General features: G+C 34.7%; 4 protein-coding genes and 1 long non-coding RNA gene across 8 annotated transcripts in view; 3 read left to right on the top strand and 2 right to left on the bottom strand.

Annotated features, from left to right (window-relative positions):
* sf3a3 (splicing factor 3a, subunit 3) overlaps positions 1 to 745 on the top strand; it is a 12,392-nt gene extending 11,647 nt beyond the window's left edge. Inside the window, exon 17 of one of the 2 annotated variants that reach the window (XM_088651365.1) lies at positions 70 to 745. In XM_088651365.1, coding sequence (XP_088507491.1) covers positions 70 to 143 — 74 coding nt within the window. In that variant the 3' untranslated portion in view covers positions 144 to 745. 2 annotated transcript variants of the gene reach the window in all.
* A 16,190-nt stretch (positions 746 to 16,935) lies between these two features.
* Positions 16,936 to 34,215, bottom strand: maneal (mannosidase endo-alpha like). Of its 2 annotated transcripts, NM_001045114.2 has the most exon segments (4): positions 16,936 to 19,513; positions 22,523 to 22,599; positions 32,876 to 32,985; positions 33,102 to 34,215. In NM_001045114.2, coding segments are annotated over 4 exon segments (1,329 nt in total). In that variant the 5' UTR covers positions 33,607 to 34,215; the 3' UTR covers positions 16,936 to 18,876.
* Positions 34,216 to 35,567: 1,352 nt separating this feature from the next.
* On the top strand, positions 35,568 to 55,888 carry LOC110438143 (cAMP-dependent protein kinase inhibitor alpha-like). Of its 2 annotated transcripts, XM_087295581.2 has the most exons (4): positions 35,568 to 35,669; positions 36,206 to 36,230; positions 55,055 to 55,211; positions 55,291 to 55,888. In XM_087295581.2, the coding sequence occupies exons 3-4, from the start codon at positions 55,070 to 55,072 to the stop codon at positions 55,365 to 55,367; spliced, it is 219 nt and encodes a 72-aa protein (XP_087151707.1). In that variant the 5' UTR covers positions 35,568 to 35,669; positions 36,206 to 36,230; positions 55,055 to 55,069; the 3' UTR covers positions 55,368 to 55,888. The 2 variants fall into 2 exon arrangements, with proteins under 2 accessions (XP_087151707.1, XP_087151706.1); XM_087295580.2 differs by lacking the exon at positions 36,206 to 36,230.
* On the bottom strand, positions 50,109 to 50,931 carry LOC148679782 (uncharacterized). The gene is made up of 2 exons (XR_015945337.1): positions 50,795 to 50,931; positions 50,109 to 50,297 (listed from the first exon to the last, which is right to left on the bottom strand). It is a non-coding gene; the product is annotated as an uncharacterized LOC148679782 (long non-coding RNA).
* A 16,127-nt stretch (positions 55,889 to 72,015) lies between the features above and the next one.
* Positions 72,016 to 72,089, top strand: part of stmn1a (stathmin 1a) — a 2,596-nt gene continuing 2,522 nt past the window's right edge. The window contains 1 exon segment of the mRNA NM_001040375.1: positions 72,016 to 72,048. The gene's annotated coding sequence lies outside the window, so the exon portion shown is untranslated.

Here is a 72,089-nt window from a genome sequence, read left to right as displayed (position 1 = left end):
ACTTGATCTTGATCTTAAATATCCAATATCTTGATATTTCTGTTTATTATTTCTTGCCCTTGCAGGAAGAGTATGAAGACTCCAGTGGAAATGTTGTCAACAAGAAGACTTATGAGGATTTGAAACGACAGGGACTGCTGTAGAGTCCTTAACAACATACACATGAAATTTGCGCAATGTAAATACTAAAGCACATGTTTCTTTCAGTCATAGTGAATAGAGCGGTGCAGAAATAGCAATAAAACCTGGAAGAGTAATTCGCTGTGTGTTCCTACAGGTTTCTAGAATTGAGTTTATCAAGTAATATCTGTGGTAAGCATAATGTGATGATACTTTAGCGTTTTGCTTTGCGTTGTGAATTAGACACACTCATATCAAAAGGTGAATCTTAACGCCGTTTTGTATCTTTTACAAAGGAATTTGTTTCTAAAAAGTAACTTGAAAGTTTGGTCATGGGTTTGAGTAGTTTGCATTGTAGAACAGAATGTTAAATTATTGTTGAATTGTGTACCACAGGCCTTTTTATTGACTGGTGATCTTGTAAGAACCTATTGAATTAATAATTTGGGTTGTGATGTCATTTCTGCATCACTCTTACATTCAAAGATTTGTTTCTCTAGTTTGTGTGAAATGTGATTTATCTTTTTAATCTGATTGTACGTTATTATTGTTATGTCACATTTTCTTTTGGGATCTCATACATTAGACAGATACTTTCGTTATTCAATAAATTTTAGTAAATGGAGAGTGTGTTCATGGAAAATATTTTAAATTTTTTTATTTAAAACAGTCAAGATGTTTTCTTAAACCTGCTGTACAATTGTGTCAATTATTGAAGTCGTTGGACTTCACTTAATTCAGTAAACAAGTCACTGTACTTGTACATGTATTCATGCCTCTTAAATTTTCCCCTAAGTTTTGTTGCAGCCATATTTTATTTTTCCTACTCGCATGAACCTACGCTTCATAATGATGACATGATGCTGCACAAATTGGGTTGGTGATAACTTCAGAATGTTATCATAAAAAAATCAGTTAAAGGGCATCTATTTTACCGCTTTTACGAGATGCAAGATAAGCCTTTGTTGCCACCAGAACTTGCCTGTAAAGTTTCAGCATTATTTGTTATAGAATGCAGTAGAGGCCAATTTTGGTGTCTGAGGATAGTAGCTGTTTTTTGCAGCCTGTGACTTCAAATACAATTGAATTGGTTCTCTCCGCCCACTATTTCATATTTCAATATGCGTGTACGCTTTTACTGCGTTAAAGAGGAACAGCAGTCTATAACAGACTGAGTTAAAATACAGCTTTTTAGTCAAAAATACCAAATAAGTTTTTTTTGATGTGTTTGTGGTGAAGTTTATTCAAGTTTTTCTTAAACATTGAGTCACACAGAAATGCACATTTACTGACATCTTGCAGCTGTGATGATTATATCAATTAAGAATTGCATAGTGCACTCCTACGTCATGTTGCGTAGGCCTCAAAATCGCTGGCAGAGACTTGTGTTTACGTCACTTCAATGTGACAGTGGACACACTTCACACAGTTCTGTCTAAACGGCTTCCAAGAGATGATTTTGCATTATAGGTGCCCTTTTGATATTTAAACGTTGATGTAAGACATTTTAGTTGAGGAATATCTCATAGATACTTGTGTAGTGAATTTAGTAAGTAATTTTGATTTGTAATATCACTCTCTCAGTAGCCTACTTTAAGCATTTTAGTAAACTTAATACTGCAGTAAAAGCTTTGCTTTTCAAAATTACCAATTATTTAGTTTGCCAATCACTATGTAATGGTGGTGGAGGAAAGCATTTCCCACCTCACTCCTCTGAAAACACCCCAAAGTGGCTCAATAATATTTAGATCTGGTGGCTTTGCAGGCCATAGATGTTCAGCTTTACTTTCATGTTCATCAAAATACTCTGTCACCTGTCTTGCTGTGTGTATTGCTGCATTATCATCCAGAGACATGGCATCGCCTTCAGGATACAATACTTGAACCATAGGGTGCACATGGACCTTCTGAATCATTCGGTTGTTTTTGGCAATGATGTGCCCATCTAGCACAAGGGTCTAGGGAATGCCATGCTATTGCAGCCTAAACCACAGTGAAGGTGGACTCATCAGAGAACATCACACATTTTCCACAGCCCAAGTTTTCGCTGCTAGCTCCACTGAAACCAATGTTTGGTATTTTCACTGGTGACCAAAGGTTTGGCCATAGCAGCCTGGCTGTGTATAACCCTGATAACCTGAGTTTTGGTGGAAACAGGAGTTGATGTGCATAATTAATTCTGCAGTGAGTTGGGAAGCTCTATTTTTATTTTGATTGGCACCCTGACATCCCTTTCAGACAGCTTTCTTTTGCATCCACAGTTACTCCTGTTGGATATTTTTGTCTCGCTTGATTGAATTTTGACTTGCTGTAACATTTTCCTGATCTCAGAGTCAGACCTTCTGTTTTACCTCAGACTGCCTCCTTTCAGTGTTGCATTCATGTTTCACCATAGCTTCTGCTGCAGTTGATACAGTTTCATGGTTTGTATGCTTATCCACTGCTCAGAGTAGGCAAACACTGTTATTCAGTATGGGAGTAAACCTCTCAATTCCTCTCTTGTTGTTATCATTTGGTGTGGCATCAGTCACTGTGTGTCGCTTTCCTGAGCAAAACTTCTGATCCTGCTCGAAATGAGTTTGACAATAAGATCCCACACAAGACTTGACAGCTTTGTGTTTTCTTCCAGTACAGATGTCACAATAATGTCACATTACCAGGTTCAGCAAGAACATCAGCCTTTAGTTAGGTGTTTTTTTGTTTTGTTTTTGTTTTAACCTACAGTAGGATTGGAGTAAAGGTTTGTCTACATTGAGGAAAATGGTAGGCTCTCATATTTTTCTGTTGATACCATGTCTGTAATTAATACTCACTGTAAAAATAGCCATGATTTTAATGGCAAATTTTTACTCTTATTTGGTTAACAGTACGTTTTTTTAATATATGTGGTTTATAACTGTAATCTACGTTCCCACAATTCCCTACACAACACACCTATTTTTGTTTTATTTTTTTAGACATTACTATTGCTCTTTTTTTTTTTTCTCATCAGTTATGTACATTACAGTTTTTGTTACATCTATTGTTGATAAACAATGTTTATTGCATTACATTAGTGTCGTGCCATGGTGTTTTGTAGTTGTGAATGATAGAGAATTTTTTATTTATCATCGGCTTGTTGCCAGCAGATTGTGGTGACCATTGGTTCACGTTATCTGACTTTCTCACTATCAGTTACACTTAATGCAGACTGTTTGCAGCTGCATGCTATGCTTTTAATGCAGACCCTAAATCCTACTCCTCTCAGTGACGTCACTACCTCCATTGAGTGCATTGACTTACATTGCAGTCTGAGATGTGCAGTCTCAGCTTGTAAATCTAAGTCTTCATCCAGATATTACTGGAGAATCTTTATCTGTGTAAGAAAGGTACATTGTGTAGATATTGGTACTTGAAAACATTGGTGTATAAACACTGTGCATTAATAAAAAAAGGTAGTTTACTGTAATTTTTAAAATGTTTTTTTTTTTTATAGTTTCCACTATAGTTTTTAACAGTAACATTCTGAAGATCTATTCTCAGAACTTTTAATATGATGAGACCCTTTCTGATTACTTGTCAAAGCTTCTAACAACAAAATCATATTTTAAACAACAATAAAGAAACCTTCCGAAGATCTTGACAAACTGTTTCAGCTTTAATGGCTTCATCCATTTCTCTTCATTTAACGCTGTAATTTCAGCTTCTTCTTCATCTTTTTAAAATGCCCACTAGATGTCAGTCTTATACAGAAACTAGTGAGAAAAAAAAAAATACAAAGTTGCTTAAGTACAGGAACGGAACGGATGGGAAAGTATATCATTTATTTTATTGTTAAAATATTGATCTAATCTGTATGTTTTATTTTTATTTTTTGAGCATTACTAAGTCAATTCAATTTCAATTCAGCTTTATTTGTATAGCGCTTTTACAATGTAGATTGTGTCAAAGCAGCTTAACATAAATGGTCATAGTAACTGGAACAGTGTGGTTCAGGTTTTAGTGTTTAAGTTCAGTTCAGTTAAATCAATAACACTAATAGTATTAATACTACTACTAATAATATTAATTTTATGTTTGGCATTTATTTCCCCTTTTATAAACATAAAAATATTTAACAAAATGGTTTTGCTATTAATTCACCTGAATTTCTAATTTTAAAGCGGAAATATCCAGTCAGGGGCTTTTAGATTTAACATTTCTGTATATAGCAATGGCTATCAACAAAAAGCTCAAGAATCACTAAGGAGCATCAGTGCAAGTTACATTCTCTAAAATATTTGTATGCATTTAACAGTAATCAGCTTGGTTTACTTTATTAACTAACAGATTTGTCACTGTTGGTGGCCCTGCAGACCTAGCATCATCAATAATTACTAAGAGCTTTGATCTGAAATCACTTTAATTGTTATGTGATTCTATTATTTTTTTTTAAGTGTACACACTGCACACTAAAATGTTTTTACCTTTTTTCACTTTGAATTCACAGGCACATTTTCAGGTCATACATGATGAACAGCACAGTTTGTTTATTGTTCATATCAGATCAGATAAACAAACAGTGTTTGAAATGTTAGAATATTAAATAATTTTTCAGTCACAATATTATGCTAGCAGATCACACGTCTATTTTTGCAGCTTTAGTGAGCAGAATATAAAAAGGAAAAATCTTTTCAGAAGTCAGTTGTGTCATTATTTTTATATTAAGTTAGTTCAATGTTGAGTTTAATGACTGGAAATATCAATAGTACCTTGATGCAGACTTTGATTTGCAATCTGGGACTGCATATCTCAGATTTTGTTATATTTATTTCTTTGATTTCCATGCGCAAACTTCAGTTCCCTCTCCTATTTGTCTTGGTTCTTTTTAACTTTATCTTATTGTTTGTAAATATTGTAAATAATGTGGGAGCAATAAATCTTTTACGGTGCTAATTTGTTGTTTGGTGTTTTCTTTTGCCATTCTTCAACATCAGTTTATACTTTGGTCATCTTTATGTTACTCCTTATAATACCCTAGACAAATTGCCATCAAGGATTGTAACACAGTGTCAGACACAATGCACTCAACTGAGCTAGTGAGGCCACAAGTGAGGAGTGGGGTTGTGTGCATTAAAAATCATTGCATAGTTCAGCTTGCAACTGCACCAAGTCTGAAACCAGACCCCTTTCGGAAATATTGCAAAGTTCCTCAGTTAAGGAAAAGGTTTTCAACAATAAGCAACTCTAAAAAAAAAAAAAGACAACTATTTCATTATTCTCTTAAAATCACTTCAGTTTTGGTTATGTTCAGCTGAATAAGGATACAATTGATTAATATGATTCCATTTAGCTTTTAGCAGCTCTACAGACAACAGTGTCATTATTCAGCTCCATAGTTCAACGCTGACTCATAAGAGCCTAAATTCTTTTAAAAAATGGCTTCTACTAAAGTTCTACAAATAAAATGATCATGAATCCAAAAGAAGAACCCAGGAACAGTGAAATGGGAGATATTCATTCATTAAAAATCACTGTCAGTAATGATTATGAGCTGCAGCTAAAGACTGGAGAGAAAAAGCAGTCTGAAACCCGGGTGTCAGAAAGGAGTCAACAGGTAACATCTGAAACAGCAAACGAGACAAGAGTCGGGCAGACTGGGGTCAAGAGAGAAGGAGACGAGATCCTGGCCAACGGCAGACTCAAAGTCAAGAGTCGAGTACTGGGTCAAACCCAATGAAGTCCAAAGAAAGCAAATGACTCCAGCGGTGAAATCCAGCTCCACAAATGCAGCTGAAGGGCAATGTCAAGTAGACAGTCCTGAAATAGAGAAACTGACTGCCAGATCATCAAGCTCATTTGAAGGGCATCTTAAATTGAAGGTTCAGAAGAATGTCACAGATCAACTTTTAAATGCCCCAAATACTTTGCATGGAAAATTATTTGATTATTAATCAGCAAGTTTGTCCAATTTTACTACCTGGTGAAAGACAATATAACAATTTGGAGGCATTTTTTGTCATAATAAATCAGTTAATGCTAAAATGTGCATCATGTAAACAACTGGGAGACCACAGATGCTTGGTGTTAATGTAATAAATTAACATTTATTCATTTTCCTTAGGCTTAGTCCTTTATCAGGGATCACCACAGTGGAATAAACCGCCAGCTATTCTAGCAATTTTTTTATGCTGCAGATGCCTGTCCAGCCGAAACCCAATATTGGGAAACCCAGTCACACTGGCGCAGTGGGTAGCACAGTCACCTCTTAGGAAATAAGTCGCTGGTCCAAGCCCTGGCTGGGTCAGTTGGCGTTTTTGTGTGGAGTTTGCATGTTCTCCCGTATTCATGTGGGTTTCTTTTGGGTGCTTAGGTTTCCCCCACAAGTCCAAAAACATGTGGTACAGGTGAACTGGGTAAGCTAAATTGTCCTTAGTGCAGGCCATGTGTGTGAATGAGTGTGTGGATGTTTCCCAGTGATGGGTTGCAGCTGGAAGGGCATCCGCTGCATAAAACATATGCTGGATAAGTTGGCCTTTTATTATAATGCATTGGCCTAATACAGACATATAGTGACCATGATTATTATGTCATACATGAACATTTAGTAGGCCTTTGATTCCTTCCATAATCATAGCTTATGTGCAGTTACAATTACTTAAGCTGATATGCACATGGTCATCCTAACATGCAAGTCTCTCTGGATCTATTTTAAATTTCAGACCTTAATTGCAATTTCATGTAATGATTGTTACGATTGACCAGGCGGATGAAGGCAAAAAGTGTCACAGAAGCCGCTGGTAAAAGTGAAGAGTGATTTATTTTACACAAAGTTAAGAAAAAATCCAGCAAAAGGTGAAAGTGACAAAATAACAATAAATAAATATAAACTATACAATATTTACAAAATATTTTACAGGATATATTGTTTAGCTAAATCAAAGCTATGACCTGAACAAAATCTGTTAACCAATCTCTCACACAATACAACCTTCTCATACAACTACCCACCCAGAGTGAAGGTCTGGGGCCATTTTATATTATTGGCCCTGCCCATGGGTTAAACCATTTTTTTGGTTGTAGGTTAACATGTAGACAAAAGTATAAACTAATGCAAGTAAATGAATATGCATACAAAACTCAAAATACAACACAACAAATAACTAATACAAATTTAAACAACAAAACAGTGATTTTAATCACTGACCAGGGGGTCGTAACCCTGATGATGTCATCCAAGATGGCAGCACTGCAGTGAAGGCAGGAAAAGACTGTATAAATGTCTTTGTTTGAAATGTGAACAGGTTTGGGGTTTTTTGGCCACAGCTGATCTGTGATTGGAGAGTGCATGGTAGGAGGTAGCTTAGATTACATGGAAATGGAAAAAGAAATGTCAAACTCGGATGAATGGGGAAATTCGAAAAATGAATGGATTATAGTGAAAAATCAGAAAAGAAACAGAAGCTGGAGTAATACATCTGAGACTGATAGTGAGAATGAAATGCATCTGACAAGAAGAAGGAAAGATGGAATTTAAGGTAGTAATGAAACTCGATTCTGCTTCCTTTAGCTTCATTAATACGCTGAAGATGTCTAAAACAATCAAGGAAGAGATAGGATTGGTAGAAAGTGTTAATAAGTTGAGAGACAGCAGGCTGCTAAAATAATGTAAGGATTGCAGACAACAAAAAGGCTGTAAAAATTAAATCAATCATGGGGCAAAAAGTGACTTGTACTGTACAAGAAGCAAAGAAATGGGTTAAAGGATTATTCACTGGCATCCCTACCGATGTTACAGTCAAAAAGATCAAAAGAGGCCTTACTGGTGCCACGGCTATTGATGTGAAAAGACTTAAATGCACCAGAAATGGTGAAAGGGGAGATAGTCTTTCCGTCATGATTCACTTTAATGAAGACAAACTGCAAAGTAAAGTATATTTGGGATTTATGAGTTATTCTGTGAGGCTTTATGTACCTCCTCCTTTAAGATGTTATACATGCCAAAAGTTTGGACATGTGGCAGCAGTATGCAGAGGGAAGCAGAAATGTGCTAAATGCGGAGGAGAGCATGAGTATGGTAAATGTGGTCAAGGAGTTAGTCCCAAATGTTGTAACTGTGGAGGAGAGCACAGTGCGGGATATGGAGGATGCAAAGTCAGGAAGCATGTGGCTCAAGTACAAAATGTTAGAATTCAAGAAGGAATGTCATACTCAGAGGCCTTAAAAAAGTTGGAAAGAGTGGGGAAATGACAAAAGCAAAAATTCAACAGAAGTCAGAAATGGATAAAGAAATTAAAAAAGAGAAATTTGAGATCAAGAGCAATGTTGCATTTATTACTTTTATGGATGAAGTAGTTAACTGTTCAGCACAGACTGAAAGTCGGATTGAGAGAATCAGAATAATAATTAAAGCAGCAGAAAAGTATCTAGAGATTGAGGGTATCTCAGTGGATTTGATAAATGAGAAATTAAAGATGCAGATTTTGTCCTCTCTGTAAGTATGTGGTGGCCCTTAATAGTGTTGTTAATATTACAGTGGAATGAGACAAGCTTAATAGCTAATGGGCAAGAATTTAAAAAAGTAATTTCCAATTTAGAAAATGAACCAGATATTACATGTGTTTAAAAAACATGGCTTAAACAACAATTAGATTTTGCTCTACATGGATATATGGTTATTCGGAAGGATAGAAAACAAGGTAATGGAGGAGGAGTTGCTACTTTTTTAAATCAAGGTGTAAGGTATAGGAATGTTGAGGTGATGGTGGATCAGGAGGTGGTTTCAATAGATGTTTGGGAAGGGTGTTGTAGTATTAAGGTCATTAATTTTTACAATCCATGTGAAAAATTATGTAAAGAGAAATTAGAAGTCATAAGAGGTAAAATTAGTCAGAAAGTAGTATGGTGTGGTGATTTCAATGCCCATAATACTTTATGGGGGAGTGATAAATCAGACAGTAATGGACTGATTGTGGAAGAAATGTTAGATAGGGGACAATCATGTATGAATAACGGGTGTTACACAAGAGTTGATTTGTCTCATGGACGTGAATCTGTTTAGATATTACCCTTGTGACAGGAGAATTATCTAGGAAATGTGAGTGGAAAATACATAATCACAGTACCTTGGGAAGCGATCACTATTCAATATGGTGTAAAATTGGAGTGGAAATCCTCAATACATCGATAGAGAGAATTTTAGATGGAAATTTAATGATGCTAACTGGGAACTTTTTAAAGATGTGTGTCATGATAAAATGTTGGAAATGGTCAGTGACAATGATAGTATAAAAGAGTTAAGTGAGAAAATAAGTGAAGTATTAAGAAATACAGTAGTGAAAGTGATTGGCAAAATGAAAAATGTAAACAATAAAAAAGCAGTTCCTTAGTAGAATAAAGAATGTAGTAATGCAGTTAGGGAGAGAAATAAAGCAATTAAGAAAGCCAGGAGATCTGTATTGTTCAATGATTTTATTAATTGTAAGAAAGCTCAGGCAATAGTTAGGAGAGAAATAAGAAGAGCAAAAAGACTTTACTGGAGAGAATTCTGTAATAGAATAGGGGAAGAAATTGAAATTAATGAAGTTTGGAATATGATCAGAACGATGGGAGGAATTAAAAAAAATAATAACATTCCAGTTTTAGTTAATAATGGAAAAATAGAAGTTAATAACAATAATAAAGCAGAAATGTTGGTGGAATCATTTGCAAAAATTCATAGTAATAAATATTTCATATTTATATGATATGAGAAAAATCTACGAACAGAAAATAAGGGAAAAATCTCACATTTATGAAAAGAAGAATACATCAGGAAGTGTGTTAGATTCATGATATGAGTTAAAAAGAGCTCTATCAGGGGTTAAACATACCTCTCCAGGAAAAGATGACATATGTTATGAGATGATTAAACACCTGTCAGATGTATCTTTTAATACCATTTTGATTTTGTTTAACAAAATTTGGGTGAAAGGAAGTTTGCCAGCAGATTGACATCAAATTTATGCAAAATTATGGAACGGATGGTTATGGGTAGATTAGTTTTTGTGATAGAAAGTAGAAAGATTTTTTCAGCATGTCAAAGTGGATTCAGAAAAAGGAGAAAAACAATGGACTCAATCTTGTGTTTGTAAATGAAATTCGAAAGGCTCGAATTGGGAAAGAGGTACTTGTGGGAATGTTTTTCGATGTGGAAAAAGCCTATGATTTGTTGTGGAGTTTTTTATTTGGTGGAACGATTCAAGTAAGAGTACGGATTGCACTCTCTAAGATTCTTTCAATTGAGAATGGTACACCCCAGAGACGTGTGAGTAGCCCAATTCTGTTCAACCTAATAATAAACGACATCTTTCAAAATATTGAATCAGAAATAGGAAAATCATTATATACGGATGATGGTGTGTTATGGAAAAGGGGAAGAAATGTTACATTTGTAGAAAACAAAATGCAAATATTAGTGAATTAAGTTGAGAGTTGGGCTTATAAATGGGGTTTTCGGTTTTCTGTTGCAAAAACGCAAGTAATATGCTTTTCGAAAAAGAAAAGCAATCCAGTATTAAACATCAAAATTTATGGAACTCGGCTAAAACAAATAATTTAAAAATGTAAAAAATAAAAAAATGAAAAAATGTTTTAAGGTGTTTGGCTGGAGTTGAGTGGAGAGCCAGTAGCATAGCATTAAAAACAATTTATAATGCTGTGATAAGGTCAAATATTGATTACGGGTGTATGGTTTAAAGTTTACTAATAAAACATTGCTTAAAAAGATGGATGTCATACAAAATCAAGCTCTGAGAATATGTTGTGGTGCTTTCAGATCTTTTCCAGTGGCATCATTAAGTTAAAATGGGGGAGATGCCATAAGAACATTCAATGTCACAGCTGAGAATGAGATATTGGATAGGATTTAAATGACATCTTGAAATACATCCAGTTAAACGTCTTTTAAAGGATTGCTGGGAGTATGAGTAAAAAGATGTGAATAGTTTTGGTTGGGTAGTAAGAAAAGAAAAAACAGTTTAGAATGGAAAGATCTGGAAATTGCTCCCTCTGTTGTTATACCAACAATTCCCCCATAGTTGTTTCCTATGCCATTAGTAGATCTGCAAATTCACGAAAGAATTCAAAACAAGGAGATAATTATTAATAGAACTAATTTAATAGCTCAAGAATATTTGCAACAACATTATTATTCTGTATTACAGATTTTTACAGATGGGTCGAAGGAGCCAAAGGGTGGAAGAACTAAAACCATTATTATAGCACTACAATGGATTGAAGAAGTTCAACCAGAACAAGCAGTAATTTGTACAGACTCAATGGCTGCAATAAATACCTTTCAAAGTACCAAATCTGAAGCTAGACAAGATTTAGTATTTGAAATTTTACAAAGTTTATTCATACTTAGACAGTTAAGAATAATGGTTTCATTTCTCTGGCTGCCGGTACATGTGAGTGTAGATGGGAATGAGGAAGCTGGTTTGCTAGCAAAAAAAGCTTTAAATAATTTGCAAATAGAAATTAAATTAGCCTTAAGTAAAACAGAATTTAAAAGAATGATTGCAGATGAAATATATAAGAAATGGCAACAGTTGGAAACTAAAGGAAGAAATCTATACCAGATTCAGGAATTTGTTGGAAATGAGAGAAAAATATACGGATATAGAAAGAAAGATGTCATCATTACAAGACTAAAGATTGGTCATACATCATTAAATTACAGCCTGTATGAAAAAGAGAAAGCATGAATCAGGGAAGTGTGATAAATGCGGAGAGTTAAAAACAGTTAATCATATAATTTTAGAATGCCCTACTTATGAAAGAGAGAGGTTTCAGTTAATACAAAAACTAGGGTAGCTGGAAGGTGAGTGAGGTAATTTCTTTGAAAGTCTTGCAAGGAAATTAAGACAAATTAAGGGCTTAGACAATCAAGAATTCAAGAAATGTTAATGAAATGTTTGGGAAATATAGGAACAATGCATAGAATTTAGTTTTTTTAATTTATTATTATTATTATTATTATATAGTTGTTTAGTTTATAAATAAGTGTTTTTTTTCTACTTCAATTATGCAAAATCCACACTCCAGATCAGTAGGTGGCAGTAATGCACCTATTCGTTGGTTTGCCAACAATATTTATGTTAATATTAAACAAGGTTTGGTGCTGAGAAATAGAAACTGGTAAGTGTATGTAATCTTTCTATGGTTGGTTAATAAATGATGTTTAAAAGAAAATGTGTCTGTGGTTATTTCAGTGTGAATGGGAAGATGATATGGGCTATTGTTTGACATGAAAGTGAGATTTTTACATCAACACAATGCTAATCTTGACAATAAAACAACCTATACACATTACACAAACACACACACATGCACAAAACAGTTAACACAACAAAGATCCATGTTTATAAGTATGTATTTTATGTATGATGGCAATGTGACGTGTGTTTGTCAGTCACAGTGTCTTTAAATCTACACTGTGACAATGATCATCCTATATTTTATCCTTGCAGCTACTGGTGTTGGTCCAGTTGGAACTTGTAGCACTTTGTGTTACTTGGCCTATTTTGGCCTATTGGTATCTTAAATTCATTTTATTTTTGGGGTAGACACTGCCTCAGGTAGCAACAGCTAAATTTTCATCCCCTGAATTAGGATAAATTAGTCTACTCCAAAGAAATTTTCCAACCAGCTAGACATGAACTGTAGTAAATCCCAACAATCTGTAAATTTCATGGGATTTATATGATGTAAACTCACTGGGGTTTTTTTCCCACCTAACAGTCCACTGGGGCTCTATCTTGCCTCGTAATCTTGCAATGTCTCACTGGGGTTTCATCTGTCGGGCCTTCGTTGACAGACTGCCGGGGCTTTGTTTCTTCTCACCACGAAGGCTGCCTTAGCTCTCTCGCTTACCTCAGCCTTCGGAGGCACAATCTCTCTCTTGTTCACTCAGCCCATCAGGGTGCTCTCTACTGCTCACCTCAGTCTGTTAGGCTGCTCTCTCACCTCACCTCATCGGGATGCTGTTTCTCCTGCTCAGCTCAGCGAGTTATGACTTTTTCTCCTGCTCACCTCAATCCTTCAGGGTGCTCTCTCTTCTCAGCTTATCAAGGTTCTTTCTCCTGCTCACCTCAGCCCATCGGGCTCTCTCTCCTGCTCACCTCAACCCGTTGGAACTTTATCTCCTGCTCACCTCTACCCTTCAGGGCACTCTCTTTCCACAGCCTACCATGGCTCTCTCTCCTGCTCACGTCACCTCAGCCCATCAGCTCAACCTGTTGGGGCACACTCTCACCTCAGGCCATTGACGTGCTCTCTCTCTTGCTCACCTCAGCCTTCTGAGGCACAATCTCACTTTTGTTCACCCCAGTCCATCTGGGTGCTCTCTCCTGCTCACCTCAGTCTGTTGGGGTTCTCCCTCACCTCATCTCAGCCCATCGAGATGCTCTTTCTAAGCCTGTTGGGGATCTCATTAATGCTCTCCTCAGCCGGTCAGGGATCCCTTTCCTGTTCTCCTCAACCTGTCAAGACACTCTTCTAAGCTTGTCGAGGTGCTCTCTCTCCTCAGCCAATTGGGGCTCTCTCTCCTGCTTACTTTTGCTTGTCAGGGCGCACTCACATGAGCCCACTAGGGCGCTCTTTCACCTCAGTCCATTGGGTGTCTTTCTCCTGTTTACCTCAGCCCGTCTGGGTGATCTCTCATTCTTCTATGCTCATTGAGGTGCTCTCTCACTTTACCCAGCCTGTCGAGGTGCTCTCTCACTGTCCACAGCCCGTTGGGCACTTTCTCACTCTAAGCAGCATATCAACCACAAAGGGTACAGAAAATTTCAGGCACATTAATTGTGCTGGGGAGGCATGGCCTAGAGCCGTGGAAATGGAATGAGGCCGCCACGTACGTGGATGCACCTGTGCTGCACACCGGCCTCGGATCCCACGGAAGGAGCTTTGGACTATAAGAGGAGGAATGATGGCAGAGGAAGCCGAGAGAGGACCGGGCCTGGGCATATTGTTTTACTTTTGCTTTCAGTTTAACGGCAGTCTCTGTGAGGAGCTGCCGTCCGTTTGTTTTGGTTAAGTTATTAATAAATAATTTAAACCTGAAAAAAAAAAGAAACTGCAATAAAGTTCACGGCCCTTTGGCCGCCGGGAAGAAGGAGGCAGAGAACCGACGCAGGTTTAAATTATTTATTAATTTATTAATAACAGCTCCTCATGGAGACTGCCGTCTAAACCAAAACAAACGGAAGTCAGCTCCTCACGGAGACTGCCCTTAAACTGAAAGCAAACGTAAAACAATATTTCCTGGCCCGGTCCTCTCTCGGCTTCCTCTGCCATCGTTCCTCCTCTTACAGTCCAGAGCTCCTTCTGTGGGATCCGAGGCCGGTGCACAGCACAGGTGCATCCATTTACGCGGCAGCCTCATTCCGTTCCCACGGCTCTCGGCCACGCCCCCTCACCACTATAACGTACACATGGACTTTACTCTGCCAAGCTGTTGAATTTACCATATATTGAAATTGGATATTCTCCGGTGTTTGTGCTTATTTTTGTTTTCAAAACGCTTAAGTTGGGGTTAAAAATGAAATAAACAAAATTGACAAATTTTCTAATCATTGTAATCCTGATAAAAGTGTTTATCTATTATGGTTTTAATCATGTTCATCATTTCAGCTTAAACACTTAAGTGCATATTAGTTTATCCTGGAGATGTACTTTCTTGCACATGAAACTTAACCATCACTAATAAGGGACAGCATTGTGATATAAGATTTCAAGGGCAAATTATATATATATATATATACATATATATATATATATATATATATATATATATATATATATATATATATATATATATATATATATATATATATATATATATATATATATATAAATAAATATACATTTTATGTATATATATATATATATACATACACCCACACACACACACACATACACACACAGTCAAGTCCGAAGCTATAAATCACCGAGCAAGTATAAATAATATTATGTTTGACTGCAAATAATTTACATCAAAGTCTTTTTGTTCCCCTTCTTTTATTAAGTTCTTACTATATTACAAAACACCTCAAGCCACTTGCATAATAAGTGTTCTCTCTTTGTGTCAAATGCCATTTTATATTTCCTGACCTGATTTTGTAGCTGTAGTTGTCTGACTTCCAATTGTTGATGGAAGTCTGTGAGAACAGGCTTGTCACCCGAGGAAAAAAATACTCCTCACAATCAGATTAGGTTTGACATTTTTATGTGCGTGGTGTACGTTGGTTATATGAGCAGGAAAGAAATGATGTGGGATGCAGTCAACTAACCATGTCATTCCACTGTCCTGAATGATCAGTGCAAATGGGCCAGAAACTATAGAACTACAAACAAGTGCCTCTGGTTATTAACATCAAAATAAATAAATACATAATGCTTTCAAAGTATTTTTGTTTTACATAATTCTCATTAATGGTTCCATTTACTGATTATTCATTCTGTTAATATTAGAGTTACGTTTAGGATTCAAGGGTTTAAAAGGTTTAAGCAACATGAAAATTAATTAACTTAATTTAACACTGAATATACTTGAAGTCAGAATTATTAGCTCTCCTGAATTATTAGGCCCCTTTATCCCCAATTTCTATCATGATGACTACGTCATATTTTATTTACGTCATATTTTATTTATTTTGCAAAATACTAGTATTCAGCTCAAAGTGCAATTTAAAGGCTTAACTAGGTTAACTAGGGTAATTAGGCAATATAATTGTTGTATAATGACGGTTTGTTCTGTAGACAATCGGAAAAAAAATTGCTTAATGGGGCTAATAATATTGACCTTAAAAAATTAAAACTACTTTTATTATAGCCAAAATAAAACAAATAAGATTTTCTCAGGAAGAAAAAAATATTTTAGAAAATATTGTGAAAAAATTCTTGCTTTGTTAAACATAATTTGAGAAATATTTGACAAAAAAAAAAAAAAAAATCACAGGAAAGCTAATAGTTTAGGGAAAAAATAACAATTCTCAGCTTTTATTTACATTTGAACAAACACTTTATGTCAGTATATAAAACATTTCTGGCTTAACTTTATTTTTTTCCATAAGCCTTTTTAAAAAAGTGAGTATTTTCCTCTGGGGCAATTTTAGCACAGTGCTGATTGAGTTATGTGCAGTGCAGTTTGTATATTGGTTATGCAACACTTCTGTTGAAGTGCATTTATGCTTTGAATGTTGCTTTGTGAGGGGCTGGCATTCATGTTGTGATCGCTACACTAAAAATCATTCATTATACTTGACAACACTGTCCTATAATTGTTGTGCATGCTACAATATTAAAGCTAGCTTAACAAAACTCAAACAAGCAACAAAACTTAACAAAACGTTAGTTCATCTGTAACATTCTACAATGCTGATATGGTATTGCCCCTCAAAAAAGATGGTCAAAATCACGTTTTATTAATTCATTCATTAATTTTCTTCTCAGCTTAGTCCCTTTATTAATCAGTGGTTACCACAGCGAATGAAACGCCATCTTATTCAGCACATGCTTTTTCACAGAGCGGATGCCCTTCCAGCTGCAACCCATTACGGGGAAACACTTTTATTCAAACACATACACTACAGACAATTTAGCTTACCCAATTCACTTATAGCACATGTCTTTGGACTTGGGGGGGGAAACCAGAGCACACAGAGGAAACCCCACAAACTCCACACAGAAATGTCAACTGATTTGAGTTGAAGCTCGAACCAACGACCTTCTTTTATTGAGGCGACAACTCTACTCACTGCGCCACCGCGCTGCCCGAATCACATCTTATGTTCTTAGTAAAACACACATTGCACAAGAATGTTTATTTTACTATTTATTTTTTACAGAAATCCATTTTGTTCAGTCTGTTAATGTCCGTATTACAGCCTTATGACAAAAAAGTTGTTTAGTCATTTAATATTTACCGTAAATTACAATATGCATATTTAGCATTTACAGAACAAAACAGACCCAGCCAATATCCAAACAAACCATATCCACAACCAACATTTTATATTGCATCCAAACCACATTAATAGTAAGGTACAGTTTAAAAATATGGAGGCTGCATTGTCAATGCTAGCAAGAGGTCAGATTCACAGATTGAATGCCTATAACGTTAAAGGAGTAGCTATATCTGAAAACTATATGCTTTTCTTTTCTTTTTTTCTGTGGAATACAAAAGGAGAAACTGCGCAAACTTTATTCTATTCTTATCTATATAATTATAAGGAACGAGGATAGGTGCTGCCAAAGGAATCAAAATATAAATAAATAATTCATGCTACGCAAAATGTTAGCATGGAGTTTAAAGATATTCACTGAAAGTTTGCAGCTCTGAAATCTTATTTGCATTCACTTACATTCTAACATGAACCATCAGGATAATTTATCCAGGGTTTGAAGTCATTTTCTCATTCCCATTTGGATTCTTGGACTGGTTATGATGCTCCATATTTGACATGTACTGTACATAAATTAATGTTTATTCATTAAACATATAAAGTGTGTAGGGTAAAAAAGTAAACCATCCTTTAAAATAAATGAATAACTAACTATTATAATAATAACAATCTCGACAACACTTTATTTTAATGGTCCATTTGAGTATTAGTACACTGTCAGCTTAATATATGTCGATACTGCTCTTTCAACAGACATTTAACTGACTATAAAAACTTTGCAAGTGCATGTCAACTAACACAAACCCTAACCCCAACTCCAACCTAACAATCTTCTTATAATCTAATGAGAATTAGTTGCAATGGAGCTTTAATTCAACAAATGGACCATCAAAGTAAAGTCTGACCAAAAATCTCCTTTTGCGTTCCACAAAATAAATAACTTGCAATCAGATTTGTAATGTCAAGCGGGTGAGAAAATGATCACAGAATTGGGTCCCTCCTTATAAGGTGACCTTAACTACTATGCACTTACATCAATATTAATACAATGTACCTACTGTTTTCATAATGCATTTCTGGTGCTCTTGATGTGGTATACGATGAGGTTAGGGACAGGTTAGGTTTATATGGGTAGGTTTAAGGTGTAACTGATGGTCAACATTACAAAAAATTACATAAATTAATTACATCCAGGTATTTAATCAATCATAAGTACAATGTAAAAACATGTATTTATACAATAAGTACATTGTAGAAAATTATTAATTTCAGTGTAGGTACATATTAGTTAAGACCACATAACAACAAAGTGGGACCCAGAATTAAAATTTTTGGGTAAAGTTGAATTGAAATCTCTGCAAGAAAAACAGCGAAAAGTGAGAAAAATAAGATTGTAAATTAGCTGCCTTTGAAAAAAGGTGTTGTGCAAACAGTCTCAATGCATAACTGAACAATGTTTATGCTTCCACCCAAGGTTTTAAATGTAACACGAGTGAAATTAAATATTAAATAAATACATTGTGAACAAAGCATCCATTCCATTCCCTGTGTTCAAGAAAATAAAATTTGCATTTCAGAAAAACAATATTTTATATGATGTGCACTGGGATTTTTTCACCGGTTAGTCATCACAACAAATTTTATAAGAAGTTATAATGTAAGAAGTTAGCGTTTTTGTTGCACGTTAAGGAATTCATCTGATAAATGGGTTACTCACATGTTCCTGTGTGTAAAAAATCTCCACCATATTTTTTTCCTGCACATCTTGTCTTTTTCACCTATTTTTTTAATTTGGCAGATTAAAATGTGAAAGGAAACATAGTTAACAGTAGGAAGGTGTGATATCCAATCACATAAGCCACTGCTCTTTCTCTTTACTGAAATGCTCCGCCCACTTCTTGGTGAGTTCCAGGTAGTGGTCTGGTTGATGGGGTTTGTAGTCCAAATACAGACGGGCCACAGTCTTTTTAGGAACAGCCCTCTCAATCTGAGTTCCTTCATGCCACTCATTAAAAGAAGTTATTGTGATGATATCAGGCCTTACTGACATTGCCGCCTGCAAAGAGGTCTCATAATATCGTCCATTCACTCTGTTGCGTGTATTATGGTTGTTCCATGGCCGGACAGCGGTATCCATATAGCCAGGTCCAGCACTGGGCACAAACAACAAGTTGTTCTTGTCACAGAAAGCCTTGATTGCTTTCCAGTTCTGGTGGGAGGATCCAAAGGAAAAGCCATTAGAAGCAAAGTAGGTGTACATGCCATCAAAACCGCCAGCCAGTATGTCTTGCTTGTGACGCTCTTCCACAATGAGGGCAATGAAGATGCCATCATAAGGAGTTCCTCGGAGACTGTGAGAGCCTCTGATGGTTAGCAGCTCAGCCCAGGTCTCAGGTGGGGTAAGGTATGAGTCGTATACATAAAAGAGTGGAAGGATCTTCCCAGTGCTGGACTTAAACCTGTAGAAAGCACCATGTGTCCCATATCTGAAAAAGATTGCAATAGTGATGTGTTTATTTACACTCAAATTATTTTTTAAACATATGTAAAGAATGTACACTAACAGTCAAATGTTAGGTATCAGTCAGATTTGTAAAAGTGTAAGCAGATTCTATTAACCAACACTGCATTTATTTGATAAATGTAAAAACTCTAATAATACAGTGGAAAGTGTGAAACCCTGAAACATTTATACCGAAATATCTATTTTCTTACTGAATGTAGATCAAAAACTAATATGTTATGTAATATACAATGCATTGGGAAAGTATTCATAGCACTTTACTTTTTCCACATTTTTTATGTTACAGCCTTATTCCAAATTTACTTATTTACATAAATCTATTTATTTATGTTACAGCCTTATTAAATTTATTTATTCCTCAAAAAAAAAAAAAAAAAAAAAAAAAAAAATATATATATATATATATATATATATATATATATATATATATATATATATATATATATATATATATATAATTATTTTTTTAAATTAAAATTATTAAAAATTAAATTAAAAATCACATGAACATAAGTATTCACAGCCTTTGCAGTGAAGCTCTATATTGAGCTCAGGTTTCCACTGATCATTCTTGAGATGTTTCAGTAGCTTAATTGGAGTTCACCTGTGGTAAAATTGATTGGACAGGATTTAATAAGGTATACACATGTCTATATAAGGCCCCAGGGTTGATAGTGCATGTCAAAGCACAAACCAAGCATGAAGACAAAAACATTGTCGGTAGACCTCCGAGGCATGATTGTCTTGAGGCACTAGGCTGGGGAAGGTTACAGAAAAAATTCTACTGCTCTGAAAGTTCCAATGAGCACAGTGTCCTCCATCATCCATAAGTGGAAGATGTTTGGAACCACCAGTACTCTTGCTGGCCGGCCATCTAAGCTGAGTGATCGGGGGAGAAGGGCCTTAGTCAGGGAGGTAATCAATAACCTGATGGTCACGCTGTCTGAGCTCTAGCATTCTTCTGTGAAGAGAGGAGAACCTTACAGATGAACAACCATCTGTGCAGCAATTCATCAATCAGGCCTGTATTGTAGAGTGGCCAGACGGAAGCCACTCCCTGCCTGGAATTTGCCAAAAGGCATCTGAAGGATTCTCAGACCATAAGAAACCAAATTCTGTGGTCTGATGAGATTAAATTTGAACTCTTTGGAGTAAATGCAAGGCAATACGTTTGGAAAAAACCAGGCACAGCTCATCAACACGCAAATACCATCCCTTCAGTGAAGCATTGTGGTGGCAGCATCATGTTGTGGGGATGTTTTTCTGAAGCAGGACTTGGAAGACTAGTTAGGATAGAGGGAAAAATTAATGCAACAATATACAGAGACATACTGAATGAAAAACTGCTTCAGAGTGCTCTTGACCTCAGGCTAGGCTGACGGTTCATTTTCCAGCAGGGCAATGACCCAAAGCACACTGACAAAATATCAATGAAGTGGTTTCACAACAACTCGGTGAATGTCTTTGAGTGGCCAAGCCAGAGCCTCTGGGGAATTCAGATTTCTCTGGGGAAATCTGAAAATGGCTATACACCGTTGATTCCCATCTAATCTGTAGAGCTTGAGAGGTACTGCAAAGAGAAATGGGCAAAAATTCCCAAACACAGGTGTGCTAAGCTTGTGGCCTGATATTCAAAAAGACTTAAGGCTGTAACTGCTGTCAAAGGTGAATCAACAAAGTATTGAGCAAAGGCTGCGAATACTTATAAACATGTGATTTTTCATTTTTTATAGATTTTTATTTTTAATAAATTTGCAACAATTTCAAAAAATCTTTTTTCACATTGTCATTATGGCGTATTGTGTGTAGAATTTTGAGGAAATAAATTAATTTTGGAATGGAACATAAAAAACTGGAAAAACTGAAGCGCTATGAATACTTTCTGGCTAGACTGTATTAGATTCTGTGAGCAGAACATAAAAAATGGTTTTAATCCCAAACTGATGGGTGGTGTACATACACTAAGGATGCATTATAATTTGAAATAATTATAAAAATATTTGTTTATCTATTCATGATTGATCAAATAAGTACAAACATAAGGAACAAAGCTGCATTAATTGATCAGAATATAGTAAAGAATCATTACAATTAAAAATTAGTTTGCATAGCTGAGTTTTCTCGTCAGCTAAATTACTTCAGGTCACATAAGTGTTTAGAAATCACTTTAGCAAACATTTCTTTTTTAAGCAATGTTTAAATCATCTCAAGACATTCTAGTAGTAGTTTTCTGACATGTTCCATTAGAGAGAGAAAAATAAATAAATAAAATAAAAGACACTAGGATGAACTATAGCAGAGTGTATTAGTTAAACTCTTTAAACTTAAGAAAAAAAAAGTTAATTTATAGATTTACTGATTAGATTTTCAAATCCAAAGTTATATACATAATAGTAATAATGAAGTGTATGCTGAGAGATTTTTGTTGATTTTAGTTTTGAACATGAGCATTACAGATCACATGCCAGTAAAGCTGTCCATATTACCTGATAGCATGGACTGTTTATAGTAAATCTACTCTATAATTATCTCAGTTTTACAATAATTTCTGTTGCTAATGAGGAACAATTCAATGATAAATATATTTGCAATATGTTCATAATCAATCAATACTGCAAAATATTACAGTCAGTAGACACTTATGATGCTTTAGTGTTTTACAGACTGCAGCCATTGTTACCATCTACTAAACCTGAGTGGGTGAGCTGCAATAGCATCAGGTCATGTTATACGTTCTGTTTCATGAATGATTAATAACAGAAAAGACCTCTATTTTTAAAACACCACTCTCTTTTTCTGTTCTCCTGACTGGATTGAATTTCACCAGCTTCTCCTGAGTTCAAAGCAAGCCAGCTTATCAGAATGAGGAAGAGCTAGACCTTCAGGTTAGCAGACAGGAGACTCTCTGATCTTTAGTGTTGGAAAAGGGACAGGTTGTATTGAGGTTTGGTATTGATGAGGTGAATCTTACGTGTCAATGATGTATTTGATGTTGTCATGCACACTGATGTCTGTCCGGCCTTTGTAGGGCTGCAGGTGAAACGCAACCTGTAAATATATATATGTATATAGTTAATAAAATATAAAATCTGCAACACCAAATCAAAAAAAGTTGCTACAGTATGAAAAATGCAAAAATAAAGCAAAAAGTGATTTCCAAATTAGCTTTGACTTGTATTTCAAGGCAGTTATTATGAACACAAACTATTTTATAATTTGTCTGGTCAACTTCATTTCAATTGTAAATATACATCCTTTCCAGCCATTCATACCTGCAACATATTTCAAGAAAAGTTGAGACGAGAGCAGTTTATGGCTAGTAATGGCTAGGCAAATTTGTTAAATAATGATGCAATTTGAAAAAGGTGATGTCAACAGGTGATTGTAATTATGATTTGGTACAAAAGCAGCATCAAAGAAAGATCTAATACTTTAGGAGAAAAGATGGACTGAGGATCGCCAGTTTGCCAACAAATATGTGACAAAATTATTGAAATGTTTAAAAAATATGTTCCTCAAAGAAAGATAGGAAGACATTTGGATATTTCACCTTCCTCAGTGCATAACAATTAAAAGATACAAGGAATCTGAAAGAATTTCAGTGTGTCAAGGACAAGAGTGCAAGCCTAAGCTGAACAATAACACTGTATCAAGAATTATTATTCATCTATGAGTTGAATGAGCTTACAACATGGGCTCAGAACTACTTTGGCAAACCTCTGTCAAGTACTACAACACATCCAGTTACATCCACAAATGTCAGTTCAAACTGTTCTATACTGAGCTCAGAGGCATCTGGGATGGACCATCACAAAACGGAAACATGTACTGTGGTCAGATGAATCAGTATTTCAGGTATTTTTGGGAGAAATGGATGCCATGTGCTCCAAACCAAGGAAAAAAATATCCAGACCAATATCTTTTGTGTCTCTTCTGCATTGTGTAAATAAATATTCACTTTGATATCTTTTAGTGATTTATTGTCTGTGAAAACAGCAAGAACAAAAAAAATTAGCGCAGATCTATTCAACCAGCCCTTGTGCACTCGCTTCTTCTTCATACACACCACAATGAATTTTCTTTTTAAGGTAACAGAGGGGGCACTCTACATGTAAAACAATAAACAAATGTTAACCCCTACCTTCCCAATAGTATTTTAATGTGGGCAAGTGGAGAGAATCATTATAACCCTGTTACACCAGCAACCAGTCCAAAAACCAGGGTCTGATATGCCATGAGGTTGTGTCAGTGCCCATGGCAAAGGTAACTTGCACTTCTGTGATGGTTTTAATAATGCTCAAAATTGGATTACATGTTTATTTAAAAAAATCACGAGGAACCTGTTTAATAATGTGCTTTTGTATTGTCTGCAATAAAATACAAGTCAAAGTAAATTTAAAAATAACTTCTTTCTTTTTTATTTGCGTTTTCCATGCTGTCCAAACTTTTATGATTTGGGGTTGTATTAATATAGTTAATAAAATATAAAACAATCATTAGCTGTTTTTAAACGTAAAGCATTTGACCATATCCCTGTTATAAACCAATACATATGATAATGATAATCTCAAAAGAAAAACATAGAAATGCGGGAATGGCATTATATTTGATGCAAAACAAACACAAGTGCCACCTTTACAATCGGTTGGACTAGGATTTTTGCTGGTGTTTATATAAAATTCTGTGGATGTAGGATGTCAGTTTTTTCAAGCTTGTGCAAGTATCTTAGCATATAAACTACTGATGTTGGGCAAGTTACAAAAAACTACAGACCTTGAGGCCACTATAATAATGCCTATAGACAAATAAAACAGCAATAATTACAAGGATATTTAACAAGTAAGCTAAACATATACACAACTGCTAAAACACAGCCTACAACACAGAACAAAAGCAAAACAGATGACATATGCTGAACATGTAAACATATGCATGGTTTTTTAGGAAATATCTGTTATCCTTTATTTTTATGAAATCTCCCAACTAACACAATAAATCTACATGCAAGTAATTTAGGCTGCTGTCAAAAATTGTGCATTTTTAGCTTCATCATTATAGTAGAAACATTTATCAGCAATCATTTATACAGCAACAGTCACACTGAGACAGGGGATAATAATGCAAATGTCATAACAGCACCCATGAAAGAAAAAAAAACATATAAAGGTAATGCTAATTAGTGAAAAATGCATATAAAGGATGTTTCTGGATAATGACCCATATTTCCAAGCATATTCAGACTAAAACTATAACTGAATGCTGTACGGTAATGCTGTGTGACCACACTTAATCCAGAGGAGAAGTGACTGAAATTGAATGTGTTTCTGTAAAACATGAAATGTTATCAATTGCTAATTTTGCACACCTGGTGACATGAAGCAGAGTTTCATCACAAACAGCTGTCAAATTTGAAAGGTTTTTCGGCTCAAATAAATGTGCAATGCTTTGTCATTGCTGGCCTACATTTACATAACACTCTTTTACGTTGCTGTTGGCAAAACAGAATGCTAGCACAGGCACTACTAAATATTTTTGTGTAGCACCATTGCATAAACAAATATAGTATTATGCTAAAGAACACACTAATTTAAGAGTCTAAATTATCATATGCATATGTTTATATGGAAAAAAACATGTCTTTCACCCAAGATGGTCCATACTGACTCCAAAGGCAGATACTGATAAGATCAGGGCCTGGTCACATGTTGATTGGTCAGTTTGAATGTCTCAGCATTTGGGGTTTGGTCACATGGTCAAGAAAGAGACAAAATAGCTGGTAAACGTTGTCTTTTCCTGGCCTGTTTTTTCCTTGTCTGCTCTTTTCCTAACCTATCTTTTCCTGGTCTGCGCTCTCCTGCTCTGCTCCTCTCCTCTTCTGGAGTCTATCTTCTACTTGCTCTCTTAGTCTCTCCCTCCCTTTGTCTCTGCTTCTACCTCTGGTAACTTTAATTTTACACTTAAGCTGGGTACAATTATTATCCTATGTTTTTTATCATTTAATATTTATCATTTTATACAGTTATTCTACAACTAATTCAGTTGTGACCATAGCAAGTTATTATCATTCAATCATTTAATTATCAAGTATTTGTGAATTACTTTTGATTTAACATCAACATTTAATTGCCCCATATTGCAATACAATACAACTACATAATATTAACGCTCTCCCACATTTTAACCTATTAATACTGCCCTTATTTCTGTTTTTTGGAATAAGATTGCAGAGGAATGGTTTGACTTGAAATGTACAGGTCTTTACCATCAACACTGATAACGTTTTAGTAATTCGGCAGAACTACAGTTTGCTGTGGCTAAACCCATTCCTACACTAACATATTTATGTAAGTCTCTACCAATGACTAAATATAAAAAAAGATATGGCAGCTAGATGAGGTCATGATTGATAATAAAGAACTACAAGTTTTCACCTTCTTCTTCTCCCACTGCTCACAGCCTTGTTTTTAATGTCCAGCTAAATCTCTTTTTTTTTAAGATTTGTACGATGAGTTACATTTTTGTTCAAGAAGAGTTTTGCGTTGGTTTATCCACAATTTAAAATGAGAATTTCTTCATTAACTTTTCATTTTTTTTTCATGTGTAGGCTATTCAAATAGTTTAAAGTTTAATCTTTTAATTTTGATAACATGTTCATTAAATTAGCATTTTCAAGCCATTTTCCCTTATAATAACAAGAAAGCTTCATATTGGATATTATGTAATACAATGCAGTTACACAATACCTTACCTAGAGCTTACGACATAATACATTCTGCCTTGAAAATGTGTTGCAACTAAAGTACAAATTTAGTTACAAACTAAGCTAGTAGTCAATAAGCCAGTTTAAGTTTAAGGAATAACTTATGAACAGCTGGTGCAACCCTACCCTGTACATTGTTAGCTTTTAGCATAATTTTTGAATTTTACTGACAAGATTTCTAATAGCCAGAAATTCTGCTGTTGACACAGTAAATAGTAATGCATTATATTAATGTGTTACAGCAACAATAATAAAATACAGTAATAGGGTATATGCAGATGGACTTTTTATTTACAGTATCCAAGTTAAAGTGTTTCCGGTGAACTTCATGCTGTTACAAAATTGCACGTTTAATGTTTGTTTTCTTCAAAAATAAATTATCTTTACACCCTGATTGATATACGATGCAAAGTGGGAATGCATAAGAGCCACTAAATTAAATTCTATTTTTCCGCACCTTGTCATTAAAATATGAAAAAAAATTTTACTTCAGTATTTTCAATAAAGTTTCTGCTCTAGCCTGCTGATCTTGATGTTGTATGTATGTGAACTTTTTTTTTTATTGTTTTACACTTGAACAACTAAATGAATGTTTAAGTCTATTTAACTGATTATATTTGAATTACATTACAACATAAATGCTGTACAAGGAACTGTATAAAATTAAAAAAAGTCACCTTTCACTGTAAGTTTATTGGTAGGGGAAAAACACTAGCTGTGCATATACTCTATTACTCCCATTCACTGGAAACCATAGCTGTAGTTCACTACATTAATGATGACTGTGTTCCTCTAGTTTCACTATGGCAAACTTTTCTAATAATAGGGATTGAAAATATTTATAATACAACACTCCTATGAGGACACTCCTGCTTTCTAATGTGTGTGAAACGTAACACATGAAATATTATTAAAACATATTATCAGAACATATTATTAAACGTACACATTCTCTGCAGAGACTAATGAAAATATGGGAAGCCACTATTGCATGCAGATAATACATGCATCAACAAATGCTACTTGTTGGCTCAGATTCTCTGGTTGGTAAGTTCAGTTAACATAACAATGTCATTAACCAATGACATGATCTGTTAAGGACATTTGATACATGCATATCCATTGTAGTCTCCTTAAATGTTTGTGTTACTTTGAATAAAATGTCTGCTAAATGAATAATGTCAGTTATGCAGTTGGTAAAATAAATAATGAAGTGCATACAAATCAGAAATACTGAACATATTTTTAAATACTTCAGCAACACCTTTGAAAAGTTGCTGACAGACGACCTTCTCATAGTCTGAGAAGCATGGTAACTTGAGAAACAGTCATGAATTCTACAGGAGAGAGACTAGATATCCACTTTAGTGACAGCGACATGTACATGGCTGATTGCACTACAGAACCCTGAGGCCCTTGAAGAAGAAAAGCCAAGCACAAACACCCACCATTTTTCCACACCGCCAATCCGGAAGGTCTTTATGAACTGTTTCCATGACAACCTGCTTTTCGGCGACACAGCTAAGTCTATCATGGACAGTTTGACATCAGACTCATAAACAAGTATTGTACATCTGTTCCACTAAAACGGTCATGAGTTTCAACATCCCACTGTTTCTTTAGTGACTGATCATGGGTGTATTCAACAACTAGTAAAAGCACTTTTCTACTTCACATATCTGCATAAACAGAAAAGTGAGAAGATGAAAAGTCAGACAGTGCTACCTATCTGAACAAAGTCTGTCTCTGCTTTACTTTGTGTTATACCTGATATATGACAAGGAACATGATCTGCTGAATTGTGAATTTGTTCTGACACATTATGCAAATCAGAAGTTTCAATTCCCTGTTGTAATCTCTTATGCACTGCCATCTTAGCTGAAAATGTGTCTTTAAGAAACATGTTTTAAACATGAAATGCAAATTTACTATTCATCCTTCAGAAAAAAGACTGATTGATGGTTGGAAAGAAATCAACCCAGAGACAAAACTACTGATAAATCCTGTGTCATTTGAATGGCTGAATGTTTCTGTACAGAATGAACCATGGCCTTGAGGAGTTATAAGATATAGCGGTTATTGTCTAGGCTCTGGAGTGACGTCAATCCACTCAACCAGACTCAAATTAAAATATATACTAGATTGCACAGAAAATCTTTCTCAAAACCAAGAAAGAAGAACACAAACAGTACACAAATTAATCAACAAACTAGCTGACATACAGTTTACCCAAAGGATCAACTGCAGACATGCATAGTGTGAACAGATTCATTAAGGTTTTCTGGAGGGCAGGCTTCTTCAACTGTACCATTAAGGTGCTCCCAGGTTCAGTGTTTTTTCCCTTTCTTTTGCCAACATTCACATTTAACAATCAACCAGACAACTCCATAGTCTCACCCACACTGCCACCATTATTGACAGTTTACTGCAGGGGTGTCCAAAGTTGGTCCTGGAGGGCCGGTGTCCTGCTGACTTTAGCTCCAACTTGCTTCAACACACCGGCCAGGAAGTTTCCAGTATACCTAGTAAGTGCTTGATTAGCTTGTTTATGTGTGTTTGATTAGGGTTGTAGCTAAACTATACAGGACACTGGCCCTCTAGGACAGAGTGTGGACACCCCTGGTTTACTGTTTGCAGCATCACCCTAATCTCAGCCTCACTCATGTTTGTTGAAGGTTTCGATTTAACATTTTGGTAAAATAACAATATAAAATTAAGAAGATATGTTGGAAAATAATGCTTTACAGGGTGGTCATAATCCAGGCATTAATATTATCATATGGAAAATGTATATTTTGTAATTAAATAAGAATAAGAAAAGGTGAAAAAGTACTATTTTCTACACCAAAAAGTCAAAGTCAAAAGTAAAACAAATGAACAACTGCTTAATTGCTTCATACACATACTGTAGATCCAGCAGCCATGCTAAAGTGTGAAATTACACTGGTAAGACTGGCAATAAACAAAAGCAATTAATTCTGCCAAATAAAGACTAGAGCTATTCGTACCAGAGAAATGAAGCAGTCCATTTGACGGGCAGTTTTGCTTTTTTACCTTATTCCAATGGGACTTTTACTGCTTCACATGGAAGATAGTGTTAAAAGGACTAAACAGTGCTGCCATCTATATTAATTATTTATATATTTATAGGCATGAAAACAATTACTGATGCACAACTGAACATGAAAATTTTTAATCATTTTAATAATCTAAGTTTTTGTAACTGTAATGGTCTTTTAGTGGGTTTTCAAACTTGATCAGTTATATCAGTTATATCATGATCGTTTAAAGAAACTCCATGAGTGTTTGGTTGTGAGAAGGAAGGTCATTTTTATAAAGCTAATCTAGCCAAATCATGGATCTTTTTTGTTGAAAATAACTGTATTTGAACTGTGGTAATTTGTCATTAAGATGCTTACATCTGCTGATAAACATTATCATATTTAACATATCATATTTAACATAAAGCCAGAGTGCCCAGCAATGTAAATCTTGTAAATCACAAGAAGTAAAGACATTTGCTTGATTATACTCCACTGGCCAAGCAGCCTTTGCAATGCAACTAGAAACATTTATGAATGTGTACAAACAACTGCTATTGTTGTTAACCGCCTTTAATATGTTCAAAAAACATTTAATCTGGTTTATAGAGAATCAGACATGTCATCATTCCTATTAGAATGAAACTAGCATGTTTCCATTTGTACCTACCATCTTAATGATTTGTTGTTTAAATGTGTTTCAACTATGTTTTATCTCTATTACAAAAAGTTGGTGTTTAAGTTTATTTTGTATATATTAATTTGTTATTAACATCTACATAGCTATATATATATATTTTAGTAATTCTTAACTATGTTTGATTGATTGTATAATACTTGTATTGTTTTCTTTTACGTTGTTTAGGGACAACAGATGAAAAATAGCCTTCTGGCTAATTCTGGTACATTTGCAGAAATGCTAATGTACACTGTCCCTGCCAAATAAACTAACAAATAAATAAATACATTTATAAATTGTTTGCTAGTTACAACCCAATTTGCTTTTTTAAAATGCTGCCCCTTATTTTTGTTAAGACTTAAAACGACATCTGTGCTACAGAAGGCCATGCTTTGTTTACCCTAAACAGAGCATGTGAACAAATACAGAATTCATGGACTTCCACTGAATGTAAACCTGACTTATACAAACACCACATTTGAAAAGAATTACCTTCAAAATGACTGAGCAAAGCATACACTAACTGTATTATTGCAAGCAAGGTGGTACAGACTTGCTTCTCTCGACAACAAGGGATAATCAAACATGATGAACAAAAAGACTGAGCTCAACTCATCCAATAAAAATGGTAAACACATCTATAGTAACAGTGATTGATCATAGGCACAAACCTTTTAGTTATAGCAACAAACAAATAAAAGATGTTCAGTTCCCTGAGTCACTAATATTTATAATAAGCACATATTTTGTGGCATAACATAAAACTCAGGCTATAAATCTGAAGGGATGATTCTACCTTCAGATCTTTTGATCCTTTGCTGTGTTATACATGTATATACTGTTCACCAAAAAAATGATCCAAAACAGTCTACTTTTTTCTTGGACTGAAAACATCCACAATTTGATGAATGCACATATACAAAAAGGTCTGGTCCACATTGACTATCCTAGGATTCTTTTATTTTTCTTTTATTTTTATTTTTTTACCAAATTATGGAATTAAGATGCCTACATTCTTGAAAAAATGTATTTTAAGATCAACACAAGCGCACATATCATTGCATTACCAACAGCAGTTATCTTAGGAAAGGGGTGACCAAACTGCATATTTTAGTTCCAACCCCAATTAAACACACCTGAACCAGCTAATTAAGCTCTTTCCAGGTATACTTGAAACTTCCAGGCTGGTGAGTTGGAAGAAGTTGGAGCTAAACTATGCAGGACACCAGCCCTCCAGGACTGAGTTTGGACACCCCTTTCTTAGGGGGATTACAATTAGGGTTTGTTCCTTTAAAGAATCTGCACATAGCTATTTAATGAGCAGTTAACTTTATTTTTGTCCAGCTCAGTTCATAGTTCAAGATCTGCTTCTTACAAACTCAATCCTCACAAATGCTGTGGTTTAGGTCTGTAATATGCTTTAAAATATTCAAATTCACATTTGCATGAATTCCATTTTTACAAAAAATGTCATGTTTGAAAAACTGAAAGCCTTTAAAAGTGTTTACATTTACCAAAACATTAATTAATTTCCCTTCGGCTTAGTCCCTTATTTATCATGGGAATGAACCGCCAACTATTCCAGCATATGTTTTACGCAGCAGATGCTCTTTCATCTAAAACATAGTACTGAGAAACACCCATACACTCTCTCATTCACACGTGCACTCATACACTACATCTAATTTAGTTTACCCAATTCATCTACACTACATGTCTTTGGATTTCGGGGGTAACCGAGCACCCAGAGGAAACCCACGCAAACACAGGGAGAACACTAAGAACTCCATTACCAAAACAGTCTGTATATAAAACACTTACAAAGATATGTAACCTGTATCTCTTTGCTTGCATGTTAGGTGACAATCAACTGAAATCAGACAACTGTGAACATATGGACAACAATGTGTTGTTAAATTACTAAATAGGGTCTTTAATGTGAATGTGTTGTTTAAGTGGTTTGAAATTGATCTATGGTGCTGCATCTGTTAGGGGTAGATATGGCCAATGAAGACCATTTAAGGGCACTGCCCCATTGTCAAACTGTTTATACCTAAATGTACATGTTTTGCACTTTTATTTCCAGCAGTATATATATATATATATATATATATATATATATATATATATATATATATATATATATATATATATATATATATTTGAGTCAGAATTATTAGCCCCCCTTTGAATTTTTTTTTCTTTTTTAAATATTTTCTAAACGATGTTAAACAGAGCAAGGAAATCTTCACAGTATGTCTGATAATATTTTTTCTTCTGGAGAAAGCTTTATTTGTTTTGTTTCGGCTAGAATAAAAACAGTTTTTAATTTTTAAAAAAACCTTTTAGGGGCAAAATTATTAGTCCCTTTAAGCAAATTTTTTTCTCGATTGTCCACAGAACAAACCATCGTTATACAATAATTTGCCTAATTACCCTGACCTGCCTAGTTAACCATATTAATTTAGTTAAGCCTTTAAATGTCACTTTAAGTTGTAGAGAAGTGTCTTGAAAAAGATCTTGTAAAATATTATTTACCGTCATCATGGCAAAGATAAAATAAATCAGTTATTAGAAATAAGTTATTAAACTAATATGTTCAGAAATGTGTTGAAAAAAATCTTCTCTCCAATAAACAGAAATTGGGGAAAAAAATGAAACAGGGTGGCAAATAATTCAGGGGGCTAATAATTCTGACTTCAACTATATATATATATATATATATATATATATATATATATATATATATATATATATATATATATATATATATATATATATATATAATAATAATAACAATAAAAATAGTTTTTGTAAGAGGAGATAAGTTCTCTCACCAGTTACCTTGATACTGTGTTTATGGGCAGCATCCATTACAGCAGGCACTAGATCCTCTGAGGGTTTGCCATGTTCATCTGCCACACCAGGTGGGTACCAGGACAAGACCACCACACCTGGCATCAGAAGTGTAAATACATTCTTCATTTTAAACCTTGAATTTTAAGGATGAACTATCATCATCATCATCACTAAAGCAGAACTCATCAAATTGTATTTTGACCAAAAAAACCTGCAGCTGCAGCTTCGATTTGTGCCATGTGAGATTCAATGACTTCTGGATCTCTGGAGCTGTAGGGTCCAAGTTCAGGATAATAACTGGACGCAATGTCATCCGGAGGATTGTGTCTTCCTTTAGGGTGACTGGCTGCTATTTTGGGGTCCCAGTGTGGTACCAATACGTGGTCCCAGTGTATATAACTACTGTCCATCTGTGGTGAGCCATACCATAAATAATAGAATATGTGAATGTCATAGAATATGCTGTGATCAGGACCAGAGTTGGAGAACACGATCTTGGTGTCACTGTGCAAACCACCATTTTGACCTGCTGATTCTATTAAATGATTGGGTCTCTGTTCCATTCGCTCTCCAACCAAAGGCATCAGCTCCATTCCTGGTGCAAGATCTGAGAAACCATCAGTGGGCTTAAGTGTTCTTAGGCCCATCATAGTGCCAAAAATGAACAGAGTGAACAATAACAAAGCCACGCACGCTTTTCTGCGTAACCTGTTCATGGCCGCTGTCCCTGGTCCTGGAAAAAGCAGTCCAAATAGAGGTTAAAACGGTCGAGGCCTCCAAAAGTGGCTTGTGAATTTCTTGTGTTCCATTTCGCCCCCTATAAGTCTTAGCGTTTGACACTCTGGATTGGTCGCTTATTGGTCTCTGCTAAGAACCCATTATTTTTTCATACATTAGCAAATTAAGAAGATTCTGAAAAATAACTACATCCGATGAGGACATTAAACTGATTCCCATCATTCCACATTATTTATCAATGTATATTCACAACTGAGCAGTACATATTAACAAATTAACAATGCACAAGCATATGCTTTGATAAGTCGCACACGCCCGTTTGAATCCGACGCAGATATCCAAGCACTCATGCCTTTATCACAAGCATCAATACATCCGTCTCCATCGTTTACTTTGTGCTGCTTCCCACTCGCAAAACTGAAGGCTGGTTTCCCTCTCCTGTTGTGATACATACGCGTGAACCTTTCCTCAATCCCTCTCCGCAGTACAAAACACTTTCACATCATATGCACCGGCTATGTGAAAGCATCGGCTGATTTCCGAGCCTCTGTCGCCAGTGTGCTCATGATAAATCATCTCTTGTTACTGGAAGGTGGAGTCTTGTGGGTTTGTCACCATGCACGCATGCTCGCGCAGGCACACTGGCTGTGTTCGCAATGGCGTGATGCTTACTGTATACTAAATAGCACAGACTCAATGTGCATACTATTCGCTTAAAAATATATGCAATATGCATTTCAGTTAGCATACCAGTAAGTAGCATAATGTAAATATTCCATTACACTTTGGTAAAGATGTTGGTCATCTACTATCATAGTTGTTATTTTATTGATATGAGTAGGAAAATATGTTGTTTATTATTATTTTTTCTTTCTCTCTTTAATATTTAATTATTAATCTTGTCTTATAAATTTAAATTCACAGATAATAGATTAGGTGTGCAAAATTATTTTTGTTCCGATCGTATTTCAAATATACAACTGATTCGAACTCATCAACCGTTTCAGCAGTTATTTTTTTCCAAGAGGTTCTCAAAAACAACAGTCAAATTATTTATATTATTTAAAACGTTTAATGATAACATTTAGCGCACTGCAATGACATCTAGCGGAAAACAAAGCATTACACGTCTGTTTTTCAGCGAATTCTGTTTGTCTCTCGTGTGTTCCACGATGGTAGCACGTCTTCAGCGCAAATATATGAAGAGTTCAGATGCAAAAACCTCTAAATGCCATCAGAAATTTTCTCCTAAAATTAGCATTTTCTCAGCCTTAGCCTATGTTTAGCCTATGTTTAATTATTTAACTTTAAAGGCAATGAAAATAACTTTTTAATCACCATAAAAGTAAAATTTATGAGCACAAACACAAGAGACAAAAATGCAAATTTTAGAAAAAATTATCAAACGTTATTTAGAGTTTTAAGCATCTAAAACTAAACTATCTAAACTCTTCATACGTTCCTGAATGATTGTTATAACTTTATATTGGTTTATTTTGATTAAACTTTTTATACACTTCTAAAAATTCGTAAAAGTTTAAGGAAATTACAGAAATATGCCTTATGAACGAGTGAATATGTCAAATTCAGAAGAATACATTTCTACAATTATTTCATGACAATTACTGAGTAGACTCAACTAATGTAGTGTTGAATAAATGAATTAATAAATAAATAAGACCGGTACTGTAGATTTTAACTTTATACACATTTAGGTATTTAAACAGTTTAATTTTAAGGCAATAAATAGAAAATAAAGCACATTTTTGCTTGAACACTTGAGTGGAATTCTGTTCAAATTAAAATGTTATTTAATAAAAGTGGAGCATGGAACATAATAAATTAGTCTGATGTGAATCTGTCCTCCCCTTCAGTGTGCCAAGGATGGTACAGTCTGTTTCCATACTCTCTGTGAACTGTTCAACAGCCTGCTTGCCACACACACACAGTGAAGATGCCCTCATTCACACCTGTTCTGTTCAAAACAAACATGATACATACAGAAATGAAAACCATCTTGCTGTAGGGGTACCTATTATTGGTAAGTGATGCTTTTATCTAGAATATTATAGTTAATATTATACATGTTTTTTATTGGATTGAACATGAACAACCATGATGTTGCGATTTAGAATTTTAAACAATAGTTTCTTAAAACAGTTTTTGAAGTATTTTTACTTTGACTGTACTGTTTTGTTAAAGTTCATGTGAAATTAATCTCAATAGAAATATATTTTAAACATTATTAAGATGTTGTAATGTTGTATAAGTTATGAGAAAAATGCTATAATATATGTTTATATATATAACAAAAACAATAAACCAAAGTTATTTTATAATTTGTGTGCATGTATGTTAATATTAATATATGAACACAAAATTATATTTCATCTGGTTCTTGCTATTTTGTATGTCTTTATGTCAAGTACATGCTATCTTTACTTTAAGTTGTATTTCAGGGAAAAAACAGTCATCATTATCCTTTTCTATCATTGTTTACTCAGCCTTCATGTGTCACAAATGTGTTTTTTTTCTTCTAGCATTTTTCACAATACCTTCTTTTGTGTTCTCATAAAGGTTTGGAGTTGAAGTTAAACAAATAGTGAGTGAATTTTCATTTTGTGTAAAATATCCCTTTAAATAAACAGCATTGTACATTAACTATTTTACTGTCTAAATCAAAATATTTTGCTTTAACATACTAGTAAAAACTTAAATAAGGCTTCCTTATTTGTGAATACTTGCCCAATGACATTAATCTTCATATAATGTAAATTGTACTGCAGAATGTCAATAAGTTTACAACAGTAGGGCCCTTTAAATACTTCCCCCAGTGTCCAGTAAAATCAGATAGCACCTCATCATTATCATAAAGCGATGAGACAAGCTTCTTCTCTGAACTGCTGTTCTCTTTCTGGAATGATCTCTTCGACCAAATGAGTCACTGTAGAGCAGAACAAGAGTCTCATCATGTATGCGTTCAGCCTTGTTTCTTTACCCCCCACCTAGTGTTCTAGGACATGCAGCTATTATGCTGTGCAGTGGAGAAGAGCAAGGGATGCATAAACATGCATTTCCTAATTTTTGATTCTCAGCAACATGTGGTTGTTGTGTAAGATCTCTCAGTGTGGTATTCTGGGTAATTCAGCACAGTCAGCCCACGCTTTTCCTTGCTTTGTGGGATTGTTAGGTGGACTCTGTATTTACTGCCTTTTTGTTTTGACCTTGACAAGTAATTTAATCATCTTGCAGTCTCACATCATCTCCTTCAGTCTGTCTTAGAGAGAACAGCTTGTTTCCTGTACATACGTCTGTATTAGTCCATGATATATATATATATATATATATATATATATATATATATATATATATATATATATATATATATTTTTTTTTTTTTTAACAGTTAATTTTATCGTTTAGAAAAAATATACTATTGTTTTATTCACCAAAGAAATAAAAAGAGTGGAAAATCGTACTTAATCTAAGTGATTCTTTCTGTTTTTTTCATGTGATGTTTTTTTATTTATTTATTTTTTTATTTAATAGTGTTTCATGTACTTAACCTAGCATATTTAACCTAGCATTTCATAACCACAGTGAATTAACCCACAAAAACACATTATTGAATACATGCAAGAAAACAAATTATATGTTTTCACTTTTACACTGTTAAGCTTTTGCATTGTGCACAGTGCCACACAAATAGAAATTCCACTCTCCTTTAGTTACGCCGTCAAGAGTAAAGGATGTTTCTAGAGAGACAAAGGGGCTGTTTGCCACCCAGGTTTAAGGGTCCCTTTTTGCATATTAAACAAGATTTGTGCTATTGATCCATTTATTTCCTGGCTGATATCAATATCAAAAGCTGAACAAAGTACTAATCTAATGCCAGTGACATTTTAGAATTTAACAGTGACACATAAAATGAGTTAATGAAATTAAACACATTACACACCATTTCATTTAGATTACACAATTAGATTATTGTTAATTAGACACAATTATGAGCTAAAAGCAATAACCTCAGAATATTTGTAAAAAAGAGTATACCTATCATTGAAATAATATACTGCATTTTCAGAGTACTTTTTAAGTAATTTAGTAGTATTGAGCCACAGCCATATTGCCCTGCAGCCCAAGACTAGTTACTCAATGAAGCTAAGCATGGCTGAGCCTGGTCAGTACCTGGATGGGAGACCAAAACTAGATTGCTGTTGGAAGTGGTATATTAGAGGGGTGCTCAACCTGTGGTCTGTGTGCTGCACTGGTGCCGCTGTGCTGTGGTTTCTGTCGCATCATCCAAGTTGATGCTGCACACTGGTGGTGTTGTGAAGAGACCCCCCTCATGATTGTGAAGCACTTTGGGTGTATACATGATAATTGTGTTATGTAAATACACATTACATTACATTCATCTTTATTCACTAGTTATATGGTGGCAATAGTATGATGGGTTCACTTTAAATATTTTCATTGTGTTTTGATGTTTTTGAAAGTGTTGTGAGAAAATGCAGCGCATATTTGTAAACTGTTTGCGATGTGAGAAAAACCAGTGTATTTTATTAATTAATTGTGTTGTATGAAAATGCAGCATGTGTTTGCACTGAGGATTTGCAGCACATGTGATGTCAAATAGATGATCTTTTCTTAATTTGCTGGCATTTTTGTAATTGCATGTATATTCTTAAATTACAGCACGTTAAAGATCTATTGGCCACCGTAATTAACAGACACTTTTTATATATATATATATTTATTGATTTCATTTCATTAAGTTAGATACTAACAAAAAATATGAGTTTTAGGTGTCTTTTGAACATTGCAAGCAGTCTATGTGGTATTGGGAACATTCCACCAGCGAGGAACAGTAAATCAAGACAGCTGCAGGTCAAATTGTGACCTATGCGAAATTTTACTGTGGTGCCCCCGAAGAGGAACGAAAACACACAAACATATGTATAAACATGTATTTATTTATTTATTTATTTATTTATTTATTTATTTATTTATTTATTTATATACATAAATATGCATATAAACAGTCAAAATTATACTTAAACTTTTAAATATTTACATTACAAAATCATAGTTAATATTAATATCAAAATAATTATAAAAAAAACAAACTCTGACATGTGTTCTGCAGAAGCATTCCCAATTTAAAACGTTTACAAAAGGAAAGGAATAAAACCCTCTCTGTACCTCTAGAGGTTGACATTCCTACATGCTGCATCTTGTGTCTGTACCTGTGCAGCTGCTGGTGCCTCTGGAGCATTGCTGATCATTCCACCTCATCTTCTTTTGTGACAAATTTCAGCATTGAACCTATATGTTAACCAATATCTCTTTCTATTGTGTCTTAACAACCAAAATGTGGATTTAACTTATCTTGTACAATAATCTATGGTTTGTGGTTTTTAAGAATTAATGAGTGTATTTTTGAATAAAAAATCATGCAATAAAAATAGTTTGTGGTTTACAGTAATTTGACTCATTTTATATTATTGATCTTACAAAAATCACAGAATATTAGTCAGTTTTGTCATTTCATATAGTAATGTAAAAAAAAAAAAAAAAAAACTGATGATCCACTGATGTAAAGACTAAAGAGACTTTAATGTCATTGCAAAATTAAAACAACAACATTAAGTTGACTTGGCAGCCCTCAACAGCTGCAATAAGAAACATTGAAGTAGGCAAAACAATAAACAACGATAACTGCAGCAAACTATATAATATATAATCATATGATATGATATAACAACTATATAATATTAAATAATACATACAGTGAAATAATTGTGCAGTGCATGTGTATGTAGCTGGTGTGTAAACAGAACTGTAAAATATTGCACAAGTTAATAATAATAACGGAGTTTGTGTAATTTTCAACAACATGGGAAAGAGGCAAACGTAAGGGGGGGGGGGGGGCAGGAGACACTGTGACTAACAAACACACATCATCTTATCATCTATGTAGTGTGATCTGTATTGTGCATGTGTGTTTGTGTAATGTTAATTTGTTTTTGTTTTTTGTAAAGATTAGCATTTTGATTATGTAAAAATTTCACTTTTATGTCAAGCCCATATCATCTTCCCATTCACACTGAATTAACCACAGACACATTTTCTTTTAAACATAATTTATTAACCAAACATAGAAAGTTTACATACACTTACCAGTTTCCATTTCTCAGCACCAAACCTGTTTAATGTTCAGACAAAGCCAATTATACAGTTTTTTCCCGCCTTCACTTAGGAGCAGCCATTTTTGCATGACATTATCAGGGTCACAACCCCCTGGTCAGTGAATAAAAATCACAGTTTTGTCGTTTAAATTTGTATTGGTTATTTGTTGTGTTGTATTTTGAAATTTGTATGCATATTGATTTACTTGCATTAATTTATTATTAATTTTTTATAGTTATTTTGTCATTTTCTCCTTTTTGCTGGATTTTTGTCTTCATTTTGTGTACAATAAATCACTCTTCACTTTCACCAGCAGCTTTTGTGACACTTTTTGTCTCCATCCGCTCGATCAATCGTAACAGTGCCTGCCTTTGGAGTTGGTGCCCTACTCAACCTGTGTACTCTGCATGTAATGAGGCAGATTTTATGCTGTCATGTAGCAAACAGCAAAAATGTAACTACGAACTTTTTAATAACTGATGAAATGGTAACTCACATGCACTTAACACAGAATTCTAGTGTCAACACTGCATTTCTCACTTGCCTTCTCTCCTATAGACACTCTGAATAGTAGAATGCCATCTTGTGGAGCATCACTATAAAGGCATCACAGCTGTGAATCTGAAGCTTTCTGGAGGATATGTATTTTTGTGGACATACATGGAATAATACACATAATGTGTAGTTTACACACAATACACACACTGCAGTGGAGCAAAGCCTTTGGCAGTTCTGTATGTAAGCATTGGAATTTTGTGTTTGATGCAAGCTTTAACTTGTAGCCAGTGCTGAAATACGAAGGGAGTTTGGGCTCATTCAAGACCAGAACAGCTGCAGCATTCTTGGTCGTTTGACGAGCTTTCACAGATGATGATGGAAGCCAGGAAAGTATTGCTGTATAGTTCAGAATAGAAATGACAAGTATTTAGACCAGAAGTTCTGCCAATTTGCTTGATAAGAAAGGGGCTTATCTCTCTAATGTTGAGAAAGTTAAAGTGCAAAGCAGGATGGTCATGCTATTTTGCAATGTGATCATTGAAGGACAAATGGTCCCCAAAGATCACCCTGATTCCCACATGAATTGTGTAGCATACTGTAATTGTAGATGAGTTTTATTGGATCATGAAGATATTTGAAATTGCACGGAGGACAAAATGTTTTGTTTTAGCTAGATTGAGCTGCTGGTGATGATCTTTAATCCACGTCGAGACATTCTCTATAGGCAAGTGTGAGATTTGTGGAGCTAGTGTTTGACCATCTAGATCACAGGTGTCAAACTCAGTTCCAAAAGGGCCGCAGCTCTGCACAGTTTAGTTCCAACCCTAATTAAACACACCTGATCAAACTAATTGAGTCCTTCAGGCTTGTTTGAAACCTACAGGTAAGTGTGTTGGAGAAGGGTTGGAACTAAACTGTGCAGGGCTTCGGCCCTCCAGGAATTGAGTTTGACACCCCTGGTCTAGATGAAATGAAAAATACAGTGGTTGGACAATGAAACTGAAATGCCTGGTTTTAGACCACAATAATTCATTAATATGGTAAAGACTGTAAAAGTGGACTCATCAGAGAACAATACATGTTTCACATTGTCCACAGCCTATAGATGTTTGCCTAAACCGACATTTGACACGAGTGACCAAAAGTTAGCTATAGCTATAGCAGCCCGTCATTGTTTAATGAATCTGTGGAGCTTCAAGTGAACAGTTTTTAACAGGAAAGTTGAGGTGCATATTTAATTCTACAGTGAGCTGAGCATCGGTCCTTTAATGTTTTTTGCATACAGTTTGGGTTAGCAGATATCAGCTTCCTATTGCGTTCACAGTTACTTCTGTTAGATGTGGTCCATCCTTCCTGATGGCATGGAACTAAAACATCACCATGAAAACATTGTGGATGTGCAACAAGTGTGTTTTAGCTTTTACACAATGAAAGCAACTTGGCTGAATGTGTTTTGACTGCCCCTGGAAATGATTGAAAATGGTGGTCAAAACAAGTCTCAGCATTCAAACTTTTAGGGGGATCTGTGATTGTGTTAATGTGAATGTGTATACAGATAGGTTTTAGTAAGCAGTTTCATAAAAAATCTGTCAGAAATCAAAAAGACAGTGTGTAAAAACTAGACTCTGATCCTTTGAGAGAGGTCAGACTGTACATGCACACGTAGACACTATTAGCTTTACACCCATACCCCCCCTAAGCCTACCCCTCACAGTGACACCACTTGCTCTATTGAGTGTGTCTGCCTAAGAGTGCATGTCTGAGAGTGCATTGACACGTCTGTAGCCAGATACTATTGGATCCTTCAGAAGACTTAAAAAAGAAGTCTTCTTTTTTAGAAGAGGATGTAATGAAATAAAAAAGTAATAATAATAATAACAGAGAGATGTCTAATCCATCCGCACTTTTTACATTTCCACACCTGCTTTTCTAACTGACTATGAACTGAATTAAAAACAGAAACACCAACGCCTTAAAAACCTTAAGCACAAGTGTATTTAATGATTCAGCTTATTCATGTATGTATTTTTCTTGTATGCATATTAAAGTTTTTGTGTAAATGGATGATTAGGATGTTTTGGTGTGTTACATTTGCTCACATAAGGATGATACTGAAGCAGTTGTCATGGAAGCAGAACAAGGGGAAGAGACACGTGTACATGTTCTAATATCCTACAAATAGATGGCCAGTCATTAAAGTACTTTAAAATAACCTCTGTAATGTCTTGGGGTTGAAGCATTAATAAGTTAATCTGTTTTAAATCTGTCATTATATGCTTATTGTGGGCAACTTTGTGTTATATCTCTCTAAATATGCTTCTTATAACTGATGACATGCATGCTTTCTCAATCCCATATGCAAGCATACACTAGCAGTTTTTTATATTTGGATTAGTTTTGTATTTGGATTAGACAATGTAGATGCTATGCTGTTAGTTATATACCGATTGTATTAAACAAGATGTTTTTTTTTAAATTATTGTTAGTTGTTGAAATTTGTTTCACCCAGCTCAAGAATGAAACATTAAAAGGAGACCACACGGCAGAAGAATTTCAAACAATAATATTTATTATATCAATATAACCTAAATATAAACAACTTGCCAATATTAGTTATTATTATCACAAATATTAGGTACAATCATAATTTTTATTCGGTCCTAACCAATTGTTGCGTAAGCAGATGTTTAGCAGATAGCGTACTCCCGATAGGAACAGCAGAAACTGTTTTGGTAACTTTACTGACTTTACTCTTAATTGTTCTTTTTAATATCTTTCTTTTTTGTAAAACTATTAATGACCCTCAAGTATTTACAAACAAAGAGCTTTAGTAAAAATAGTGCACTTACGGACATGTATTTCAAAGGTTTTAACGTATTTAAATCAGCCATAGAAATAATCTGCATGTGTGTTACTCCTGATAGCGTACATTGCAAGAAACCGAAAGTAAACCTAAACGGTATATAGTGCAGTATCTTAAATGTGCAGAAGATGGTTGGTCAAATCGACAAGTGGCTGTATGTGACTGCACAACAATGATAGTAATTCAACAATATTTTTTTTAATTTTTTTTTGCAACAAACTTCTTTACAAACAATGGTAATATAGTTTAGATGCATTATAAGCTAACTGGGAACACTTTATTTTAATAGTTGATGTGGGGGTAGGGGTGTGGGGGTCGTGGATATTATGGGCTTAAGCACATGATCCTAAGTATTCAGACCCTTTGCTTAGTATTTAGTAGAAGCACCCTTTTGATCTAATACAGCCATTAGTCTATTGGGAAAGATGCAACAAAATATTTCACAACTTAATTTGGGAATCCTCTGCCATTTCTTGTGGCAGATCCTCTCCAGTCCAATCAGGTTGGATGATAAACATTGGTGGGCACTGGGCAGCTATGTTTAGGTCTCTCCAGATGATGCTCAATTGGGTTTTTGTCAGGGCTCTGGCTGGGCCATTCAAGAACAGGATGTACTCTGCCACATTTATCTTTCCCTTGATTGCAACCAGTTTTCCTGTCCTTGTTCTTCTTTATCTCTCTCACCAAGGCTCTTCTCCACCATTAGCTGAGTTTGGCCTGACGGCCAGCTCTAAGAAGAGTTCTGGTTGTCCCAAATGACTTCCATTTAAGGTTTATGGAGGCCACTGTGCTCCTTGAAACCTTAAGTGCAACAGAACATTTTTGAAACCCTGGCCAGATCTGTGCCTTGCCACTATTCTGTTCCAAGCTGCAGGCAGTTCCTTTGACCTCATGATTGTCATTTGCTCTGATATGCATTGTGGGCTGTAAGGTCTCATATAGACAGACACAGGTGTCTGGCTTTCCTAATTAAGTCCAGTCACTATAATCAAACAGCTGGACTCAAATGAAGCTGTAGAACCATCTCAAGGATGATCAAAAGAAATGGACGGCACCCGAGTTAAATATATGAGTGTCACAGCAAAATGTCTGAACACTTAGGACCATGTAATATTTCAGTTTTTTTTTTTAATAAAAATGTCAACAATTGTGTGCTTTTCTGTCAATATGGGGTGCTGTGTGCACATTAATGATAAAAAACTTAAAAAAATAATAAAACAAAAAGTGAAACATTTAAGGGGATCTGAATATTTTACGTACCCACATTGTATGGTTAAAGTTATTTTGAAATTATATTGTGTTGCTACTTTTAGGCATCTGAATGCTCCTAATTGTATAAAATTATTGAAAACTTATAGAGAATTTGTTGCATGTCTAATAATAAACTATTGAACATCTATACCCAATTTGGTACATTTTAATTAAACACAAGTTTACCAGATGTTTACAAGTTGTAGATGTTATGATTGTCTAAAACACAGGTGTCAAACTCAGTTCCAAAAGGGCCGCAGCTCTGCACAGTTTAGTTCCAACCCTAATTAAACACACCTGATCAAACTATTTGAGTCCTTCATGCTTGTTTGAAACCTACAGATAAGTGTGTTGGAGCAGGGTTGGAATTAAACTGTGCAGGGCTTTGGCCCTCCAGGAATTGAGTTTGACACCCCTGGTCTAAAACATAAAAAGAAATTATCTACAGATACTACCCAGAATACAGAAATTAGCAATGAACTTGTAAATTAACTTATGGTATGCAACCAGGGATGTGACACTGACAACAGAGGTGAGGATCCACATGCAGGTTTTTTAGCGAGGTTAGGCCAGCAATAGTCAACACAGGTGCAAAAAGATATACACAGGCAATCCAGAATCGTAGTCAATAGGCTGGAAGATGGTCAGAGGCAGGCAGAAAACAGGATTAAACAAATAAACAAGGCAAGGATTAAAAAACACGGTAAAGCAAGAAAAGCAAACATAATGTAATGTTACTAGAACATTAGATACAGTTGACATCAGAATTATTAGCCCCCCTGAATTATTAGCCCCCTTGTTTATTTTTTCTCCAATTTTTGTTCAACGGTGAAAGATTTTTGTAACACATTTCTTAACATAATAGTTTTAATAGCTCATTTCTAATAACTGATTTATTTTATGTTTGTATTGTATAATGATGGTTTTGTTCTGTAGACAGTAGAAAAAATATATATTGCTTAAAGGGGCTAATAATCTTAATCTTAAAATAAGTTTTAAAAAATTTAAAACTGCTTTTATTCTAGCTGAAATAAAACAAATAAGACTTTCTCCAGAAAAAAAAATATTATCAGACATACTGTAAAAGTTTCTTTGCTCTGTCAAACATAATTTGGGAAATATTTAAATAAAAAGACAAAAAATCAGAGGGGGCTAATAATTCTGACTTCAACTGTATGTGTGTTTAATCAGTTCTTGTGCAGCATCAGCTGTCAATATGCAATCAGTCAGGATCTAGAACATGTGTGTGTAAGTGGAGTGCATGTATAGAGTTGTAGTCCATGAAATGGCAGATTTGTAGTTCGTTAGCGCTTGTGAGTGTTTTTCCAGCGATCCAAAACACCATAGATCACTGGTGATCATGACTTGGTAAGCAGACTATCTATAGGTAGAATATCAAAATTGAATGCGACCAATTATTTTAGTTCTTTATAAGATTATACATACAGCCAATGATAATAAATAATAATAATAATAATAATACAATAAATTAAACAACATGAACCAGAGTTTTAACAAACTCTTGGCTTGCTACCACAAGCATGTTGTCAACATACTCATTTTCATCCTGTTTAAAAACTGTTTTGCTTTCATTAGAAGAATTTATCAGGGACTTGTGAGCATCCGTGCAACTAAAGCATGAAGCTCCAAACAGAACAAGCAAGCAATCTAAAAAACACTATTTAAAAAAATAATAATTTTAATTTATTGCAAAAAATATATATTAAAAAGTTGCATGTTTGTTTAGCAAAGTTTATTTTTCCATAGAAAAGTTTATTTTACCATAGAAACAACAGCACAGTGATTTCTGTCTGTATGTATTAAAGTATGTGTGTTGTATTTTGTTTACCCTTAATATTAAAAACTGCATGAAATGTTTACTTGACTAATATTGAAATTTGTTTGATCATCTAAAACATTAAAGTGTGATGAACATGCAAAAAAATAAATCAGTAAGGTTCAAACACTTTTTTTCACACCACTGGATATATTTTTCTAGCAGAAATATAAAGAGACAGCAACCTTCAATGACCAATCATTTAACCAACCAACTCAACATAGGCTAATTCTGAAACTGTACCCCTATATACATTTCTGGAGATGGCAAATTGTGAAGCCAGAAGTACGTATGGCTGCATTTCGTTTTTAAAACAAACGCTACATTCTTTTTATTTAAATATTTCCCAAATTAAAAAAAAAAAAAAACGCTACATGGCGGTATGACACCGTTCCTTTTTGCGCTTACCAGCTGACCACTCACCTCCATACATTGTAAAAAAAAAAAGTTGAATAAACTTAAAATAATAAGGCAACCGATCACACACAGCTTTTTGAGTTAACTAAGTCGACTTAAAATATTTTGTTGAATTCCTTGTTTAACCAACAACATATTTTTGTTTGCTGAACAAATATTATCATGTTTACTCAACAAGATCTTTTGTTTGCTGAACAAAAATTTTTACGTTTACTCAACAAGATCTTTTGTTTACTGAACAAAAATGATCATGTTTACTCAACAAGATCTTTTGTTTGCTGAACAAAAATTTTCACGTTTATTCAACAAGATCTTTTGTTTACTGAACAAAATGAATGTTTCCAGATTTGAAAAGATTGTACACAGCCTCAACATAAAATAACTGGCAACCTTACTAAAACCAAGCTATTAGTGTTTCCAAACACTCAAACCAGGTGAATATACAATCATCTAATCAGAGTTAACCCTAAAAGCCACTCCATTCAAACAGTCTTTAAAGTGTACTGCACTTTTGTCAACAAAGTACATCAAGTCCAAAAACAGACCTCAAAACATTCAAACAGTGGCACAGTAGGAAGTGCTTTCGCCTCCCACCAAGGTCGCTGGTTCGAGTCTCAGCTGGGTCAGTTGCCGTTACTGTGTGGAGTTTGAATGTTCTCCCTGCGTTCACGTGGGTTTCCTTTGGGTTCTCCGGTTTCCCCCACAGTCCAAAGACGTGTGGCACAGGTGAATTGGGTAGGCTAAAATTGTCCGTGGTGTATGTGTGAATAAGTGTGTATGGATGTTTTCCAGAGATGGGTTGCAGCCGGAAGGGCATCCGCTGCATAAAACAAGTTTCATTGCGCTGTGGCGACCCCAGATTAATAAAGGGACTAAGAAAATGAATGAATGAATGAACTGAACTCTCGCAGATCATGTGCCACCAACCTCCATAAAACATGCTGAATCACTTAAAAAGTATATTTGAGTTCTTTTGGGTGTTCCATATTCAGTCTGTACAAGAGGCTGAACAAGTAAGTGAAGGCTGCAGGCAGATGTGTGATATCCTGAAGTACTATGGCCTCCTCCAAGATTTTAGCTAGGTTCATCACATATTGCAGGGATGCAGAAGTGCCATTATCATCTTCCACCACAGTGAAGATTCCAATCCTTTAATCTCTGGTGCTGTGGTCTTCACGGTCCGTGTCCTTATAGGAGATTAAGTAATGGGAAAATTAATTGATGTGTAATATTAATTACTACTTATTAATGTTATTACTATTATGCAAAGAAAATAAAAACATGTAATACTTTCGTACATACAAACAGTAACACTTTGAATAGTCTATAAAGCAATAGCAAATGGTTAATTGCATACCTGTATAGTATTAACTCTAATAGATGTTAGTAAACTGTTTATAAATTCAGCTACAAATGCTCTATTCTTGACTTATAAGCATCTATAATGTGTTTTTATACTTTTTTAATAATTAATGTTTCATTACTAATTTAGGTATTGCAATATTTACAAACCAATTATTTAAGAATAGTTTTTATGTTTTATCGTTCAGAATGAGTATTAAATGATTAATAAACTATTCAAATTGACATTTCTATACATGTTATAATTAAGGCATATACTAATAGTTACTTTGTATGTTTTGTATGCTTTATTAACTCAACTTCTTCCAGTTTTGTGACCTAATCTAAAGTGAGGACTAGTTATGCTTTATAAATCCATTATAAATGACAATTAAAGGCTCAGTATCAATCTTATCTAAGCATACTGTAAATTGAAAATAACAAACAAACAAAAACATATATAATAATTGAACAATATATTGACAACTTTTTAATATTTAGCAATTTTTTAAACTTTTATTTTACATAAAATTGCAAAGATTTACTTTTATTTGATACAGTTTCAATTGTGAAAGTTGTTTATTGTCCTGTTTAGAATATAACTGAGCCTTTAATTGTCATTCATAAGGGGTTTATAAAGCATAAATAGTCCTCACTTTAGATTAGGTCACAACTGGATGAAGTTAAGCTCATAAAACATATACTAACATACAAAGTAACTATTATTACATACCTTAATATTAGGATATTTAAATGTTAATTTGAATAGTTTATTAATCGTGTACTTAAGCATTCTGAATGATCTTAAAAACACCAAGTATTCTTAAATAACTGGTTTGTAAATAATGCAATACTTAAATTAGTAATACAAATGAATCATTAAAGTTAAAAAAAATACAATCATTGAGCACTTCATGTAGAGTTATGCTTAACAGAAAATAAATTAATTATTTGCTAATACTAAATAAATTATTTATAGCGTGCAGCTATTATAAGTGTTACCAAGCAGACTAATAAATGTAGAAAAGGGTATGAAAATGGGTAACTTACCAGACATATCTTGAGAAAGCAAGCAGAATTTTTACGAAGAAAAATTGGCAATCCCTCAAGAGCTGCTCTTTCTCGATCGGTGACAATATCAGTGACCTAAAGGAAAGTCATTCACAAAGGGTGTTTTACAATCTTATTGTTTTGTAAGTAAAAATGTACTTAGTACATTTAAATGAGCATAGTATTTTATTCATGCTGTTGAAAAAACACATGGCTTTATTTTTAAAAAAGAATTTTGTGGTTTCCATACAATGGAATTTGATAATGGTTGTGTTGGCAAATTTAAAAAAATGTTTAGTTTCATGTGACAATTACTTTGAGTTAAAAACTACAGCTATTATTTTCTATTTTCCTCTTTGAATGTATTCATTTGAAATGGTCCCTCAAAACAAGTGAAACATCTGTTATTTATCTTACTTCCATCTCACAATCAAAACACAACTTGAAACAATTAAAATTAATGCAAAAGGGCTGGACAATTAAATTGTTGCAATTACGTTTTATTAGACTGTATTACCTGAGCATGAAATTCATGCTTTTGTGTTTGACAGGACAAAATATGTTGCACATGTTAAAAACATCAGACGGGTGTATAAGAAAAAAAAATCTTAATGAGTACCTGCTCATCCATCTTGTTTAAAGTTGTATCCATCTCTGGACCCATTGAATCCCTTCTTTTCCTGTAGAGTTTCAGGAGAGATGCTGTATATTTATCAAGTCACTCGATTAACTGTATCAGGAGATCTACATTACAGATCTGAGAAAACTCTGTGCAGATCTACAATATACTAAAAAAACATACATATTAATATTTACACATAATATATATATATATATATATATATATATATATATATATATATATATATATATATATATATATATATATTTGTAAATGTAAATATTTAAATGTTCAAATGCTGAATACAGATGTATTTTGAATTACCTATAATAATAATGTTGTTTGTTATTTTTAGCATTATCATTACTACCTTGAATGAAACCAAAGCAATTGCAATATAGTGACTTACCTCTTCCTTAAAGTCCAGGTTATCTCTCTCTAATTTCTTCCTGGCTAAATCTCAACAACTTCTTTTGGGCAAAGAGAAAAGGTTTCTTGCATCTGCTGGTGAATGACCGTCAAATTTCACTGATGATAGCAAGTCTCACCTCCTCAAGGAAATCTTGCATTGAATTATGTCATTGTCAATATTTCAGTCCTTTTGAGCAAAAAGAAAGAAAAATATATATTTAGCCCTTTATATTTTTTATGTAAATAAAAGCTAGCTGACTGTTAAAGCAAGTCGGTCTGAATATGATAGACATTTAGTCGAGCTAACTAATAAACAAGCAAATCAAGCAATGAATTACATGAAAATCAAACGATTTTCACACAAATTACACAGTTAAACACGTCACCGTTTGTTCCACTGGCTCTGGTTCGAAGGGAATAAGGTTATGATGTGCGCAATGCTGACAGCAATCTAGATAAACAGGACATAATGTAATATTCGTTTTAGCAAGGAAATTTGACTTGGATACCTGATCTGGTATGTTATATGATACTCATTGTATTAATCGTGAGTTATTAAAGCAAATGACTCGATTGAAATCGCTATTTGTTTCAAATACATTTACATACATGGATACACGCGCACATCAAAGCCAACATATCAAATAATATAACGTTAGATGACAACAAAAAAGACATACATACCTATGATTTAGCAGAAACGTCGTTGGCCTGCTCTTAACCGCTCTATCACGGTCTCTCACATCATTAATACACTGGTAAAATAGATCGGGCAGCCAGATGGGTAGCACATCGCACAAAAAACATGTATACAATTATATACAATCGATAATGAAAACGATTGACACGTAGCTCCGCAGAAAGAAAGATGGTTCGTTTTGTCGCGCGCACGAGACAGGTACCCCCTGCAGTGAGCTATGGAAGTAAATTGCGCATGCGCCAGAAGCTTATAAGGCGCATGCGCCAACAAGAAGGGCACGCATCAACGCAAAACTAAGAATTTTGTATTAGTTCAACGAAATATTTTAAGTTTTTCACATTGAAGCACAATATTTGTTGAACAAACTAACTATTATTTGTCAGCATTTCAAATGAAAATATTTAAATTCAGTTAACTTATTAATCTTTGTTCAGAGGACTTTTTGAAAGTTGGCGTTTTTACAGTGTATAGATGCCTTTCCCACTGTTACCAGTCTGTCTAGTTGGCTCGCCATGTATGTCGGCGGACTTGAGATTCAGAGAGGAGTTGACCAGATGTTGAGGTTTGTGTCTGGCGAAGAATGGTTCCATAAAGCAGCTAAAAAATAATAATAATAAAATAAATGAAAAAATTAATAAACAAGTAAATAACAGGGTGAGAATGTGGTAAAATCTGAAAACGTGGTAAAAATCAGGCGAGGACTTTTCTTTTTCTGGATTGCTATTTAAAACTGTCTGTTGTGTTTAAGAAAGGAGGAGGGTAGGTCAGTCGATCGCTCAGTCAGTCATTCGGTAAGTCAATCAGTCAGCTAACAGCCGTCTCTGGTGGATTTGTGAAAACAAAAACTGCAAAAAATATTTTAATAGCGTATTTGGCGCTCTACAGAAATGTATATAGGGGTACGTTTTCAGAATGAGCCTGGGTTGAACAAAAACACAATCACTACACCTACCCTCACCCTATATAAGCATTACTTACGAAGCTCTCCTATACCTGCTACGTACCTTTGGATTGCCTCTTCATCTTGTGCCTCCCATCTTTTTTTACAATTGAGGTAATTTGCTGAAAAACAATATATTAAGAGAATTTAAAAACACCAACTATTCTTAAATAAAAGTTTTGTAATTAATGCAAAACTAAATTCAGAACAAGAAAAAAATTGGAGTATTATCAAAGCACATCTGGAACAAAGTGGTCAACAATTTGGACCCCCTTCAGTTTAAGAAAGAGGGGCACCGAAGATGCTGTAATAAGTTTGTGAGATTTTACTGCTGAACATATCCAACAGACAACAAATTATGTTTGGATTTTATTTATATATTTTAGCTTAGCTTTTAATTCAATTCGGACAGATATTCTCCTGCAAAGATTACTTGATTTAGGAGTGAATGGTGATCTTATTTAGTGGATTAAAGATTTCCTTTTAAATCGTCCTCAAAGAGTAGTTGTTAACGAAACAGTTACACAAGGAAGCATTTTGTCATCCTTATTTTTTTCTCTTTACACAAATGAACTTAAGATCCAGGATTAAGGTTTTAAGTTATTTAAATATGCAGATGATATGGCACTTGTAGGCCGGTTGACTATAATAGGAACAGAAGGAGATACCTTGTACTATATTTATATAAATTAGCTTCAAAATTGGTGTAAAAAGGAGTTCGGTGGAAATCAATTTTAATAAAAACCAAGGAGATAATAATTAGCAGAAATAAACTAGTCCTTAGTCAAGGGTTAAAACCTCTGGTCCTTGAGGGACATGAAATAGAGACAGTTAGATGTTTTAAAAATTTAGGAACACTTATTGATAGTAGATTAACATTTACTGCAAATGCAGAGAGCATTAAAAAAGCAATGCAGAGATTGTATCTCATTAGGAGGTTACACCAATTTGGTGTGAGTCAAGATGTTTTGGATATGGTATGCAAGTACTTGGTTAGAAGTGTTGTGAGTTTTTACATGACAGCATAGTATGGACTGTTGCCAATTAAGGAAAGTGCAATTGTTGATAAAGCACAAAGACAACCAAATTAAATTCAATCAATGAGTATTAAACGAAAAGCACAAGTCATTAATTAATATTGTGCTATCCCTTAAATATAAAATTTCAGCTCTTGCCATCAAAAAGACATTTTAGGCAACCTCAAGTAAAGAAAAATATGCATCAAATGTCCTTTGTGCCGAGTGCCATTAGAATTTTAAACACTGGGTTCTAAGTATGTATAGGGGTTTAAATAGATTTTTTTTATGTGATATATGTGAAAACAATAAATGTATTTGTGTTGCTTGTTTTTTTCTGTGATGTGTGTCACATGAACGCTGAAGTGGTTGTGTGGTGAAGCCAAAGATAAAATTCCACTTGTGGACAATAAAGAAAGTAAAGTAAAAAGTAAAGTAAAAAGAAAAAAAATCATTAACAAGTAGAAAAATACATTAATTAAGCACATTTTACCTTGTAAACTTCTTCAGTTTTTTTTTCAGTTAATTTCAGTAACATTATTGACTAATATGAAAACATCTATGAGTTATTTACAATAGTTTGTAAAGTGATATTTTACTAGATATATAACACAAGAGACTTGCTTTGTTTACCAAATAAGTGAATCTGGATTTGCATTAAAATAAATATTAAATCAAAAGTCAAAAGGTATTTTTTTTATTTCATATATTAGGTTTTTAGTTATGATACTCAGACCACAGATTTTTTACAAAATTCTCCACAGAAATAGATTGAAAAAAAAAAAAAAAACGGTAACACTTTATAATTACACACTATGAAACATTTATTAAGCATTAGCATCTAGTGAATTCATTATTTGTTAAGCATTAACTCTACATTGATAAACATTAGTAAGTAGTTTATAACTGCAGCTATAAATACTGTATTCTTGACATACAACCACATTTATAATGTGCTTAATAATTGTTTTTTCATACTTTGTGACTGGTTGATTTTTCATTACTAAATTGAGTATTGCATTATTTACAAACCAATTCTACTTAAGAGTAGTTGGAGGTTTTTAAGATCATTCAGAATGAGTTCTAAATGATATATAAACTATTGAAATCAACGTTTATATATATTATTATTTAGGCATATACTAATGTATGTTATATATATATATATATATATATATATATATATATATATATATATATATATATATATATATATATATATATATATATATATATATATATATATATATATATATATATATATTAAATACTTTATAAACTAACTTCATCTAGTTTTGTGACCTAATCTAAAGATAGGACTATTTATGCTTTATAAATCCTCTATTAATGACAATTAAAGGCTCAGTATCTGATGAACATTATCGTTGCAATCCTATCTAAAAAATAAAAAATAAAATTCCTGTGAAGTTTAAACATTGCCGAATAATATAACATCATTATATTAAAAATATAACATCAAATTGGATAAAACAATATAATAGGATGTTTTCACCTCACAGCAAGAAGGTCGCTGGTTCGAGACTCAGCTGGGTCAGTTGGCATTTCTGTGTGGAGTTTGCATATTCTCCCTTCGTTTGCTTGGGTTTCCTCCGAGTGCTCCGGTTTCCCCCACATTTCAAAGACATGCGGTATAGGTGAATTGGGTAGGCTAAATTGTCTGTAGTGTATGAGTGTGTGTGGATGTTTCCCAAAGATGGGTTGCGGCTGGAAGGGCATCCGCTGCATAGCAACCTGCTGGATAAGTTGGTGGTTCATTCCGCTGTGGCGATCCTGGATTAATAAATGGACTAAGCCGAAAAGAAAATGAATAAATGAATGAATATAATATGCAATGCCTAAACAGTACAGTAATTCTATTTTAGATGGTTGCAAAGATTTATTTTTTTTATTTGATACAGTTTCATTTGTGTCTCTTTAAACAAATAAAAATGAAGAAAGTCATATTTTCTTTTTCCTGTTTGGAATATAACTAAGCCTTTAATTAATAAAGGATTTCTGAAGCATAAATAGTCCTCACTTTAGATTAGGTGACAAAACTGAATGAAGTTGAGTTGATAAAGAATTTATTAACATACAAAATAGCTATTAGTATATGCCTGAATAATAAGAATTATAAATGGTAATTTAAATCGACCATTGATTATTAAAGGGACTAAGCTAAAAAGAAAATAAATGACTTAAATTAATGAATAAATGAATGAATAAATGAATGAATAATTGATTCAGTTTGTTGAAAGCTGCTCTTGATTTTGTTTTCGATTGAAAAGAATGGCTGTGGTGAGATGACGGAGGTGGAGTCGGCGTTAGACTTTGCATCCTCAGGCCGGTCAGGTCGACGTAATGCTCTTCCTAACATTTTGGGCTCTCCAGCTGGTGTCAATCCATCTGACCTGCCCCTCACACTAGCTGAACTCTCCCTCACAGGTCAGACTCTTTACTTTTATGCTTACAGACAAATTTGGTCTTCTGCACATTAACCTGGCACATTGTTCTTTTTCTGAAGATGGTCCTGAAGGAGCTCAGTCTCCAGCATCACAGGAAACACCAATCCCTTCAGAGAGTTTAGAGAAGAAACAGTGATCCTAATAACTAATTTTCTCATCCTCCAGTGAACACCTGTACTATTGAAAGGAAATACTGGGCTGATAAGATGTCTGTGCTGCAGACTAACAATTCATTTGCGGCACAGATTATAACTCTCTGCCTGTTGACATTAATAGAGGACTCAGACTCATTGCTTTTGTGTGTTGTTGATGAGACGAGGTGAGGTGAGATGTTTCAGATTACCTCGTTCACCTGGCCTATTGATGTAAGAAGTGATTAGAAACACATAGCAATATCCTGGTCATGCACATGCTGCTAAGAGCATAATTAAACAGAATATGTAATATGCACACATACACAAAATAGCAATGTGTTTATATATTTGATCAAAATTTGTAGGTAGTATTGAAATTATGTTTAATTTTTTTTAGCACTTTATGCTGTAGAATGTAAATCAACTTTACAGCATGAAAGATAAATAGGCTGTGATGGCATTACTTTCAATTAAGACAATATTCAATATACAGATTTCAAACTGAACAGAGCATATTAAACTGAAAAAAAAAAAATGTCCACATCTACTAATTATGGAGCAGTGTTACTGTCGTTAAATTATTTTGGCCTGATTTTGCTCATAGGGGCTGCTCTCCTGTTTGTACATCTATCAGGGCCCTAAGTGACAAGAAACACAAGAAAGTGGCTTAGAAACCGCCAGTATTGTTACTAATTAATTACAAATAATTATGTTAACTATGATGAAGCTAAAATATATAAATATTTCCTTGCTGAATAACTTAAACAACATAAGTTCAAGTTAAGAAACGCACCAATGAAAATACAGCAATACAAATTACAAAAATAAACTAAATTTAAGCTTTAAGCTAAATATAATTATTTAAAATAATTTATTATTATTCTATTACATAATATAATATTATTATAGATTTATTAATATACATTTTCCATTTTTGTACACTTTATTCATGATATCTACTCTGAAAAAAGATTCAAAGATTAAAGGAGCAGTATTGACAGATATTAAGCACACAGTTAATACTCAAATAACCCATCAAAATAAAGTGTTACCAACAAAATAAGTTGAACATTATTCATTTAAATTTGTTTACTTTTAACCTATATAAATTGCTTGAAACAGTTTTGCAGAAATCTTTTTTTTTTTTTTTTCGTGTATTTACTGGATTGCTCACTCATGACCAGGCAGGCACACATATATGTGTTCATTTAAAATAATGATGTCAGACTTTTGTAAATGTTAAATTGAATTTTAGTAACAATGAATAAGATACACATATGCACACAGAACATAATATTATGCTTCAAAATTTATTAAACATTATTATAGGGATGTAACAGTATCAGAATTTCACGGTACGATAATACCTCGGTATGAATGGCACGGTACGGTATTTATTGAATAATTTACAGGAAAAACAAAACTAATGAAAAGACTCGAACAAAGTACCAAAAGTGTTTATTTACCTTAGCACTGAACATATCAATGACATACAAATTAGCCATCTATCTGTAGGTTTCGAAACAGGAACTTCAATTTTTCAATTTTAATAACAAAAAACTATTAAACTATGTAAAAAAATAAAATTTCAATTTAGTATTGTTGAAAACTCATCACATTCAACATTTAATCACTCACTCACTTAGTTAGAGATGGGTTTTTTTAAGGAAAACTATCATATAACTATAATCTGGTAAAAGCTGGGATCTCTAGGCATATCCCCTGCAACAGAAAAAAAACCCTCTCATTTGGGACTGAGGTTTCTGGGACAGAGAGATATGATTTAGCCAAGGTTAACAGCAGTGAGTAACATTGTGCATTGTCTTTCCACCACTTGAGAGGACAAGCCATGAGTGAGATAGAGGTCTCTTTGCAGTACAAGTCAATGTCTGCATCAATCTAACAAGTGTGCTGTGTTCTGCAGTCCCCATGACTGTTTTTAGTCGTATTCCCCAACATATATTTCACCACAGTCTGGCAGTGCCTGCATATTGTTTTTTTCTTTGTCTGTCACCTTTTCTCCTTTTTATCTTTTTCCTTTCTATCTTTTTAGAAAGAAACCGAAATGCTTCCACACATCCGATTTAAAACCTGCTTTAGGTTCGATCATTTCCAGCTCTTTTTCTTCCCCACTACTAGCAACACACTCCATTTCCGCATTACTCGACCTGTAGTGACAACAGACCGCAAAGGATGATGGTCATGCGCCTACGGTAATATTGAAAAAAATTACTATTGCGGTATGACGGTATTTACAATATTGTTACATCCCTACATTATTATTGCCTTTATTATCTTAAGAGTCAGCTTATTGCAAGGAGCAAGTACATTTTTATTAATTAAACTCCCTGACCAGTATTAGTACTCTTTAAAGAAATTGGAGGCAAGACAAAATAGATTTTTTCAAATGTTAACTTATGAACAATCACTTTAAAAAAATCTTCTGTGTAAGATCTGTGCACTTTTGCTGTTGCATACATTTACTGCTGCACTGTCCTGTTGCATTAATAACTTTACATGTTTTCAGATACACCGTTTCTTTTCATATAAAATATTGCAGCTATGAAGTGTAATAATCAGCTATTAGACATGTGAAAGAGGCAAGTTAACTCTAACATAGATGTTGAAAGAATTTTAAGGAATATGTATTTATTTATAGTGTGAAATTGGTCTATGTTGGTGGAACTGGCATTTCACTGCTGTTGCTAACACAATATGCATCACGTCTAAAACACAGTCTTCAATGTCACCTCTACCAGTAAGCAGCTCGAGACAGGACGTCTGTTCACAGCTATTAACAACACATTAGACGTGCCAATATAGAGACAACGGCATCAAATACCACAGACATGACCTCAGCCGGCTGGCTTCAAGAACAAATGTGTGCTCACTGGAATGAGCGAAATTTATATGAAACATTATAATGGAAGAAGGAGTTTTAACAATGAGATTTATGCATAGTACAATACTAGTCAGAATGAGTGCATTTATTTAAACATTTGGGAGATTCAATATTTGACATGTTTATATTGATTATATTACAAATGCAATTACACCTTGTTGTTTATTTGTACTCTTGCTAGTGAATTTCTCCAAAATCAAAAGGAGTTCTTTTAAATGATGTAGTAGAAAAAGTGCCAACATAGTTTTGAAATGTAAATTGCATGGTTTGTTTTTCTCATTCTTCCTATTTAGACATTATCATCAGTGGAGTAGATACATCTAAGCCATACTTACTGATATTTTCAGGTAAACTTTTCTACCCAGTGTTTAGTAATGATGCACTACAATGTATTTCGATCCTATAAAAGTCATCAATGTCATCTTTTCACCACAGACATAAATTTTTTTATCATGTTTACTTTTTTTCTTAGGTGTACCAAAGCATATACCCCCCCCCTTTTTTTTTACAATAAAATCTATTTCATTTTTTAAAGGGTTCAGTTGTTGTCATTATTATATTCTTTGCATTTATCACTTCAAACCTCAAAATAAATGTCGAAATAATTTTCGAAGCCACTGTTTTTCGTTTTTGTTTATGCACTTGGCCTTTCAAATAGAATAGAATAAAAAATGAAATGACTCACTGACTATTATTTGTAAATTGATGAAACTTATCTGCAAAAAATCCTGTCAAATAAGTCAAGCAAACATACACCAAACTACCATGGCCTGTATGGGCATTAAAAGGTCAAAATTAATTGAGCAATTTGCCAAATATCAGAGGTGCATCAGTTGAACATATTTGTATGTATCGATTCAAAACAAACAAAGTGAACACTGAAAAGTCTCAGCAGATCACTAGAAAATGTAGCAGACCCACTTATGGCTTATTGTAAGCCAGTCTTGCTGCATAAAGCTTTCATAATACGGCAAGATAAAGCACAATTGCTTACATTAAGTTTCATAAACAGCAGCAGAAGTGCCACAACAATTCAAACTGAGGGTAAATGCCTTATCCATATTTTTTCGGGTGGCATCTCCTTGTGGAGTTTGTGTGTTCTTCCTGTGTTCATGTAAGTTCCCAAGAAGGTCCATACAGATTTCAAAGGCAGATACTGATTAGATCAGGGACTGTTGTGTGGACTTTGCTATGTGGTCAATTGTTGATTGGTCAGTTTGTATGTCTAAGTATTTGGGCGTCTTAACTATGAAATCCTTACAATGTTATGAAGTAAATGGTTATTTCCCCTATTTACTTGAGATGAAGACTTCCGTCTTTCTCACAAATGCTGAAGACCTGTTTGTCTGTGCATATAATATGACTGTGGAACAAACCATCTTTAATTGCAGAGTTAACAGTAATTTGATAATTAACCATAGATTAATTAGATAAATGATACAATCATCCATTGAAGCATTGCTTACACTCTCTTTTGTAGTAAAGGTGTGTGTATTGAAAATAAATAAAACACTAAAACAACTAATCAAGAAACTCCCCCTGTTTATTTCTATACTAGACACTCAAACTTATACAGAATTATACATTTATAATTAACTTATTGTTTGTTTGTAATTTCTGTCTAATCTGTAAATTGGATTTTCTGTTACTAGAAAGTTCAGTGATGCAGATGTCATCTTGCTCGGATGTCATCTAGCTGTTGATGCAATGTTACAGAAAATCCCATTTCACCCAAATCACATCTCAGATATTACAGGTTAACATTACACAATATTCTTCATAACTGTGAAATTATTCTCTTATGAAAGTTGACATAATAAAGGTTGCTATGTAACTTGTTACTATAGAAACAGATCAACTTTGAATGGTGTCCCTTTCTTCAAGAGGGAACACACTTATCTGGAGTGGTGCCTGCATATAGGACCTTTAGTTTCTTGCTTTAGGAAAACTTAAACAATGTACCTTAGCTTTCAGGGCACTGCAAAATTCCTAATTGAACACTTTGACATCAAAAACCCATTCAACACAGTTTTTATTAACATTTTTATTTATTTAAAATATATTAAGAATAATTGAAATAAGCATTAAATGCTCCATGATTTTTAATGTAATAAAAATTTTAATCTAAAGTCGATGTGTGTTTATTTTTTTAAGAAAAGAGACCAATTTCACTGATTGGATGCATTGTTAGCTTGTGTACATGAAGTAAAGCCTTGATGCTAGCAACATGTTCTTTTCCCACAATATTTTAAGGATCGCTCAAAATATAGATATTGGAAAATGGCCGAAGCAGAATCGTCAGTTCTGCTTCTGCAAGGCAGCCTTCAGATTCAGAATGTAGGCCTACTCCTATCACTCTGACTTCTTAGCCAACACAGTCTATTCCATCTGACATCTTACAAAAACCTGCTGCTGGATTAAACTCAGACATTGAGAATAAGGGAGCCAAGGTGGAATTTTCAAATATATATGAGAATTCTTTCTCTTCTCTGTGCAATGTTTTTAGTGACCACAGATGCTCAATGCTTCACAAACGGAAGGCCCAGTTAGTACAACAAGCCTTAGAGATACCTTTCTTGAAAATGCACGACCTAATGGAAGGATGTAGTTTTGAGGAGGTTTAATGGTTGTAATTGCTGCCTTGAGTTTTTTAAAAGGTTAGTTATGCATTTATTATGCACGCTTAAATGTGACTCTTGACTAATCTTACATTATTACAACCAATAAAAGTCAACCTGTTTTGTTGGTAAAATTTTGTTGGATATTTCTTGTTCAATTTATGGGAAATGAGCTGACAGTATGAGCTAATCTCTACCAGTTGTTGTACAGCACTTGCACTGTATTGTTTTTTTATGCCTCGTTTTTGCAAATTAGGATTGCCGATTGTGTTCCCCCTAGTTGGATTTTGTGTGCCCATCTGTTAGTTATGTTCTGGCACCGACTCTGCATTGAACTGAAAACAAAATCCCATTTATACCAATCCAGTTTGGCACATAAAATGCAACAACATTAAAAACAAATCAATTTATGTTTAATAGATATAGTGTATTAAGTGTATTAGCACACTTGCTTTTGAAATCTAAATCTTCTAAAGGATTGTTAGTCTGCAATATTTAGGGCAACCGGAGCTGGGAACACTTCCCAAAAGTGAGCAGCTGTGGTGGTCATGGAGGAGTGGAGAGTATGAGAATGAGTCCTGTAAGACCCCAGTGACAGATGAGTCTTCACATTGAACCTGAAGGACCAGCCTGTTGACCAGCCAGTAGCTTCTCCACGATGGACTTCCAGCTTTCTCCAGCCTCCGACACCAAGACTGCAGCTCTGCACAAGAAGTTTGGCTATAGGAGAAATGGTCATGCAAAACTGAGCCTGGTTTCTCTAGTTTTTTTCCTTTACTTTCACCAATTGGTGAAATTTGTTCCTCGCCACTGGCTTGCATGGTTTGGACTCTCCGCAGTGAAAATTAAACCTCACTGAACTGAACTAAACTGAACTTAAACTCTGAAAACTGGACTGGCAGTTTCAATTTATTATATGTAAAGCTGTGTTGACACAATCCTCATTGTAAAAGCGCTATAATAATAAAGATGAATTTAAAATGTAATTGTATGGGGCTTCCCTCGACACACTGGCAAGGGGATTTTATTTTTCCAAATACATCTGCACACGGAATCATCAACAACTAAATAAAGTCAGGCTCTAATTTTCTGAATGCAAAGGCTTGGTTGGGTTGGGTTAGTTGAATATATCAAATTATTCAAAACTGTGTCTGTTGTGTTAATAGATTGGTGCTAGAGTTTGCTCGGAGCAAAAGAAAACCGACACTCGGACTTTGGAAAAATAGGAAAAAGGAACAATCCCCAACACGTTGACCCAGATCTCCCCACTGCATCCCCAGAGTGGGTAGGACCACCTGACTGGGACAGAGAGGGATCTGTTTAATCCCATGACTCCACCTCGCCGATCTTGTGCCTTTGTCTTGTGTCTGCTCCACCAAACTTCAATCTGAGGCCGATTTGGGTAATTCAGGGCCCCTAACTCTGGGAGCCAATCACAGATAAAACCATTCTTGATCAAGTTGATGGGACAGAGTAAAATTATATTGAATTAGAAGATTTTAATCTGATTTCACTACACAGTATGTTTTGCTTTGTTTTAGTCTGCTACTTTTAATGATGAGTAGTGACTTCATCTTTTGTCCTGATTTGGATAAACACACACACACACACACACACACACACACACACACACACACACACACACACACACACACACACACACACACACACACACACACACAAACATCCCATTGAGGTGACATCACCTCCTGCACAACTTTTTGGCAACATAAGTGGTGCAGACTTGTTCACCAAGGCTGCATTTATCAAGTCAAAATAGGGTAAAAACAGATATAATGTAAAATTTATTTTCATGTTCTGTTTGAACATGCTAAATTTTAATTTATTCCTCTAATGACAAAGCTTTTCCAGCACCAATTGTAGTTCTATACAAACAAATATGAATAATACATATATACAAACATAAGATGAACTTCTGGTTTGGGGTGGTGAAGAAGCATGTTGTCTAAGCTGCATTATTACATGTAATTTCTTCACAATACACTCTATTTTACCAGTATATCCAAGTTCAAACTCATTATGCTAGTTACTGTATGATTTACAGCATTCTCCATTTACTAACTTTAACTTCACTAATGTCCCTTGAGTACAACACCCCAGAAGAGAAAGAATAGTCAACCATGTGATCCTGTAAATAGTCAATAGGAGTAATAATGTTGTAAGGCTCCATAAATAACCCCAATGACAAAACTAAGAGCATGGCTAAAGTTTAAATGTGTGTAAGCTTTTCCTAGTGCTCCTGAAATAAATTCCGTTATTTATTTGAATTTATTTAGGTTTGTTTTTTTAGCTCCGAATTTAATCTGACTCCAGTTTAATTGGCTGTCAAATTTCGACTATATTTCTATGTAACGACTGGGTGGAGTGACAGAGACAACTGGAGGTAAGATCCAAAATGCAGGTTTATTCAGCGTCAGGCAAGCAATGATCAAACAGGTGCAAACGGGTATGTTCAGGCAGTCCAGAATCATAGTCGTATATACAGGCAATAGGTCTAAAGGCAGGCGGCTAAACAGGAGAACAAAGGTAAACAAGGCTAGGATCTAACACGGAGAAACAAGACAGGGAGAAACACGTTGTAATGTCACTATAAAGCAAACAACACTCGGCAAACAGGATGGGTCAATGAGTGGCTTAAGAAGGGTGTGTAATCAGGAGCAGGAACAGACTTGGGACTGGAAGCCATCTTATGAGCTGGCTGACTGGGAGCGGCCATCTTGTGAGCTGGCTGTGGAGAATGGGTCGCAAGCCCCGTTGCCAGCGGGTCTTGCTCTCTATAGCCCCCTGCTCTGGAGAGCGATCGCTGGTTATGTGACATTCTAATTGTAAGAACAAATCAGTTTCATCATTTCAAATTAATTTAGAGTTTTTGATTTACATCAGATCTCATACTCTTCAATTATATGTTTATTAGGGACCAAACGCTGCTTAGAGTTCTACACCCTGGGATTTGCGTGTATTCTCTTGGACACTATCTCAACTTTCTGAACTGGGGTTGCAGGGTTAACTAATACCTAATTAGTCTAGTTGGCTCCTGCTCACTAGTACTAAAAGTATTGGTAATTTAGTCATTTCCATTCAACTATCTAAAATCAGTAATTAAACAATTAAAAGGCCTTCGTGCTTCCATGTCTCCTGCTACGTAGTTTCTAATTTCAGGAGAATTCAGAAGAGTCAAAACATAATTCCAGATGAAAGTGTATTATGCCAATTACAGATTAAAAAAATAAAAAAGCCAACTCAGAAACGTACAACATTAATAACTCAAAGATAAATTTAAGAGTTAGAGATGGACGAAGTACGCTGCAGCTTATACTGTAAGTCTTGATGCAAAAATCTAAGAGAAACACTGCAAAGTGGTCTCTTCGCTACAAGGTCCCAATGAAATTTTAGCACCTATGCCTTAAATACTCAACCCAGAACAAACAACTATAAATTCAAGACAATAAAAGCTTCACAAACACCCTTGTCGGGTCAAAAGTAGATATGCAAACCATATTCCCTGGAGTGGAGCATCTAGCTAGCAGATCTTATCAAAGCCAAAACCCAGATCAAGAGATACAGTTGAAGGTAACACTTTATAGTATTAGAACATAAATAACGATGTGCTAATATAGTGTTTCCTCTAGGATTTTTTTCCTGCTGTGGCGGCAGGCCTTTTTTTTTTTTTTACACAGATCTACCAACTACCTGTGGCGTTATTTTTTCAATGAAAAATGTTGTGAGTGCAGTATTAGAAGTCGGGATCGCATTTATGTAATAGCCTACGAGCAGGTGAATCTCTGTCCTTGCGCGCTGATCTCCTCTGCTCGGGCAAAAAACTTCTTGAACGCCCCCTCAAATATAAGCCACTTCAAGAGCGCGCAGATCTTCTTGAGCCCTCTCAAACAAACGCTACTGGGTGCGATTTAGTGCGTTTATGTAACGAGTATATGCCGATTTATACGTCTGCGTCAAGTGCATGCGTATGCTACGGTGCAGCCTACGCATTGATGCATAGCCCTACGCCATGGCTGTTGCTGACATGCACCTCTTAAAAAAATGTAACTACACCCAATAGTATCTGGATGCAGCCTTTATGATGCAAGCTGAGATTGCATCACTCAGCGATGCAATGTCATACACATTCCACTTAAATGGAGCGAGTGGCTTCACTGTGAGGGGTAGGGTTAGGGGTGGGGTTAGGTGATCCCATTAAAAAGCATTGGATGCAGTCCAGATTGCACTGCACCAGGTCTGCATCCAGACCCCTCTCACTACACCTTGCAATGACGCAATCACAAACTCCTATTTTGGACTCTGTGTGAGCGTGGGTCGTCTTTGTGTATTTGTCAAAATAGTCGAGAGTCAGGGAGAAGAAACCAAGGGAGGCGCAGAGAAATCGCAGGAATACATCGGCGTTTCATTTAGGCTGAGTGCAAAGATAAGCTAATATATTAATTTATGTAACCACATACACTGATTCTGCACATTGACTGATTGCTTACCTTTATCATTTAAATTTAATGTATGTTATACTGTTATAATGGTCATTATTGGTTATTAAAACTGATATTCTGCAAAAGAGACAGGGTAAAGTTCGTTCTTTTCAATAGAAATGAAAGGAGACAGTTATATTTAAGCCCTGTTTTGTTATAAATTTGCAGAGTGAAGATGATGTTCATATAAATATGCAGCTACACGAGGCTGTTTGGTGTCTGTTAATCATAATATCAAAATGAAACAAATTTGACTTATATTATGTTTTCATTGTTTAGATAGTGAAACAGCAAACAGGATGAGGTAAATAAGGTTATAAATTACACTGTTCCCTTTGAAGATTTACCCATGCATTAGCAGGCAGTTTTTAATATGTTTATTATTGAATATAGGCTGAGTGAATAGTGTATTGAATAAGCTAAATTGGCTGTAGTGTATGAGTGTGTGTGAATGAGTGTGTATGGGTGATTTCCAATATTGGGTTGTGGCTGGAAAGGCATCTGCTGCATAAAACATGCTGGAATAGTTGGCAGTTCATTCTACTGGGGCAACCCCTGATAAATAAGGGACTTATGCGAAGAAAAATAAATGAATGAATTGTGTTTTTTTTAGAACTCAACAAATATCTTTATGAACAGTATACAGAAATTAAATTGAGATTAAAGTTTGTATTTATTTATTTATTTATTTCATATATATGGCTATTGTGTTTTATAGAATATGAGTTGATGAAAATATTGGACGTGCATAGAGAGATAGCATTTTGATTGAATTTAGTGGGCCGCTCTGGCCCAAAATGCCAGGGCTGATTTTTTGCCCCAGTCCAGCCCTGCATTCAGGAAGCGTTTAGAAAAAACAAAACACCAGCAAAGAAACTCAACACAGAAGAACATTAACACCCCACTGACAAAAAGCATTAGTGCAGAACAACAGAAACAGTGCGCAGAAGTATAAATGCTCAGCTGCGCGCGTTGCTTGCGCCGTGGGTCACGCCGACCACTTTTTGCTAGGAATTTGCTAGGAATATTTATGAATGTTTACAATAGACCAACAGAGTAGCATTAATGCGTCCTAAAGTAAAGTAAAACGCCTATACGTCGTGCTTACTGGCCTCATGCGTCACGCATCTGTCAGCCTGTCAGTCAGCACGTCACCACGTCAAAGGGTTAAACAAATGACCCACAGCACTGCTATGGTTACAAAAACGTTCACATTGTTAAAAAACACTTACCCTTTAATACATTTTGGTACGATTATTACCCCCTATTAAAAAAAATAAATGTTTTGAATTAGAAGCTGTAATGTAGCCGTGGCAAGATGAATTTTGGCGTGGCGCCCCGCCATGGAAGAATGAATGTAGCGTAAACCATGTAATATGTATAATTTTTTTTTTTGTACTTTATTAATAAAAACCTTTATATCAAAACTACATGATGCGTTTACTTATGTTCTATTTGGCTCATATTCAAATTTGCTTGATGATCAGAAATAACAAAGTGTGCCAAAAATGAAAAAAAAAAAAAAAAAAAGAAGCCAGTAAGGGATCATCAGTAAGCTACAACAGAAGCATCTATTGAGTTTTCCGACTTGCACACTTGGAGGCTGGGCAATTATTTTGAGCACAAAATGTCAATTTAAAGTAATATATTACACAAATTATGGACAATAGTTTATTAGATTATAATTCAAGCATATTTCTGGTCATGGTTACATGTAAGTTTGATATTAATGAACTTGGTTTACCTGTGCATGTGCATGCCAGTGCATGTCTATGAGGTTAGAATAGATCCCTCCAGCATTTTACTTGCCTGACTAGTTTTGTTCCACTCAGACAGGGCTTGTTTTTAGTTGGTATGGGGCCGCTCAGCACTATCCGTACTTCCACATTGATTCACATCAGATCAGCATTTCTCAGATGATTACATGGACCATGTAGCAGTGTCTAGGGCAACATAAAAAAATGGTCAGCCTAATTCAGGGCAACAGAAATGCTACAGTAACTGAACCAACCCTTTGATACTCTTCAGCAACCCTCTTCTGTTGTAACCCAGTAGATACAGAAGAAAATCTTTAAATATATAAAAATATAAAAATGCATAATCTTATAGTCTACATGAATATAATTTTTCCTTATCATGACATATATCCCCATATTACCAGTTAAGAACTTTTTGAATACCAAAGCCAATCTGAGCATCATTCCACACCTACAGGTCCATTTAGTTTGGCACAATTTGTCAGCATTCTACACTGGAAGCTCTTTCTGTACATTTTTTTTGGCCCATAGTCACAGAACATTATACTAAGCTTTGATCAAAGAATCCAACAGGACAAATAAAGCACTTCTTAAAGAAATTAAGTTGATTTCTGTGTCTAAAAAATCTAACCTGTCTAGGCATAGCAAATTATCAAGTGTGAACCCAAGTATACTGCCTTTGATATAAATTCAAATTCCTCAGTAAATAAGTTAAATCATAAAAGAGTATCAGCTGTATAAGCCTTCTTTGTGATTGGGTTCTAAATGATTTTGGTCAAAAGAACTCTTTGTACAATTGAAATGCTCCCCTAGAAATAAAACATATTCTGTGTTGCAATTTACCAAAACATTGCTTAAAGTTTCTAAAACAAGACTTAGTTGTCTCAGTAGTAACAGTTTAGGGTTTATGGTGGTTGATTCCGGAAATTCAGGAGTAAGTGGAATTGGCTTAGACATATCTGACCAAAAATGAGTGGGTAATAGCTGGCTTGATCATCTTGGACGTGAATGAAGCAGGCTTAACTGGCTCAGGGGAATCTCATCTGAATGCAGCTGACACAGATCATGGGGTCAGACTTGGATGCTGCTTGCTGAACAGCCTGCTTTTTAGCCAGTGGCTTCAGTATTGGACTTGGTCTTGACTTGAAATAGGGAAGGACAGGTTTCTGCTTGTTAACTCAGACCGAGTTGGCATTCCACATTTGGATCCTAAAAGTCTCCCACTTTGGGAGGGGGTCATCTAAACAGTCATTGAAAAGGTCCTTTTACTCCTGATCCGTATAGCCGAGTCCCTTTCAATGGTCCAGAAAGACTGCGCAAAGGTCCAAACATCCCATCTCCACTGCTAATGTGCTGTCAGTACCTCCTGATGGGCAAGTCTCTCCTGAGCATTAGTGAGTGGAAGTATGACGATGCTCATTCTGCTAAGTCCAGGTGTGAGATCTAGAAGGAGGACCCAAATGCAAAATTTAGCAAAAGACTTGCTTAAATTACTGATATGACTAGAAAAAAATCAACAAAATCAATATAAAGAAACTAAATAACACTTCTAAAAGAAGCCAGTAAACAAAATAAACTAAACATAAAAAATGTAAACATTAAATGGAAAAAATAGAAACATTAAACAGACAACACAGACAGGATATGCAATGCAGAAACCAGACAATAATTACTGTAATACACCAGTTTAGTGTAGAGAAAACTAATGTATTTATTACAGTTTATCACAGTATAGTACACTTTACTAAACTATGGTTTAAAAACACTACAGTATTTACAATAAATTCTTATAGTAATTTTTTCATGTGTGTTTTTTGCAAGTTCTTGATTTTCTGTTATCCCACCACTGTTTCACATGTGCTTACTTTAGTTTTGCCAGTTTATTACTGATACTCTGCTGTATGTTTCTTTATTTCCCTAAGTCCTCCCTCCTGACTCCTGCTTCAGTACGTCTCTGTATCCGTGAGCTTCTACCTAGTCTCCATTGTTGCCACAGTGTCTGGAGCTACGCCATCAATAACCAGCCTAGTTCCTGTTGTGTGGGTTGCAGCTGGATATGAAAACTAAAGCAGAAACAAAATCAAGGGATTTTACGTTAAATTTTGGCTGCATAGATAGATATACTGCAACACAATACTCAACTTTGCTTTGGCATGCTGTGCCCGGGAACAGGATAGGCTAAATTTATCCTCACATTTGTTTTACAATGCAGTTCTGCTTTTATCCTTCTCTCCCAAGTTTTATAACAACTGTCAGAGAGTGTGAAGCGCTCAAGAATAACCAGGAGCTATTTTAAGGTTTCTTTCTAAAAGACACAGATGTGACAGAATATAGCCAATGTTTTATTTTTATTTTTTTATATCTCAGTCTTCTTCAAACATATCTAAACAACATAACATTGTGGTGATGGTTCTCAAAATAGCTTGATAGTCCAAGTCCCAGTAAATATAAATTAAGAGTTTAGATGCAAAAACCTCTAAAAGCTATTTGAGATTTTCTTCTAAAATTAGCTTTTTTCTGGAACTCTTGAGTGTAAGCTCTGTAATTTTACTTTTATAGTGACAAATAAGCTCTTTTCATTGCCTTTAAAGTGAAAAAAAATGAATATGAACATAAGAGGCTGAAAAAAATTCTCATTTTAGAACAAAATTTAGGAAATCAAATTTAAGTCAGCAATGGATATATAATGAGACAGAGTCTGTGTCAATCATTCAGTTGGAGTGACCAAATCAATCATTTTCCGATTTTGACTGAGAAAGGGAGGTTGCTGGATATTCTTAGAAAGACAAATACATATAAGTAAGGCAAAATGTTCCGTTTCATTGTTTCTGGGCAAATGCTGTTAATTTTTTTTTCTTTTTTTTTGCATATCACTGTAAGTAAGGTTTGGTGATTTGATCCCAATACACCGTTGCAGGCAGTGTTATTTTTGAAGTTCAACATTAAAAAAAAAAAGAAATTGAAAGGTGTTCCATGCAGAAGGATTGTTACAAAATAAAACACATGGATGCACACATGGACACTGTACTGTACTAATGTTGCAAAAGACAATTCAAATGAGAGACTTTGCTTTTTTTTGGCATAACTGCTTATTATATTTCACTTACAATTTGACTATGGAGTTGTTTCCAGAAAGATGTAAATGCCTTTGAAATAATATTTAACTACAGGACTGTGACAGACTGTATAAATGCTCATTAGTGTTTAATTGAACTGTGTTGAATTAACATATACGAGTTTGCATTTTAAATGTATTCATTGTTATTGGTCATCACCTATTATCTAAAATAATGTTCACTGCATTAGAAAAATACTTTAAATAGTTCAGCAACAAGTACATTTTTTTGGTATCCTCTATGCCCACTGAACTTTAACAAAACATAGCTAAAAGGTGTGATATGAAGAAATGAAAATAGCATTCTCAATTCAAAGAGTAATTTCAAATTAAGCTATCACTAGGCCCACATGCAGAAATGCACATGCAAAAATCTTCAGAATTTTTAGTCTATTGGGTCAAATTATTTTCTTAAGTAAATATATTTTATTCATTCATTTTCTTTTCGGCTTAATCCCTTTATTAATTCGGAGTCACCACAGCAGAATGAACCGGCAACTTATCCAGCATATGTTTCTATTCAGAGGATGCCTTTCCAGCTGCAACCCATCTCTGGGTAACAACCATATACACTCATTCACATTCATACACAACGGACAAGTTAGCCAACCCAATTCACCTGTTCCACATGGTCTTTGGACTGTGGGGGAAACCGGCGCACCTAGAGGAAACCCACGTGACAGCAGGGACACATGCGAACTCCACACAGAAATGCCAACTGACCTAGCCGAGGCCAATAGTGTCTGGATGCAGCCTTTATGATGCAAGCTGAGATTGCATCACTCAGCGATGCAATGTCAGACACAATGCACTCGATGGAGTGAGTGACGTCACTGTGACGGGTAGGGTTAGGAGTGGGGTTAGGTGAGTGTATTAAAAAGCATTGGATGCAGCTCAGATTGCACTGCATCAGGTCTGCACACAGACCCCTCTCGTAGAGGCTCGACCCAGCAACTTTCTTGCTGTGAGACGACAGCACTACCTAATGCGCAACTGCGTCGCAAATATATTTTAATTAGGTTTTTTTATTAATTTCAGTCATTTTAAGTAGGCCAATATGCAAATATTTATATGATTTATTTAATAATTTTTATATAATTTATTTATTAGTCTTTTAGTAGATGTTAGAGACTTGCATGCCAAACATTGAATACATTTTTTAAAATCTTAAATTAAAGTTAAAAATCAAGCATTTTTTATTTTAAGTTTTTAGTTACTATACTGCCAAACTCATTCCACAATATACTGTTAATTTTTACAGGTTCTGGCATTGTACTTTGTGTGTGCAGCATCAGCACCCACCGATGCAGGTAAAAAAAATCTCATGAAGCCTACCATGCTTGCATTCATCTGTATTACGTCCTCAACAGACAACAGAGAAAACGTGGAACTTTATAGTCTAATTTAATAATGTATTCATTGCATTGTTTGTTACGTAACAGCCTCAATAAAACAAGAATAGTGTAGGCTATATCAATCTAACCAAACGATTTATCAAGAACATACTATTTTGTTTAGGACGAAATGGTTTTTTGATGTCGCCTACTGAAAATCATAATTTGAAAGAATGACAGTAAATTATTGTTCATCCGCTTCGTGGTTATATACCCTTGGAACCCTTTGGTTGACACAGAACTACAATATCCGGGAGCCAGTGAGCGCAGCCAATGGGCGTGTGGTCACATGTGGTGACGACATTAGTTTGATCTTTTTATGCGCGAACTTGACTTGCATTGAGGTGAGAAAACGGCGCGAGGCGAGCTTTGTTACCAAGCCTGGAACTCTCTGAAGGGTGAGTGTACATGTCTAGTTTTTATGTAGTGCTTAAAATTG

This window comes from Danio rerio, chromosome 19 (assembly GCF_052040795.2).
Source record: "Danio rerio strain M-AB ecotype USA chromosome 19, GRCz13ab, whole genome shotgun sequence".
NCBI lineage: Eukaryota > Metazoa > Chordata > Actinopteri > Cypriniformes > Danionidae > Danio > Danio rerio.
Note: the sequence above shows the minus strand (reverse complement) of the source record. Positions and strands in the feature narration are given on the sequence as shown.

Excerpts from the sequence above, each read along its gene's own strand:
- maneal (XM_087294741.2), bottom strand. Across the intron at positions 19,514-22,522 it reads ATCAAATACATCATTGACAC|ATATGGGACACATGGTGCTT; the intron begins GTAAGATTCACC and ends AATCTTTTTCAG.
- LOC110438143 (XM_087295580.2), top strand. The coding sequence starts at position 55,070 with ATGACGGAGGTGGAGTCGGCGTTAGACTTTGCATCCTCAGGCCGGTCA. Across the intron at positions 55,212-55,290 it reads AGCTGAACTCTCCCTCACAG|ATGGTCCTGAAGGAGCTCAG; the intron begins GTCAGACTCTTT and ends CTTTTTCTGAAG.